This window comes from Aedes albopictus, chromosome 1, assembly GCF_035046485.1.
Source record: "Aedes albopictus strain Foshan chromosome 1, AalbF5, whole genome shotgun sequence".
NCBI lineage: Eukaryota > Metazoa > Arthropoda > Insecta > Diptera > Culicidae > Aedes > Aedes albopictus.
In genome coordinates, this window is record NC_085136.1 from 222,249,107 (window position 1) to 222,321,195 (window position 72,089).

Genomic DNA, 72,089 nt, shown 5'->3' on the forward strand with positions numbered 1-72,089 from the left:
TCACTAAAAACCACGTGGAGCGATCAACCGAGTCAGCGATTACTGGCATCACACCGAAACTCCCGAATCCGAAAGAAATAATTTGAATTGAGTTCAAAAACTTCAAAAGAAACTCTTGCCCCACTCGAACTTTTGCCCCACTTTACTCTATGTAGGTATTAAGTTTTCAACAATAGGCGAGTTTTTAGCCGTGCAATAATTGGAAAATTACCCTAAATCAATTTTCCATTCGCTTCTATTTATAGAAAACACAGACATTAAAACTGCTTCTCAAAGGAAGCACGTTTCAAGAGTCATCGGCAGCGACAACATCCATGGTTTGTTGCAGCCGAAAACCGAGCAGTATTTCGATATTATCACCAAAATGGACTACCCGCTTGACGCACACCCACAGTTGATCAGCAGGAGTAAATCAATTTTATTTTGTATGGTGAAAGGCATCTAAACTTGAATTACACTCATTGCACAATTATGGGTCACTCAAGGAACAATCATTTCATAATGTGAATCGTTTTTAATACAAAAATAACAATTTCATTATTTTTATTTTATATTCTCTTCATTGAAACTGCTTTTTATTGTTTTATAAAAAAATCTGCTTGTAAAATTCACTTTAGGCGGTGAAAATTACTGAAATGTTGGTGAATAATGAAAACCACAATTATGGGTCAAAATTGGCTGTGTAACAATTATAGGTCAATTTGTTGCCTATTATGGGTCACTCAAGAGGAATCGGCTAAACAATAATGTTTTATCTATTTTTTCAATGAATGGTCACTTATTCTAGATAGATCAACTATAGTAGAATCTAAAACTGGTCTCAAACCTCTTAACGAAGCGTGTTTTCACGTTTTGGAATCAATTTTTCAAAATTGGGACCAAATCTCCAACACAACCACTGATAAACGCCTAAAAGTATGCAATACCCATGTAAGCAGAACTATCAATATTATGCTGCACAAAAAGTGACCCATAATTGTGTGATTTTCGGTGTTCCTTGTCACAATAATGAGTCATTTAAATTTTGCCTGAAATAAGCTTTAATTAGCTGCAGTCACATGAATTATTACATTTAGAACGTAAATTATACTTTTGTTCTGGTGACGATTCCATTTCGCACTTGAAAATCACTAAAGCTCGCCTTTACAGAGCTTACGAAATCAGCGCACGCACTTTCTGGTGTTCACAATCGAAGCGTTACTTTGACAGATGGTTTTATGCCGAACAAAAAAATACTGAAAATATGTATGTTTCGACGTATAAGCCTGTGTGCGATACGTATAGTGACACAAAACAAATCAACTCATCAACGAAAAATGATAATGGCTAACAAAAGCTAGTTATTAATTAGTATTTATCTATTAAAGTGGAAAGTGACTAATAATTGTGTGTGACCCATAATTGTGCAATGAGTGTACTTGAAATAGAAAGCTTTTACTGAAAACATATTTGGTAGGCTTAATAGTAGTCACCATTGTGCACAACCACTACCAAATATTTTTTCGAATAATGTATTCCACTTCGATAAATTTGCCTTTAGATGCTATTCGCCATACAATATTTTTGCGATTTACTTTTAGCGATTTTTCGCGCATAGAAGCTAGCGCCACATTGGTCGATACGGAGAGTAGGAAAACAGCCGATGTAGTTAATTCATTGGAGAATACTTTATTTCTTGGGAGTTCAATTTGGACTAATTTATTAAATTAAAACTATTCAAGCAGGAAGCTTTCATGGCTACTACTACAAGCTTATTCAAACCTAACTCTATTAGTTTCTAGCACTACTACAGTTGTCTAGTCTACTTTGCGGTACTAGATTATGAGCGGGCTCGGCGCAAGCCTATAGAAATATATTGAGAACTAGTTGAGAACGAACACTGCCTTCTGATGACCTGGAGAATTACAGCTGGGCAACAACAACACTGTTGTTTTTGACCATGTTTATCCAAGACGCGTAACATTTAAGTCGACATGGTCGAAACTACAATGTCAAAATAGTAGCATCAAGAATGTTTTCAGTCAACGGTATCGCACGCATGGCAATATTGATAATATTGCAATATTGTGGATAATGACGGGAAACAAGCTATCTCTTTACGTGAAACCTCGGACGTAGTGCGCTGGGCAGCGGATCTGGCCCTCTATCCAGCGCACTTTGCCCGACGTACGTCCGACACATGGTCTTGGAGAAAAACTGATTTTCGCGTGTCAAAAATTCCGATTTTCAACTGCACGAACAATACACTACCTAGTGTGAGTCAAGATCAAATTTTCAGCAACGTTTGTTCTGTCTTTCGACGTGTCAGTAGCCAGGAACAGTTTGCTGTTTGGTGTGAGTGGTCGTACACGTGCTTTTTCTTCTGTGGAAATCAGTACAGTGATTCAAGCGCAGATAAAATGGGTGATCGTCACACCAAGAATTTATAAAAGTGGACCAGAGAAAACAAAAAAAAAAACAAGAGGAAAAAAATAAAAAGGTTGAAGAAGTTCTCTCAGAAACGCCGAAGATCAGCTCGTTTTTAACGGCGGGAAGCTCTGAGACGCTGAATCCGTTAATGGACTACCCGCTTGGCGCATACCCACAGTTGATCAGCAGGAGTAAACCCATTTTATTTTGTACGGTGAAAAGCATCTAAACTTGAATTACTTGAAATAGAAAGCTTTTACTGAAAAAATATTTGGTAGGCTTAATAGTAGTCACCATTGTTCACAACCAATACTAATTATTTTTTTCGAATAATGTATTCCACTTCGATAAATTTGCCTTTAGAAGCTATTCGCCATACAATATTTTTGCGATTTACTTTTAGCGATTTTTCGCGCATAGAAGCTAGCGCCACATTGGTCGATGCGGAGAGTAGGAAAACAGCCAATGTAGGTAATTCATTGCAACAAGTGCCACCAATGCCAATGATACAGTGTCAAGCTCTCTCTCGGCTGGTTCACATACACCGCCAGAGAGGGTGGAAGAGAGCAGTGACTTGAATTTCGAGAAGGATGTGGGAAAGTGGTCCAAACTAAACGAGAGAGAAGTGGATTTTTGTATTGTACGGGGGGCCACCGAGGTCAATCACTGCGATGAAACCAAATTAGAAACGTTTTCAATATTGCTTTTTTCACTGAAAATTTTCCTTGCTTCGCTGAACAACATGACGTTTTCTTCCAGCGAAGGCTTACGCGATACAGAAAATCGCTGAATTTCACACTAACACTGCAGAAAATCTGTCAACAATAACTCAATACACATGCATTTTCAGCGAAAAGATCTATTTGCGTGACAACAATCCGCTCCCATGACTACCGGGCGGCCGCCGTCAAATATCAGGATTGCCAACTGTCCGGCGACTGTTGTCAGTTTTCTTTGTCGCCGAATCTGGCGCTGGGTCTTCGGCGCGGAAACCCAAAGGTGGGAATAAAATTTTGGGGTTTGCGCGCAATAAACCAAGGGAGGAGAGATATTACTGGTTTCTGAAAGTGTACCAAATCGTTGTTTTATCGGAAGGTTCAAAATGTTTTCCGAAACTGGCTGTGTTTTTCGGCAAGCACGGGGAAGTTTTACTTCTTTGTGTGCAAATTGATGTACGCCTCGGTATAAAGTTTTTCGGGTGAAGGTTTCTGCAACTGGAAGCGTGCGCAGCAAAAAATCAGCCTTCATGAAACTTCAAAAACTCTTCTAGTGTCAACGGTTTCCGTTTCTGTTAGAGCGGGAAATCTCGGTGTGGACCAGAGTTTTAAGCAGGAGGTAAGTTTTTTTTTACATACCATTGAGATCTTGACTTAATTTTCACGTTAGAAACGTTTTCTTAGGAACTTCAGAATGCAAGCGCTACGGGTGGTCGGTTAGCCAACTATTAAAGTTTTAAAAAGGCCGTTGAATCGGTGTACGATGCAAAATATCAGAGTGTCACGTTTGTTTGTCTGTGATAATAGCTTAATTTAAATAGTGCAAAAAACGACGAATTAAATTAAACCAGAATAAAAACATTGTTCAATGTTGTCTTCAGGAACCGGTATCACAGCTGGTAATAGAGATTGCTGCTGGACGCATCGGGGTCGGTTGACTACTCTTTTGCCGGACCGCCGGGACAAGTATTCCATATGGTAATGGATTCGGCCCGCGTGTCTATGTTTTCCGCGACCGTGTGGATGAAACCACAAAGCCTGTGGAACGTCAGGAGTAATCGATGCCAATATCGGATACGAATTGACAAGAGATTGCGCCAGCAGGTTCTTGTGGAAGCTCGAAGGGTGACTGTAAAAACAAAGTAATACAGTAACAAAGGTTATAATCAAATGTGAAAAATACTTACAGTCCGTAATTTGATGTGAGAAAATCGCATAGTTGGCGATTGATTTTGTTCAGTAGCTTGTCATTTGGGCTGGTTTCTTCCTTCAGGATTTCCACGATTTGGTTTCCAGACACGGTTTGAGTGAAGATAGTGTCTATGTCGATTATCTGAAACATGTTTTTAATATATGTTAGACATGAAATGATAAATCGTTACTGTTACTGTTATCAAACCTCTTCTAAAACGATTCCATGATAAGGATTGACACCTGATGTTCCGGGAGCAACATCCGACGTTGAAAGCGGGTCCTTCTCTTCCTCCAACTCTTCAATTATATGATCGTTTAGGTACTGTTTTTGTATTTTTTGGATTGTTTTGATTAATTTCGTTTTTAATCGAAGACGGATGAAATCCTGGTCGTTCAATTCGAGAAATGTTTCGATATCGGTGATGCCCTCATTCGCTGTAACGTAAAAAATAGTATTAAAAGTGTTAAAGTCACATCTGCTTAGTGAAAATATTTATTTAAGTTCTCACGCACCAACTCACTCTCACGTACGACAGAAAACTTCAAGATGTTCAATAGTAAAAGATTTATCACTAAACTGAACGGCACTCTGAATATCCTTTAAGATCGTAACGATTGATAGAAGACAACTAACCGTCACTAGGACATCCGAACTTTCGAATCTAAAGCGAAAAATTAATTTAAAAAACAGCTAGAACTTGCGATGAACCATTGAAAACATACTCTACTCGAGGCTAGTCAAACGACAGAAGTTCGCTCACTGATGTTTACGTTTTCAATCATCATCCGGTTGATGATGGTTAATGACTGCGCGCCAGCCAAGCGTAATTTTTCAAACTGGCTTATCCAAAAATGAGATTTTTTTTTATTAAAATTCTTTTCAGTAAGTTGAAGACTCTAAACGAGTCAATCGCAACGAAAAAAATACCTGATAAATTATTGAGTTTTGTATTGCTTCTTGGGCTGCTTTTGAGCCTTTTTTGCAAAAGTTTCTCATATCTCCAATTTGTCGAGCTAGTACCTTTTCAAAAATTACACGTGATTCCAGAAAAAAACAAAAGTGCGTGGACTTCTTGTTCAGCAATCAATCAGAGCATCATCAATCAAACATAACATTTCAATCCGACGTAACTCGCGAACTTAAACAATAATGCCGGGGTTTCAGCTTCATGTATTTGATGTTGTGTAACCTAACATGTTGAAACAATGATCCTTGAGACGATGTATCTTACTTTTTTGATAAATATGTCTAATTTTGCTTCTAGATACATAGATAGTATTAGGAAAATTGTCTTCAACATTTTCCGTGGATTTTCTCAGATCAGTGAAAAAGCTAGATATGTCCATTTGAAAAATTATGCTCGAAATGATGATTGAAAATGCATCAATCAATCAATCGGTCGAAACAGTTGAATCCGCTGTGTTATTATTTACTTGACTTCTTCATTGTTTCGCATCGCGGTTGCTAAAATGTATTACAAACTTAGTGCACTGTTTTCACGGTTTTCACCAGGAAACAATTTTGTTCTCAAATTTTCATGAGAGAAACAAACTTTTTGGAGCTATTAAAGTACGTGCGTGCTGATCTAATTGGTGAGTCTATGAAAGTCGTGCAAATTTTCTCGCTCAGTTTCTAACCAAGTTAAAAGTATTATTTTAGGTCAATGTACATATATACTCAAAGTGAGAGATGACAAACTAACGAAGGGAGAATGAAGATTGGGCTGGCAGCTTGGCCCTAGCACTGGTGTGACGAATGATGAATTCAGGCGACGTTACAGTTTAAATCATAAATATTTTGAGCTTGGTTTATGATAGGGACTTAGGACGAACATTTCAATAGGTCCTATCTGCCATCTTCTGTGAATATCAGGTTTGTTATTTCGGGTTAGAATTTGCTTTTTGCGTGAGACGATAGCTAAAACATTCTTTGTTTTATCTGTGCTGCAGAAGTTTTGTAGTATTTGCAATGAAATCTTCTTTTTGGCGTAATATACCTACTTGAACAAAGCCTGCTTCTCAGCATAGTACTCTATGAGCACTTCCAAAGTTATTTACGAAGAGTTTTCTTTGCCAATGCCAATGCCAATATCGTGTGGCAAGCACGAGTATACTCTATGCTCAAGGAAAAAATGGGAAAAGTGAACCTTTCTTTTGTAGATAGAGCCTATTGATATGTTTACACTGGTAAGTTAATGAATTTCGCGTCTTTGCTGAAAAATAAATGTATGAAACGTGTACAAATAATATGTACATTGAACTAAACTAACGAAATACATTACCTTCATATTGGTTCAGTTGACAACTTTTTAGTAATCCATGTTGAAGATCCTTCTCGATATGTACTTCTTGTCTCCATTGTAGGTTTTCCAAAATGAAAACGTTGTATCAAGAAAAACAGCTTCTATTTCGACGAGTACATCACTCTCTAGTACTTCTACCTCATATGCTTGCAAAAAGTTGTTGTAGCACGTAGTGGAGCATGCTCTCAGTAAGAAGTGTGTTTGTCCTTCAACTTCTATGATGTTACGAATGATACCGTAGGAAGGATAAACTAAATCCTCGTGATTTCGCAGTGCTACTAACAGATTTTTTCGAAATTCAACTCCATTGATAGTAACGATTTCCGGGCAATAAACGGTCATTATCGAATCATCAGGAAGATTAAAATCAAGTGATTCTGTGTTGATTATACTACCAGAGTGGTAGCTTAGCCTGTCGCGGAACGGATTTTCCAGAATTTCAATGGTTGTTTTGAAACATTGACGTTGTGCTATGCTTTTGCATATGTTTCTAAAATTGCGACAATTTACGGCTTGGTTTTTAGCTATTTTGTTTTTTTTGTTCGAATGTTAAACAGTTAAATTGTTTCATAGGGCCACTGCGTCGGATACATTCTGAGTAATGCTGCATGTGATGACTTTTATTGATGCGTCTTTTAAAGTTGCTGTAGAAGAAATCGTCAAACAGTCGCAAATGTTCGTCCAACCATGCCAGCATGTTTTCCGACACGACTGGAGAGAACAGTATCCTGAATTTTAAATGAATAATTGCACATTTTGTTTTTGCCTGCTCGGGAGCTTAGTGCGTTTCCCAGTTCAACGTCGTCCTGGTATAGCGATAGTCGGATCGCGTTAGGATGTTGTTGAAAGTACTCCTTATTCTGATATGTTTGTCCATCCCTGAAAGACCTGTATTCCCTCAGACCTGGTGTATGGTCTATTTGATGCTCCCGTTGTAGTAGTTCGCGATTAGAGGGGTTCCGAAAAATCAGTTTGAGCGTCTCGACAATTGGCACATACTGAAAAGTTTCATTAACCATTGTTTGCTTTGGAACTCCAGACACGTGACGTACGGTGTCGCGAACACCTACGCACTTTTCCTGAGGTTCTGGCATATCGGTGGCCAAGCTTTTCAAAAATGCCTTCTGTTTTGAAAATGTCTTAACATATTCAAATAAATTTACGTTTTTGAACGTTTCTAGGAACAACCTAGTCGGTTCCGCTGCAGGATCAACATCATGCGTTTTCAAAAAACGACACCACCTTTCGTTCATAAAATTCTGAAAGTTGCGAAATGAGATTATCAAAGATGTTTACAGCTTCGGAAATTTTCGATTGAGGCAATCCAACATCAGATGTTAATCGGCATATGCTTAACGATGCAGTTCGTTTTAGCTCTGCGTATGCCAAAGTGTCTTCATCTTCCTGCGGGAGTTGGTCTTGTTGATCTCCCTCAATTAAAACGGTTTCGAAGTGCTCCTGGATATGGTTTTCGTTCGGAACGTTTGTGACATCTGATGGATGTTTTTCTCTTATGTGCCGTTTCAAGGACGACCAATGAGTATACCTCATGTTACACGCGGGAAAAGTACAATCATAGAAGGAAGTATCAGGCAAAAAATCCTTCTTCTGGATGTGCCACCCTATGTGGTGATTTAATCCGTCCAGGTAACCCGGTACGGGACGAAGGCAGATGAAACAAACAATTGAGTCAGCTCCCGAGTCGTCAGCCATTTTGCTGAATTTCTAAAATGTGTAGAAAAACGTTTAAATTACTTACAAAACAATTCCTCGACGTTGTTGTCCACATCCGATAGCGTCTGCAAAATTACCTCCATTTCACACTCGATTTAAAACAGAAAACCCGCACTTTTCAATAAATTTAAACTATTTATGCTGCGCGATCAGCTAACAACCAGCGACAAAGTTTCTGAAAATGGCGTCGTATTGTGAGTCACCGTCACGAAGAGCCCGCCGGTAACTGAGAGCTCGGTAACGGTTATGACGAGAGCCCGGTAAAACATATTTTTTTACTGGTTGTTCGGTACTTAATATTACAGAGTTGATTTTTAGTACCGAAAAAAGTGGCAAAAGCAGAACTACTCGGTAGTTTATGATACCGGTATCGGTATTTCATTTTATTTTACTGGACATTCAGTAACAATGATTACTGATATCCGAAAAAAACTTGAAACTTAACTGAGCTCTCGGTATTAATTCGCATTTGCTGAGCAAACTCAGTAAAAAATATTACCGAGCAGAAAGTTGGGTTTTTAGTGTGTACCTTTCGATTCCACATTGGAAGCCGCATGAATTATCCTATTTGTCTTTCAATGATTTCCAATTGGATTTATCAAATGCTCAAAAACAACATCTCTTCTCGGCGTTACGTCAAGCAGCGATTAGGGGCCGATCATAAACAACGTAGACTTTTTGGGGGGATGGGGGGGGGGGGGGGGGTGTCTGGCCAAAGTCTACGCTCTATACAAATTTTAAAATTTTTGTATGGACAAAAGTCTTTGAGGGGGGAGGGGGGTCTGAGATGGCCAAATTTCGGTCTACGTGGTTTATGAACAGCCCCTTAGGAAATTGAGTGTTTGTGGGTGCCCCCATGCGGGAGTCTTGCCATGACTTTTGGGGAATCTCGTAGCAGAAACGCAATTGAGCTAGGGTATTGCGCCACTTGGGCGGTGGCTTCTATATTCGTCTATTTTCCACTATAACTCAGTCAATTTTGAACCAATTGACTTGAAATGTTGTACACGGGTAGATACTATACCTATCTCACCACATTTCAAAAGTTGTGTCAATTGGTTTAAATTTGACTGAGTTATAGTGGAAAACAGACGAATATAGAAGCCACCGCCCAAGTGGCGCGATTCCCTAACTCAATGTGGTTTTCCTTCTTATGATTTTGTTCATCACAAGCCTGTTGAGGCTTGTTTGTATATTTGTATATCTTAGCTGAGAATCCGACTGTGGAACTTTGAATCATTCGATGTGTAACTACCCAGTTTTTTACGCAACTGCGTTTTCGAGTACTCGGTAAACACTTGATTAGGTGAAACTGGCCTAAGAAGCCTGAATCTTCAGGATGTTCTGTTGTTCTGAACCCGTTGAGGCAAGTAGCGATAGGCTTACTTTACGCTTTATGCATTTTTTACAGTGCCCTTTTCAGGGCGCTGTTTGAACCCGTTGTGGTATTGAGCTTTGCAAGGATTTCACGACGATCCTGCAAATGTTCAATCTTTGACAGCACAATGTTCACACATCCAACAACAAAGGAAACAGTGCATAAACAAACCGATTAGTCGAAAGAAAACCCCAAAATAACGCTCCGTTACTGGAAAACTGTAGCGGCGACATCAACCAATGTGTGCTGAAACCGGTGTGCATAATTTGTGGTGGGACAATTTTGTTTGCCTGTGCGCCGTATTTGGCGCAAGATCGTCAATACCTACGCTTATGCGACTATGTCGACCCTATTCCCTAACCTTCTCTTCCCTATCCCATCCCTTATTTATCCCTTCGCTCTCCCTCAGGTAAACGATGAATAGGCTCGTATTCATGGCGAAGACACAAATTTCCCAGATGGAGGAGAACGTTCCTCTCGAGCCGACCTACTGATACCTGATACCTGGTTCGATACTTAGCCTTAATTGGCTACGTTGAGGCGAACTGAATACGATGAATATGTTTTTAACAGCTTGCTCTCAGTACGAAGCTTGTTTTCAGTTTTCCATACAAGAAATTCTTGAATGTAAAGTTTAGTGAAATAGAATAAAAAGTTAAATGCAAACTTTTCCACGTCAGGTGTAACTTTCAAAAAAATTTGCTGTGCACGTAAAAATTATATCAAATTATTTGAGCTATAGTAGAAAGTGCATAAAATAGGCCCTCCTGCTCAAATAGTTCCGCACCCTAGTAACTGAACATTTCACAAACTTCAGCGCTAAAAACCGACGTAACACTTAGAACAAATTTCACTGAAAAGCATCGTTAAGAAACCACCACCGGCCAATGGTAATCGTACTGTAAATGGCAGGACCACCACTTGGTGGTGGTACATAGTGAGCAAACGTCAAGGATCAAAAACGATACCAGCGCCGATAGTGGTCAACTGACCTACTACCGAATATTTGAATTAAGAAGGTTTTCGATGGAAGGCGAGTGAAGTGACGTCTGTTTCTCTGTGGCATTACATTCATTCTTATCAATCGTTCAATCCGATCAATTATTTTATACATACACACTATTTTTATTTCGCTGAAAACCAGCAAAATTTTGCTGGTTTTTGACAAGCTGTAAATACAGCAATCCATCCAGCAAAATATTTTTGCTGAATCTTCAGCAGTGTGTACTGACAGCATATTTTGCTGGTTGACCAGCAATTTTGTCCGCGCTCGGCTCCGGCTGATTTTTTTTGTTTTTTTTTTCATTTTTTCTGGTTTTATAACTAAATGGTTTACAAGATGGTTTATTCAACCATTTCCAGCTATTCATCAATGATCAAACTAGAATTTGCTGGCTGCGTCTCAGCAATTCATTTTGCTGGATGAGAAATTCAAAATTTGGTGTGTATGTACTCCATTTTATTTTGAGTAAACCATTTCGGTTATAAGTAATTCATACTACATCGTGCGTAACTTTTTTAAACGTGTAGATAGTTCTAACCAATAATAGCCCCTTTGTAAATATACAGCACAACCTGTCATTTTCATCAAATTGTTCAATTGTTGACAAGCTGCATATTTAAAAATTTGAAATGGATCGAAGCCTTCGTATTCGTCAGATAAAACAGCTTGTGAGGAAGAAGAACGAAGTGAGAGTGAAGAAATCGGAAGTAACAGCGGTTCATCCGGCAGTAAAATTAGTTCATCTGAAAGTGAAGAAAATTGTGAAACGGATGAATATAGCGATCTGTGAGTATTACTAAATGAGATAACGTGTGCCTTTTTTAGCTTTTTTGGAGACTGAAAAGTGGAAATACGGTGGTGTTTCATAATTGTCGTCGCGGTTAAATCCCGAAGTTTCCGTACACGCGACAAACGATTTTCCTACAAATCCAAACGTGAAACCAAACTTCGGACGTAGTGCGTTGGACAGCGGATCTGGTTATCTATCCAGCGCACTAAGCCCATCATACGTCTGACGCACGATTAAGGATAAACATTGATCACTGCATGTCAATAATTCCGAATTTCGAATGCACGGTTAAATTTTGCATCATGACATATTTACTAAGACAACTAATCGGTGTTCGAGGTAGGTATTCAAAATGCATAATTTATTTCTGACTTTATTTTGTAATGTTCAAAAACATGACAAAACTAACTTATTTTCATCCAGGAAACAAAAAATCATTACTAACTTTTTACCTTTTCTTACCATTTTTTGAAAAGCCAATGCTTAACTATGATTGAGATATTTTTACCATGCAAAACTTTGTCCAAAAAGAGAAAAAAGAAATTCAATTTTACATTCACTAAAGAAATTTACGTTTTAGTTCTAAGCGCAATTATTGAACGTTTATTTGGAAACTTAGTGTCAGACAGTCGTGGTGTCTTATGGCGGTAAGCTCCACAGCGTCCTAGACGCCAATCACGTATTATCCTCGATTTTCTCAAGCACCAAACGGTATTATCCTTGATTTTAATCTGAGATTTAACTTTAGTGCGCCGATTTCGGCGCATTAAAAATAAATCTCGGATTTACAAGAACTGGCTGCGTGCGGAGCACGCCTGCTACGCAATCATGTTGGGAAAACGTCAGAGCATAATAATCAAAACAAACTGTAGAACAAACTGGAGTTTTTGTGGCGGGCGTAAAGTTAAAATTACGTTTTAATCGTAAAACGGTATTTTTCGGAGGAAATCCAACTGGACTTGTGGCAACGTTGGAATGTTACTGAATTTCACGATCATTTACCGCTTGAATTGACGGAGCAACGAAACGAAACTTGTGTATGTTCCCGCCACAGAATTGGAACATCGGCATGGAGATCTCCATCTGCGGCTTGCAGGAGAGGCTTTTGCTTCTTATTCTTGGCTTAACCTACCCACTGGAACAAAGTCTACTTCTAGTAAAAAATCAACCAGTGAATCAGTGATTTTTTTCGGGGATGTCTCCAGGATTTCTATGAATTGCCGTCGTGTTTTTTTTTGAAGATGTCTCCAGAAATACCATCGCGGATTCTCGCAGGATTTTCTAGGGGGATTCTCCCAGGAATTCCCTCAGAAACTCCAGAATTTTTTTTCATGATTTTCTTCAAGAACACATTTGGGAATTTTGTCGTGGATTAGAAAAAGATTTTTTTTGGGATTCTCCGCACTGGGAAAAAAAATCTTCATTCCTTCTATGTGTCCGGGACATGGATTTTTGCAATGGGGGTAAACAAATGTTTTCCATAAGTGCGACTCATACTTTTGATGAGGCACCATACAGCAGGTACTCATACAATTTAGAGCATATACTATTCATGTGCTAATTTGCCTGCGTAATCGGGTATTGGTTGAATATACTTTGAATGTGGTTTGGCACATGGATATTTGCCATTAAGTATGAGGCAATTTTCCTGAGTGCGGGATTCCTTCGCAAATTCCTGTAGCAATTATTCCGGGAATTGCTTCAGCGATGCCTCCAGGGATTGCTTCGCAGATGCTTCTAGGGATTTTTAAAAGATTCCTTCATGGTTTTGTTTTTGTTTGTTTTTATCTGTGAGTATCTTCAAGGATTCTTCGTAGTAATACTTTCTAGGAAACTCCAGGAAAAGTTTTAAGAATTTCTCTGATTTTTCCAAAGATGCTTCTAGGAAATCCTTTGCAAAATCCGTAAGGAATTTTATCAAACATTCTTTAAGGAATTTATCTAGGACTCCCCCCGAGGAGTCCTTCGGGAATACCTCCAAGAATACTTTCAAGAGTTCTCCAACTATAACTTCGGGGATACCTTCAGAAATTTCGTCGGAGATTCCTTCAGGATTTCTCGAGAAATTTCTTCGGAGATTCTTCCAGAAATTCCTTCAGGGGTTCCATTGAAAATTCCTGCAATGTTTTCTCTATGACTTCTTTCATATTTTTTTTTTGCAGAAAGACCTACAAAAGTTCCTACTCGGATTGCTTTCAAGAATTCCGTCTGGGATGTTTCCAAGAATTCATATAATTTTTTACTGGGATTTCTCCACGTACATTTTGGAGTTTGGGGGTTTCTCCAGGAATTTATTCGGGGATTCCTCCACGAACTCATTCGGGGATTCATCCAGTAATTCCTTTGGAGATTCCTCCAGGATTTTTTTCAGGGTATCCGCCAGCAATTGTTTCAGGGCTTCCTCAAGGATTTTTTTTTTTAGGAAATCCTCCAAGAGATCCTTCAGGGTTTTCTTTCGGGAGTTGCTTCAGGGATTCCTCCAGAAATTCCTTCTGGGATGCCTACAGGGATTCCTTCAGGGATTCCTCCAGCAATTCCTTCAGGGATTCCTCCAGGAATTCCTTCAAGTATTCCTACAGGAATTGCTTCAGGAATTCCTCCAGGAATTTCTTCAGGGATTCCTCCAGGAATTTCTTCAGGGATTCCTCCAAGAATTCCTTCAGGGATTCCTTCGGAATTCCTTCAGAGATTCTTCCAGGAATTCCTTCAGAGATTCCTCCAGGAATTCCTTCAGGGATTCCTCCAGAAATTCATCCAGCGATTCCTTCAAAATTTTCTTCAGGGATTCCTCCAAGAATTCCTTCAGAGATGCCTCCAGGAATTCCTTCAGGGATTCCTCCAGGAATTCCTTCAGGGATTCCTCCAGGAATTCCTTCAGGGATTCCTACAGGAATTCCTTCAGGGATTCCTACAGGAATTCCTTCAGGGATTCCTACAGGAATTCCTCCAGGGATTCCTCCAGGAATTCCTCCAGGGATTCCTCCAGGGATTCCTCCAGGAATTCCTCCAGGGATTCCTCCAGGAATTCCTCCAGGGATTCCTCCAGGGATTCCTCCAGGGATTCCTCCAGGAATTCCTCCAGGGATTCCTCCAGCAATTCCTCCAGGGATTCCTCCAGCAATTCCTCCAGGAATTCCTCCAGGGATTCCTCCAGGAATTCCTCCAGGGATTCCTCCAGGAATTCCTCCAGGGATTCCTCCAGGAATTCCTCCAGAGATTCCTCCAGGAATTCCTCCAGGGATTCCTCCAGGAATTCCTCCAGGGATTCCTTCAGGAATTCCACCAGGGATTCCTCCAGGGATTCCTCCAGGAATTCCTCCAGGAATTCCTCCAGGAATTCCTCCAGGGATTCCTCCAGGAATTCCTCCAGGAATTCCTCCAGGAATTCCTCCAGGGACTCCTCCCAAGAATTTCCTGGGGATTCCTCCAGTAATTTCTTCGGAGATTCTTCCAAGAATTTCCTCGGGAATTCGTCCAGAAATTCCTTCGGGGATTCCACCAGGAATTGATTCGGGGACTCCTCCAGGATTTCCTTCAAGGACTTCTCCAAGAATTTCTTCGGGAATTCCTACAAAAATGCTTTCGTAAATTCCTTCGGGAAGATTCTTCCAGGACTTCCTTCGGGAATTCCTCCAAGAAATTATTCGGGAATTTCTCCAGGATTTTTATTGGAAATTCCTCCAGTATTTTTTTGTACGGAAATTCCTCCAAGAATTTCTCCAGGAATTCCACAAAGAATTACCTCGGGAATGGCTTTGGGAATTCCTCCAGGTTTTGTTTCGGAAATTCCTTCAGGAATTGCTTCGGGAATTCCTCCAGGAATTTGAGGGTTCCTCCAAATATTCCTTTGATGATTCCTCCAGAAGCCATCACTGAGGGAATTTTTTGAGGATTCCTTGAGAATTCTCTGAGGAAATTACTTAAGAAATTCCGATTAAATTTCTTAAGTAACCGCTGCAAAATTTTTTTGAGTAGTCCCTAAAGGAAAGCCTTGAGGATGTTCTGATGTACTTGAAGAATTCGTTAAGTAATGCATGTGGAAATTTCTTATGGATTTTTGAAGACATTTTTTGAGGATCCTTGCCGAAGTTTTATGAAATTTCACTGGGGAAGCATATCTGGATTCTCTATAATCCTCGGAGGAATATCGGAAGAATTTCTGGAGAAATTTCTTAAGGACTTTCTGGACGAATTCCCGTAGGAATTTCTGGAGAAACTCTCTGAGGAATTTCAGGAGGAATTTCAAGACAAATTCCCGGAAGAATTTCTGAAAAAAAAATCTGGAACAGTTTCCAGAAGAGTTTTTGGGTGAATTCCTCGAGGACTTTCTTGAGGAATACATGGCAGAATTTTTGAAGGAATTCCCGGAGGAAATTTGAAGTGAATTTCAAGAGAAAATCCTAGAGGAATTCCCAGAGGATTTTCTGAAGGTATTATCGGAGGAATTTCTGGATGTATATCCAAAGAAATTTCTTGAGATATTTCATGAAGAATTTCCGACCAAATTTATGGAAGAACTTCCTGAGGAACGCCCGGAAAAAATATGGTGGAATTCCCGAATAAATTTCTGAAGGGTTCCTCCTAAGAATTTCTGGAGGAATTTCCGAAGGAATTCCTGGAAGAATCCGTAAAGTAATTCTTGGAGGAATCTCCGAAGAAATTCCTGGAAGAAACCCCGACGCAAATCCTGGAGAAATGTCCGAAGAAATTCCTGGAGGAATCCCCGAACAAATTCCCGTAACCCCGCAGGAATTCCTGGAGGAATATTCCTGAATATAATCCTGGAGAATCCCCTAAGCAATTTTTGGAGGGATTCCCAAGGAAATTCATGCAGTCATTTCCGAGGAAATTTCCAAAGGAATTCCCAAAGAAATTCCTGGAGATATCCTCGCAGCAATTCGTGGAGGAATTCCCGAAGAAATTCCTGGAAGAAATTCTTGGAATGATCCTTGAAGGAAGTCCTAGAGAAATCACCGGAGGATCTCCCGAAAAAAAAAATCCTGGAGGAATCCCCAAACAAATTCCTGGAGGAATCCCCAGAGGAATTTCCGAAGAAATTCAAGGAGGAATTCGTGGAGAAATCACTGCAAGAATATTCCCGAAGAAATTTCTGGAAAAAATCCCAAAGATATTTCTGGAGGAATTCCCAAAGAAATTCCTGGAGGAATTCAACCCGGAGTAATTCCCGAAGCAATTCTTGGAGGAATTTCTAAGGAAATTCCTGGAGGAATTCCCGAAAAATTTCCTGGAAAAATTTCCAAAGGATTTGCTGGAGGAATTCCCGAAGAAAATCCTGGAGGGATCTCCAAAGAAACTCCTGGAGGAATGTCCGAAGAAATTCCTGGTGGATTCCCGAAGGAATTCATGGAGGAATTCCCAAATAAATTCCTGGAGGAATTTCCGAAGAAATTCTTGGAGGAATCCTCGAAGTAATTCCTGGAGAAATTACCGGAAGTTCCTGGAAGAATCCCTGAAGGAATTCCTGGAGGAATATTCCCGAAGATATTGCTGGAGGAAATCCCGGATAAATTCTTGGAGGAATTTCTTAAGAAATTCCGAGAGGAATTCTCGAAGAAATTCCTGGAGGAATTTCCGAAGAAATTCTTGGAGGAAATCCTAAAGGAATTCCTGGAGGAATTTCCAAAGGAAATCCAGGAGAAATGCCCGAATAAATTCCCAGAGGATCTACCGAAGATTTCCCAGAGTAATGTGTTGAGATATTTCCAGGGGATTTTATGGAGTAGTTCTCCAAGCAATTTCTGGACAAATTGCCAGTGAAATTTCTCGAATAATTTCCAGATGAATTCGTGGATAAATTTCTGGAAGGATAGCCGATGGAATTTTTGAAGGAATTCCAGGCGAAGTTTTAGAAGGAACTCGCGGAGTTTTTTTTCAGGAATAACCGGAGGACCTCCTGCAGAAATTCTCGGAATAATGTCTAGTTTCCCGACAAAATTCCTCCAAAAATTCACAAAGGATTTTGTGGAGGTTCTCTCGTAGGAATTCCGTTAAGCATTTTTGAATTGATTCCCGGAAGGATTATTGGAGCAATTTCTTGAGAAATTCCTTTATGGATGCCAGGAGAATTTCGTGGAGGAATTTCCGGAGGCGTTCTTGTAGGAATGTGTGTTAGTACCTCCGTGAGGATTGTTTGAAGTAATTTCAACGGAAATTTTGACCCACCTGCGTTTCTGCTAGAGAAACCTTACAGAAATTTTGATTTGAGGAATCCTTGAACTAATTGAAGAAAATAATCATGGATGAACGTTTCGAGCTACGTACTTCCAAAGAAAATCCTGAAGCAATATGTACTTGAGGCACTTTGGTTGAAATTTCACAAAAATATTTTACGGCAAGTTTTGTAATCTCTCGGTGAATAAGGAGGAATTTAGGAATGAGTTTTGTGTAGAGATTTCTGGCATAATCCACCGAAGCAATGGAAAAAAAATCTGGGAAAGAGCTTCTCGAGGAATCCCGGGTGAAATGTGTTGCACACACAGCCGCCGGGCGGGTTATGTGGTGCTTTCTGTTTGAACTGGAAAACTGACAGCGGTGGGGCGTCTGATAGTATCCACTTATCCTCGTTGGGTAAATTACGATTGCGTTGTGCATCCAACGCTCATCGCGAAATTCCTGCCCACCGATCATGGGCCATCACGCAGGAGAAACAAACATTTTTTTGCACGAAAAAAAAAAGAGTAAATAAACACCAGCTGATTGAATGCTGAAGCTAACTGAATTGATATTTCCAGTGGGGTGACACAGCTGTCAAACTCGGTACATCGCCGCCTCACCCATCATCGTTTTTGGTACGGCGCGTTTTGGTACCCACTTTCTGGACAGTATACCCTAACTTGCTCCTGATTTTCGGGTGTGTGGCTCGTGTGTTGCTAGTGCTTATTTCGGAAATTATACATTTCAAGCGAATGTTTTTGATGATTGTTACTACTTTGCACGATATTATAAGTAGCAGCGGGTGTAGCAGCGAAGCAGTGTCTTATGTTTCCAGCGCATTTTTCCATGAATTAAGCAATCAAAACAAAAACATTGGACGCCATGTTGAATCGAATGTTGGATTCCTGATTTTGGCTCTTCGTCATCCCCCTGGATATTTCCGCGAGCTGGACAATCACGAGAGAGAAAATGGCTGCGTGCTTTCTTTGTTAAATCCTCTCTTGAAGCTCTTTGGTGCTTACCGAACGGGGTATCAAATTTAATCTCGGATTTGGTAAATCCCAGATTAAATCGCGGCTAAGACGCGTTGGTGCTTATCACCATTAGTGTCTTTTGAGTTGGTTATTGCTGAACCGCGACTCTGTTACCAAGTATCAAATTAACAAGATGCTTATGAACCAAGACACCAATAGTTTTGAACATGTTGAACTAAGAGTTGGCATCAAATCCTTCCAACCAAGCTGAGTTATATGCCCAAATGTCAGGAAATTTGACTCACGAAACCCCCCCCCCCCCCCCCATGACGAAGAGAACAAACCCGCTGATAATACCCTTGGGTCACCCTATTATGAAACACATTTTTTTTTTTAATAATCACTTTAGCTCAGGCGAGGAAATCTATTTCGCCAGAAAACCGGTTTTTCTTGAACCACCCTAAGCTTATTCAGAAAAATACCTCTAGATCGGTCAATTTTAAAGCTACATAAAAAGTGCCTTCAGCAAACTTGCTCAAAATTGATAGGTCTACAACTACTTCGAAGAATGTATATAGTTATCCTTGCAAATAAAAAAATTTGGTTCCCAATTTATTTGAAAATATGGACCACCCTAACTTTCATGTATATTTAAAAGAGGGCCTTATTTTTAGGAACAACTTTGAAGAAGACCATATTAAACTAGAAAATCATTTGAAGGAGCTGAATGCATCTTTCCTCGTAAATCTGTTTCGTGGACCACTGTGCACTGTCGGAGATTTATGCTGTACTCGGAATAATTCTAGTGTCATGCTACAATCATTTGTCACGCATGAAAAAGTACTGGTCGCGAGAACCGTCGCTTGGAAATATACTGATCAAAGGAACTATGTGTCGTGATCGTTTCAAGTTATTGTTCTCGAAACTGTATTTAAATAATCCAGACAAACCCGTCGATGCCGGAAAACTGTTTTACTTGGAAAAAGGGTTCCTATTTTCAATTACGCTTTTCAACGTGTTAGATCCAACTGCACATACCAAAGTATTGACGAAATGATGACGAAATTCAAAGGAAGACTTTCTTTCAAACAATATAATCCGATGAAGCCGATTAAAAGAGCCGTGAAGTCCTGTTACCGGTGTGATGCTCTCACCAGCTACGTATATGACATGCAAATCTATTGCGGAAAAGACGTCAAAAAACACAGGTTGCACTCTTGGAGAATCGGTTGTACTTGGTCTGATGAATGCAGTTCCTGCAAGTGACCAGCATAAAATGACTAAGTGTTTTGATCGGTTTTTTGTCGACCGTCGAATTATTCAAACAGATCAAATATTGTGCGGTGGGCGCAATACAGAAAAATCGAAAAAGCCTACCAAAATCAAACAACAAACTCGACAGGTTCGAATCAGACTTTCTGCATAAGGATGGTCTCACGGTTAACCGGTGGCAGGATACAAATGAAGTTTTGATAGTAAGCAACTGCCACACAAACTAAAGTACAACGTAAATTTAGTTAATTATCTTTGAAATGAGCCAAAAATAATTAAAATTGAACTATAGATGACGAAGATAACAACAAATCACTTTTCTATGTTTTACGATAGTGACCCCAAACTTTTGACCGATACATCATATTGAGGGGTGACCCCAAACTTTTGGTCGATGACATCAAGGATTAATTTACTAAATAACTTTTTTCTAGATTTTTTAGCTAAGTTCTGTAAAAAGCAGTTGAAAGCTAATAGAAAATGGGTCATATTACCGCTCTCATCTTAAAATTTGGTCGACCCAACTTCCAGCGACACTGCCGTAAGTTTATATTCATTTTTTAGAAAATTTGGCAACTTTGGGTTAGGTTTACATACAAATTTTTTTGAAAAAGTTTCTTTTAAATCATGTTCAAAGTTTCTTAGACTTATTATCTTTTGAATGAAACCTAGGGTTTTGAAATCGGACGCAAATTGGCCGAGATATGGGCCTAAAAAAATGACATGTTTTTGAGGGGGTGACCCCAAACTTTTGAACGGGAGTGTATAAACGTAACCCACATCCAAGTTCAGCTTTTAGAACAACTGGTATGTCAATTATTTCGTTTTTTTTTTTTTAATTTCTGTTGTTCAGGATGTTCTAGGTTGTCTGTGAAGTCTCGAATAAAAAATATATTTCCATTTTTCCTTAATAGAGGACTTAATTTACAACAACTTTGCCGAAGACAGTATTTTGTTTTGCTGAATGAGTGAATTTATACAGCCGTTTCTATGTTGGCTCCAAAGGGTTAAGGCGCTTCACAGATCTTAGCATTAGATCGTTGTTCATGGTCCAATTGGGTAATTATAATGCTGTACATGAAGCAAAGGCTTCTAGATTACTAAGGGTCTGTGTCAATTGGCGAATTAAAATTAATTTACACTTAAACTTGACAGTTCGATATTTTTTTCCTTAGGAGAACTGTCAAGTTTAAGTGTTGAATTGTTAAATTTAAGTAAAAAATAATTTTAATTCGCCAATTGACACAGACCCTGAAGGATACATTTTTTTATCGGTCATCTTAGATAGGTACGCCACGATTAAACCGCAAACAACCTTCTTTTAGGATAATGGTTCACCTAATAGCTGCCAATTCTCTCGTTACATCCAGTTTTGTTCCTTCTTTGCTTCGTCGCCGGCGCCGTTAGCGCCGTCGTAGGCGGCAACTACCGAAGCAGAAGGTAGTGGTAGTGCGTAACGGAAAGAAATGTAGGGATGGACAAGTATGTCGCTGTTTCGATCTTTTTTCTAATTTCAATTTCTTAATTTGATTTATTTCCTTATTTTTCAATTAAATTCCTGGGATAAATAATTATAATAGCTACGTAGTTTAGAGATTAATGTAATAATAATAAGAAGACACATTTAAAAAAAAAGTTTACAAATAATTTACACAATATCAATGTTACCTTTTTTTAAGGTAACAAGTGTGGAGAATTTATTAGATTCAAGGCTGATTTGCTGCTGCTGCGGGAATACGAAAATCGAGTCCGATCCGAATCCTGCGTAAAGTGTCGTCCTGCCCCACGAATATTCCGTCGCCTTCGACATCACCCGGGAGCAGCTACACCCCTTTCGTTTCGGATAGTCTCTTTTATCCGAAACGAAAGGGGTGTAGCTGCTCCCGGGTGATGTCGAAGTCTTTCCTTCTTCGCCCCTTATCTTGTAGTAGTGATGCTCCGGACGGAGACGTTGTTACTAATCTATGCCATCTTTCGCCTCGATTACGCTTTCGCTTTCCCGAATCTCCTATCAGTTTATATCACCATGACATTCCTAGCACCTGTTAGACCTCGGTTACTCGAAAATCCATCTGTTCTTGGTCAAGTTTGTCTAGTGGAGCCGTCTCTTGTAAACCGGGCAAGAATGGATTAGAAGTTATTTTCCATCCAATAAATCTGACGGGTAAACTAGTAGGAATTAGCTGATTTTGTAAGTTTTGACCACAAATAGAAACTGAATACAGTCGGGACTGCTATGGGCAATGTCAGATGGTATGTTATATGGCATGTGACCAATCTTGCTAATATGTGCTTATCTTTTGAATAGAATAATACTGTGTTTCATAAAAGGCAAATATAGATACATTTTTCATTACTTTACTATTTTATTTGTTGTTTTTTTTCTAGACTGATGTGCTTTGCGAAAAATGATTTTTGAAATTCAAGCAATAATAGATGGACACAAATTGAACAATGCGCAACAAACAACTACTATCGTATTTAAAACTGCTTCTCCATTATGGTTGTGATTAAGAATTGTAATAGGTAAACGATGAGACAAAATTTCATTTCATTTCTAACTGATGCTTAATGCCCTAGTTCGTTCTATTGCCATAGAATTCATTTAATGTCGTTTGCTTGATGAGTCGGGCACTTTGAGCACAGCACCTCGGTCATTGATGGTTTTCTTCACTGTAAATCCACGGTCAGCAAGCACAAGATCTCCTGGACAAAGTTTGTCTAAAAACCCACAGTTTTCGGTGATATATTTATCTGATGTGCGGCCAGTATAAGGCTTAGAGATGAACGATATTGTTCCAAAAGGTGTAAGGCCAATCATTCCTTTAACAGTATAGTGGTGCTTGGAGTTACTGTACATTTTGATTATTGCAACCTTCATTCCAGGTTTTTCAGTGAAAATTTCAAAGCAGTTCACGATTACTGTAATGTTATTTGGAAATATGTTCTTATATTTTTAAGGGCAATTCATTTCCAAAAGCTCTGATGATGGCCACTTCACTAATCCTTGGAATATAGCGTCGAGTAAAATTTTTTTGTGACTGTTGCTATCATTATTAAGCGGATAATCCTGTGTTTCATACTCCAGAACTTGTTCGTCTTCCAATATAATCAGTGCCGGATTTAGGCCTCGGGGGGCCCGGGGCAAATCCTATAAAGTGGGCCCCCAGAATCAAAGTTTCGAAAAAATGAACCATACAATTGCGTCTTTTTTTCTTAATCCTATGTATTATTATATTTTTGATGTTTACTGTTTTAGGCCTAATATTGAAAACTTCTAATTTCTGAACTTTTCTAAAGCTCCGACAAATAGAAAATTATTCGAACATTCAATTTGATATTTGGCTCAAATGTCAAAATGCTAGCGTAAATGACATCTTGATCAGATAGTACATTCCGAATTGAAAACATTTATTCAAGTTTAAATACTTAGCGTTCAGTTTAAAATCTACTAAAACATGGAGCAACTTTATTTGAGATTGTACGAGATCGACGAGTATTTCAAGATTCAGATTATACAAAGATTAGTCTCTTGGGAGCAACTGTAGCAATAATCTTAATATCTTCAGAAAAATCCAACATACAGATATGGAAAGCTACTGTTTCGAGGACACTCGGTTTTTAAAACTAGCCTTAACTCCCAAACATCTCCAGAATTCATTATTCTCACTTTCTCATTACAGCAACGAACTGATGCAAATGAATATTAGGCATTTGTTTTCAGAATATAATCATAATCAACATAAGACGTATGCATAATCATTGTGAAATCTATATTTATAAAAATGTAATAGATAAATTTGTGAAACTATTGAAATTTATATTGATGTACAATTACTCTTGAAGATACTCTCAAAAGCTTAATCTTTCATGCACTCTGCTTAGAGACACCTTTTGTAGCAACTTGAAGTCACGGAAAAGTGTTTCCATTTGATAAAAACTTTCAAGGGTTTTTAGAGAAAATCGCGTATTTTTAAATACTGCGCTAAAAATTATGAAACTTTTGATTTTGAACTATTCTTAAGAGAAAATCCACATAAATGGCCAGAAATTATTTTAGAGACCTTTAGGAACCCAATTATAAGTTCTTTTTTTGTGTGCCGCCTCCACTGGGACACTGCTTCTCACTTTAGTGTTTCATGAGCACTGCCACAGTAAATGTGGAACTGTTATTAACAAAGAGTTTCTTTTGTCAATGACCATTTCGTATGTGTATATCGTGTGGCAGGCACGAAGACACTCTTTTCCTGAGGAAGTCAAGGATTTTCCTTTACGAAAGGTTCCTGGACCGACCTGGAATTGAACGCGTCACCCTTAGTATGATCATGCTGAATATCCACGCCTTAACAGCTGTGGCTATAGGGGCCCTGTTTGAAATATGAACGCCCATTGACGTGAATTTAATATGTATGATTTCATTGAAAAATATAAATTGTATTTCGGATTCTTGGGGGGCCCCCTTCATCGGGGGGCCCGGGGCACTTGCCCCCTTTGCCCCCCCTTAAATCCGGGCCTGAATATAATATCATTCATAGATGAATCCATCTACAGTAAACGTATCATATCCGATTTCTAAAATGATTTCAACTGTTTGAATAATTTTTGAAATTTATTGAACACAACGGAATTGCCTGTTCCATTCAAATCATCCATATAGTTTGAATTGTAGTTCAGCCGAAGAGTTGGGATCCCATTTGCAACATTCGTGTCATCGGAAGCGGAAGGTTTGCCTACGAGTGTAGAGTTAATTGTTATTTAAAGACATTTATCTACTTCTGGGTATTTACTTGCTTTAAAATGCCGTCTACAAATATATTGCCCGAGACATCTTTTCCGCTCATTCCTGCAGCTTCAATCCGGGTGGTTTGCATCGATGGAAAGCGATGAAAACTAACTTTGTTCTTGCCTTGCCTGGCACCACAGCCGTCCACGCAACATTTTGAAGGTATATTTCAATCAATCTTTAACGAACGGTAACAAAATCGAGGATTTTTTTGTTTTTTCTTTTAAATCAACAATTTGAAGGTCCTTGCCAAAGGATGTTTTCAAATTGAAATATCTATGCTATAACGTCGGCAAGATCCGTCAACCGGGGGTGATTCAGATGTTATAGCAGCGTAGCGTAAAAAGCTGGATAGACCCAAATTTTTTCAGTCTTTCAAATCCATGCTTTGCTTGCGTGATAGAGAAGTGAGTACTTAGAAAAAAAATAATATACCTAAGTGCAAACGTTAAAATCATGCAACTCAAGTTTCACTTTTTCAAGCACTGAATCAATTCACCTATTGTATGGTCACGCCAAGTGGCTCTTATTCGCACTCTAAATACACTCCCACCAGGCTGTCGTTTTTGTTGTGCATATTTGCATAGGCTGTGCAGATGGAGGTCGGTGGAAACCTGCTCAATAAAATCAGTGAGCGAGGCTCACCTAAAAGGCAGTCATCGCGGAGTAAAACTCGACTTCCCAGGACTGCCCCCCCAATGCTCGTGTCCAAGTTTGCCAGAATGGCACTTAAGGTTCAAGCACATCATGTGCGCCAAGCCGGCTTCTGTTCGAGTGCCGTTCCTCATTCAGCTATTGATTTCGTGTCAATTTCAATTGCACGATTCACGAGTAACTTTCTCCTAGGGCGTGGAATCGACAATGGCAGCGGTGGCGTTTGCCCTCCCCAGGGTGCTTTCCGCCAGCGCTGGATACATGTTATCATTATCGTTTGAAGTGCTGTTTCGCGATACTCAATTTAGCATACTCCCACTTGAGAGGAAGTTTACCTCTGTAAATCGAGAAATCTAGTTTTCCTTTCGACGGTTTTGACTGTTCGGAAATGTCCCATTGGTGGTGGAATATCTCCCAAAAGGGCAGTTTTCGCAATCATTGGACAATTTCCAGATTGAATGTACACTAAAATATACTTTAGAAACGAGAGTTCTATAAGTTAAAGTATCGGTGAATACCTGAGCAAGACGTTGAAATCAATATTTGCTAACAAATATACATTTCCAACCAGATCTCCATTCTACCCCACCCACGTGGAATGTACCCAATTGGGTAATTGTCACTTACGGGCGGTGGCATGGCAAGTAGTGTGGACACGTGGTGTGAGTTACCATGTCCCAACAACACGTGGAACATTCCGGTAATGGGGTTGTTAATTATGCAGAATTCACCAGCATCATCGTTAGAGGAGAGCTAATATCGTGAACGACAAACAAGCTAGCAGCACAGAGCGGCGGCGATGGAGTGCACCTCGGAATATGCTCAACCTTAGTCACTTTAATACACACCATCGATGATAGTCAACGGATGTGGTTCCACTAACAACCTACAGGATCGGCAGCGGAGGGTGAATATGTGTGCTTATATGCGCCGGAGCGCCTAACTGGGAAGCCCAATCACCAGCCGGTCATTGATGAATTATTAATTTTTGGAGTGGCATTTGTGTGCCAGATAGAAGTAAGTGACAGCAAATTTTGGAAATTGATATTATTATTAGAGTAGCTAGAATGAACGATTATTGGATAGCAATGGCACAGTATTGCACTGTCACAATGCAAAAAAGCAAAACAGAAAAAGGTTTTTTTTTGCCGCATAAAATCCTATATGCATTTACTAGGTACCGTCGTTGGGGGTGAGAATGGGTCAAAAAAGGATACTCAAAGATTGTTTGTTAAATAACAAATGCAATTGAAGTCGGAATAACTTTTTATTTGGTATGTATACTCTCCTATGTGGTAATGATAGTTTAGCAAGAAAGTTTCACGTTATATGAATTGCTTACTAAACTACAAATGATTGAAAATTGACCCAATCTCACCCCTTAGAGGGGGTGAGAATGGGTCAAAGTATTCGAAATCACCTATCTAAGAATTTAAATTAATTTTATTGATCATATATAGTAAACCTACTTAAAACACAATGTTATCATGACGAATAAAAGCTTAGGTAATTTTAAACAATGATTAATCCACCTAAAAGGGCTAATACAACAGAAAAAATGGTTGAAATTTGATCAAATAACGTTTGTATACTGTATCACCATTGTTAGCCATCATAATCATCATCATTAAGAGTTTCAACCTCCATGAGAGGAGGGGAGATTACAATGAGGGAGGGGCGAAGAAAGAATGAAAGATTGATTGTAAAAAAAACATGCTAGTTTTTGTATACTGCTTAAGAAATGTTTAACCAAACCCTCCGTTATAAACTCTTATGTACAGTACATGATCATTGGCTTCTATATTGCTAAAACACATCACTCCATCTCAAGATAGAGGGTTGCTCGAATATTATGTTAAGTCTATTTTGTGAGCTTACGATATTGCAGTACACTAAAGATTAGCTAATGATTAGAGGAGCTGTCCAAACGCATGGGTGTATTGTTTTAAATGATTTTAGGCACTAAACGTATTAACACACTCGTTTGACGCTTCTAGACATATTTTTGGAAGAAAGCGTGCTTTAGTGAAAATACGGTAAACATGGCACCACTCTAACGTCAAATGGGGACTGGATAACAAGTTGAATTTTTAGTTAAGCTTATGTGCACTCGATAACTTGCTTGACCCAATCTCACCCCCATTTTTAATATTGAGACATGGGGTCGAACATATTAAGTTTTTAAATAAAAAGAGCAATGACAGCCCGCTTTTTTCATTAGATCAACCAGGTAATACCTACAGCTAACCACTTAGAGCAAGTTTACCGGGGGCTACTATCTGGGCGAGTAAAATGATTGCCCACGGAGTTGTCATTTTAGTTTAGTTACTCATTTCCATACCGCTACTATATTTAGTCACCCGATTCCGTACCGATCGTTGCCAAATACTGTTGCGGTATATACAAAATATTTTGACATATTCGTTGGGCATCGCCGGTTTAGTATATGTAGTGGTAAGGTAATCACGTTAAAATGTATGCGTGTCTCTTTTGTACATCTAGTTGTGAAACTTGGGGGGAACAAATTTCTGCAGGAATTCCTTCCGGGATTTCACCTAAAATTTTTACTGGGATTTCTTTTCGGGATTCCTCAAGGTATTCCTCCGGGGATTCCTCTAGGAATTTCTTCGGGGATTTCTCCGGGGATTCCTCCAAGAGTTCCTCCGATGGTTCCTCCAAGGGGATTCTACCAGAATTTCCTTCAGGGATTCCTCACGGAATTGCTCCGGGGACGTCTTAAGAAATTCTTCCGGGGACGTCTCAAGAAATTCCTCCGGGGATTCCTCCAGGAATTCCTTCGGGGATTCCTCCAGGATTTCCTTCGGGGATTCCTACAGGAATTCCATCGGAGATTCCTCCAGGAATCCTCAAGAAATTCCTCCGGGGAGTCCAATAGCATTTTTTCCTTGGATTCCTCAAGAAACCCCTCAGAGGCTTCCTCCAGGAACTTCTATGGGGATTCATGAACTCCTACGGAGATTTATCTAGAAATTGTTCGGGGAATTTCTCTTGGAATTCCTCCAGGAATTCATCCGAAGATTCCTGTAGCAATTCCTCCTGGGATTCCTCAAGGAACTCCTCCGAAAATTTTCACAGAAATTCCTCCTGGAATATTTCTACAATTCTTTTGCGATTTTTCCGTTAATTTCTTCTGGCATTCCTCAAGAGTTCGTACAGGAATTCCTCCGGATATTTTTCCAGCAATTCCTCCGGTTATTCCTGTGGGAATAATTGCAGGGAATCCTCCGGGATTGCTCAAGAATTCATCCGGGAATTAGTCCGGAAGTTCCCTTCCGAGGAATTTTCCGAGAAATTGCTGAAGAAACATCCGGAGAAATTCCTCGATGAACCCCCCGAAAGAATTCCTGGAGGAAGTCTCGGAGAAATTCCTGGAAGAATTCCCAGAGGAATTCTCGTAGGAATTCCCAGAGGAATTATTGTAGGAGTTCCCAGAGAAATTCTCGTAGGAATTTCCAGAGAAATTCCCGGAGGAATTCCCGCAGGAACTCCCAGAGGAATTTCCGGAGAAATTCCCAGAGGAATTCCCGGAGAAATTCCCAGAGGAATTCTAAGAGAAATTCCCGGAGAAATTCCCAGAGAAATTCCCAGAGGACTTCCCGGAGATATTCCCAGAGGAATTCCCGGAGAATTCCCAGAGGAATTCCCGGAAGAATTGCCAGAGGACTTCCTGGAGAAATTCTAAGAGGAATTCCCGGAAGAATTCCTGGAGGAATCCTCGGAGGAATTCCTGTAGGAATCTTCGGAGAAATTCCTGGAGGAATCCCCGGACAAATTCCTGGAGGAATTCCTCGAGAAATTCCCGGAGGAAACCCCGTAGGAATCCCCAGAGGAATTCCCTGAGGAATCCCTGGAAAAATTCCCGGAGCAATTTTTGGAGGAATCCTCGGACGCATTCCTGGAGGTATCCCAGAATGAATTCCTGTAGGAATTTCTGGAGGAATTCCTGTAGAAATTTCTGGAGGAATATCATGGGGAATTTCTAAAGGAATTCTCGGAAGAACTCTTGGAGGAGTACCCGGAGGAATTTCTGGAGTAATCCACGGAAGAATCTCCGAAGGAATTTCTGGAGGAATCCTTGGAGGAATTCCTGGAGGAACCCTGGATGAGTTCCTGGAGGAAACCCCTTAGGAATCCCCAGATGAACCCCTGGAGGAATTCCCGGAGGAATCTCCGGAGGAATTGTTGGAGGAAGCCCAGAAAGAATGCTTGGATAAATCTCAGAAGGAATTCCTGGAGGAATCATAGATGGATTTCCTGGGGGATTACTGGAAACAATTCTTGGAGAAATCCCAGAAGGAATTCCTTAAGAAATCTCGGAAAGAATTCCTTGAAAATTTGGGAAGATGAAATCCTCAAACATTTTTATTATGTTAAAACTTTCCCTCGGAAGTCTTTGGCAGGAATAAGTGACTAGACATAATCGCACAATCTCCTGAAACTTTCAAATTTGTATCTCAAAAATAATCTAAGAATTTTCTGCAATCCTCAAACATTCTGATTGTGCAAAACCTTTCCCCCAGAGGTCTTTGGCATGAATCAGAGACTGCTGCAGATATTGCTGAACTCGGTTTCGTCCACCGAGAGTATCGTTTGGCTCAGATCGCACCTAGCTTTCCAAAGGTAATGTCCTTGCTTTTGCTTGTGGTTGAAAAAAAAGCGATTTTCAGCAGATTTTCCCTAATTGCAAGTGTTTACAAAATTTGTTGCAGGCCACCAGTGCGTTTTGTTCGAAACAAACAAATAAAAACAGCACAGAACTTTTGACATATGTAAAATAGCAGTCGTTTCCCGCGTAACTATCGGGCGCCTAAATTTGTGCGCTCGATGTTTCTCGAAAGCCTTGTTGCTATTTTACTCGCTCGGTTAGTAGCCCCCGATACGGTATAGCGCTATTCTACTGCGCTATGTAATTTAGTTTAGTCGCGCACCGGTAAAGATGCTCTTATAAGAAAATTTATGGTTAGGTAATTGTGTTAAACATTACGAAGGAGAAATTTTTTCAGAGTGATTTACTAGTAGTTTCATCATATAAGTTTAGCCACAAATTTAACAAAAAACGATTATTGAAAAACATCTTATTCTGCATCATGACGTGTAAAAACATCTCCCCTATGAAATAATATAAAATTTTCAATATTAATAAGCGATAGTTATTGAGCTATTTCAAATTTTATGTTTCTCCGTTTTGACCCAAACTCACCCCCCAGACCCATTGTCACCCCTACCGACGGTATTTATTTTTCTCCTCCATACAGTGAGCCTTCCCGAAATAGAAAAGTAGTGAGAAGTCTGTGCCGGTAGTTTATCACGAGTGCCCGGAGAAGAGAAGACGCTAAACCACATCCAGGGTACACTGGCCAACGTTCTGTCCGGCTCGGAATCCGTGTTTCTTTCGGAGGAGAACTAGACGCCGTCTAACCCCAATTTCCTGCGGGGTGGGACACGTTTTGTGCTGTGTGGCGGCCATTATTGAAAGCCATCTAGCTCGGCGTGCGAGCCAGGAATTGCCGATGCCCCAAGAAAAGTAGTGAGAACGAGAAGACTGTGCCGGTAGGCAATCACAAGTGCCCGGAGAAGTGAAGACGCTAATCCACATCAGGAAAACACTGGACAACATTCCGCCCGGCTCGGAAATCGTGTCTCGTTCGGAAGACACGCCGTCTATCCCCAATTTCCTACGGGGGACACGTTTGGTGCTGTGTGGCGGCCATCATTGAACGCCAACTAACTCGGTGTGCAGGCCAGGAATTGCCGGTGCGCCAACTTCCATCTTCAATCCAAGTTGGAGCCAAGCAGGATGAACCTAGGGTGGACCGTGTTGGTGGTCTCCATCTGCCGGAAGTCGACGGTTTCCGATCCCCCGTCCAGGCCAACGTATGAAATGGTATGTGCAGTGCTAATTCCTTAATTTTTCAGGAGGCCCAGGATAAAGCCTGGGTGGCCACAATAGGGTGGCCCCACAAAAGTTTTTCTAACACACTGTACATAAAACAGCAAGTTTGATATGTTCAGGGATATCTAAGCTGCCAATGAAAATGTTGATCCTTTTCATTTAAGATCTAAAATTATATAAAAGTGATTATAAAACAGAAATGTACTAGAATTATAATGCAAAATGGTCGATTGCTGAAATAGTGAAAATTTTTGACAGTTGATTCAACAAGCTAATTTTTCAGCCTACTCCAATCTTACTATCAAAGTTGTCGGCAAGAAATGTCAGAATCGATTCACCCCTTGTCGTTTTATAGCCAGCGTAAAAAGCTGGATAGTTAGTCTCGTAGTTGAATTGATTAAATGGGAAATTCAATCTCAGTTTTCAATCTCAGTCTGGTCGACGACTACGATGATGATGATGAACCTGGGCGTGGTAGTGGAATACCTGTAAGCAAAAATAAAATCGGATTAAGTACTGTTCCTTTTAATTTCATTAAGAATTTGCATCATTTGACAGAATCTAAGCAAAAGGAACAGGAACTTACTTGTGAACAACTGTTAAATCGATCGTATTGTCGGCAGGTTTGTTCTCTTCGTCATCGGGGGTTTTTTTCGGCCAAATTTTCTGAAACTTGGTTGTATAGTTCAGCTTAGTTGGGAAGGATTTGAGGCCAACTCTGAGCTAAACAGCTTTCAAAAAACACCCCATGACGAAGAGAACAAAACTGCCGAAAATACACAATTTCCCCTACTTTTTTTGTGATATCATATCGTTTAGGAATTTCGTTTTCTCCCGCCATGGCTGCAGCGCTATCTGTTACAGATAACACTGTTTGCAAATTCAAGCTTGAATAAATTTTCTCCAATGGCAATGACCAGTTGAGCAATATTATATAAGATCACGCTGTTAGCGGGTGCTGTAGAATTAAACACAAAATGTGCGACGTTCTCTATCAAAATCGTTTTGAGTTCTTTGCTATTTTTTTCATGTTTCAATTTCACGGTTGAACTGGGAAACCGGTTTTTTTTTAATATGTCCTATTCTGGCTCAACATTCCAGTAGCCGACACCAATCACTCTTTGAAAAAATCACCTTCCACAAATGGACTTCATCATGAAGATTCGCTCGGAAACTGCATAACTTATCTCCACCAGTGATTCACTCTAACAATTTTGATTCTTGAACACATGATGCTTATTTGCCTTTGCAAGTCTTTCAGCTAATCGGTCCGCAGTTGGTCTCTCAGAGCTCCGTATCATAATGCCGTTTTATGTTGAACTCTTCCATCGCTTATGCAAGTGAAGATCCATTGCGTTCACGGAATTTGTTTTCGAGTTTTTGTTTATTCATCCCATTATTGCAGAAATTGGGAAAGTGTTTCAGAACATTACGTAAATCTACAAGGTTTTCTTAATTTAACGGGTTCATAAATGCTGCAATTTCGAACGTAAGATAGTTGAAATTACACCGTTTCTTAACCTGATTGACAAACTTTACATGGACATTGCGACGAATTCCTCGGAACGTTTGTTTTGTTGGTTCATTCATTTCTCCTGTCTTGATTAAAACTACGTAAACACTATGCAATGGCAGAACACTTTCTTTAAAATCGAGTGCATTGAAATTTCTATTTTTTTAGACACTCTTCACCACAAAGGTTATTCAGGAGCGCTTTCATTTCGTCATAAATTTCAACGTACTCTGAAGATTCTGACCGAAAGTTCTTGTTCAATATGTTAACTATTGGCAGAGTTACTTAAAGAATTCAAGAATAGGTTTTATCCAGGGATCGTTCATTGGAACGTTTAGGACTGTGAGAAAAATAACTGTGTATGTCGCGAAACAACTGCTACATATTTACCACCGTAGCACAGTTGTTTCGCGCAGAGCGCTAAAGAATAGCACGTACACTTTACTACGATAAGATTTGAGCAGTCGTCTTTCAAAAGTTTCATCACAGTGCTTATTTTATGACCCTATCATAACGGATGCATCGTCCGAGGCAAACCTCTTGAGCCGCTTTTTGTAATCGATTTTGTCTTTTTGGAGTTCACCAATAATGGAATTGTAAATTAACCGATGCTCACAAGCCTTCAATTCCACGATCTTATAGAACATATCACAAACCTAAAATTAATCCGTGATATCTTCCAGGAATTCTAGGCGGGAGAGGAGACTCTTTGACAATTTGCCCAGTACCGTTGAATACTTTTGCATGATTTTTTGTCGTTGTCCCCGTTCTTGTGAATCCGCATTCAATATAAGATCTTAGTATGATATCGTTATATGTAATAGACTAATACAAAATTAGAACGATTACTATAGGTCCAATTACCGGAAGATAGATTTTAAGTTGTGTATTAAAATTATCTATATTAGAAGACTTGAACGGTCACTAAAAGTGATCATTCTCCATCATAACCACTCCGTTAATATGACGCAATTAAAACAAATAATGACAGATTTTACAATCTTACTGATCTGCGTGACGCTGTTTGTACATCTACCACAAACTATTGCACTTTCACAGGTTCAATTAAGTTGCAATCGTGACGGAATGCAGCTATTTCATACGCCGTGTTTGCTGCAGCCACGCAATCATACTAATCCGCTGTTATTTGCTTTCGCAGGTGCACTCAGAAATCCGTAAACACGCCAATAACAACCCATGAATAATGTTAAATTCCTCCCACAGCCCTCCATTGCAACCCAGTCGTATGTAATGAGGTTTCTAACTTGTTGGGTTTTTACATCAGGCACGAGTGGGTTATGTACCAATTATTTTTCTTACTGAGTTTACATTTTGAAACGGCTAAGTACAAATTGTTTCCCATATTCACGACTTATCATTTAAGATAAACAGAAAATAAATGATTCAGTGACTGAAACAAGTTGAAGGACATTTTATAGATTTAAAATGACTGAAATAGAAATACGTTACATGTGTATTGTGTATATCGTTTGACAGACACAAAGAAGTTTCTTATACGAAAAGTTCACGGACCGAGTGGGAATTGAACCGTCACCCTCATTATGATCTTGTTGTAAAGAAACTGATCTGAAAATATCGTAGACTAATGCTCTTGAACTTGTTCATGTAAATCTTTTTTGCTTAGCTTACATATCCACAACAAACGAAATTTAATGTCCTGTGGTTTATTACTACCCTCCAGCCGAAATCCGCCCGAACAGATTTTGCTATTAGTCTGCTGAAGGCGGATAAATTGTGCCATCTCGTGTGAAACGACAATAGAATAATCTCCGATCCGTTTGCTGTCCAATTGGTTGTCGCACCGCTGCTGCTGGCTGCTGTGCTCCGGAACGTGCGGGCGGTAAAAATGTTGTACCAACCAGAGACTGGCATGAGGACCGTTCCAGACCACAGCGCAAACCTCCCTTTCATCACTTTTGGCTGGCTAGATTCGAGCTGGGGAGGCCGACTAACTGCAGCAGGTGTGTTCAGTTGCCACAATTTGTGCTGTCACTGCAATTGCAACACTCTTGTTACAGGGCTGGTAGGTTTCAGCTCCAGTAATTACACTAGTTTACAGCATTTTTGAACTCGGTAAGCTGACGATTGTTTTTGGTGTAGAATCATGCCCTGAGTTCGAAAACGCGAAGGAAAAAAAAATACAGTAGAGCGGAATTTTTTTCGACTTTCCATACAAGGTTGATGATTTGAAATCGATTTTTGTTCTATTTTTAAGCAAAGTCGCTCATTTCACACATCTTATTCGTAATCTACGCTCCGATTGAGCTGATTTTTTTACTGTAACTCGCCTACATATGATATGTCAAATAAACGTTGAGAAAGAATTTTTAAATATTTATTTTCTTATTGAAAAAAATACATTTCTTCATATATTTTTGGAAATTTTGCTGAAATTTATGGAGATTGTCCCAAAACTCGCCAATATCTTGAATTTCATTAATCTCACGCAAAACCTGCATTCAGATGATCGAATGGTATTATATTCAGCTTTCAATTAATGGAAAAAGATTTGAAAAATTTTAAACAAAACGCAAGATATTTGAATTTTATTAAATTCCATATTTTAAAAAGTTGTAAAACTCGATATTGAGCTAAAACTCAAAAACTGATCTACTTTAATTTTTTTGAAGCACGGCTTCGAAACCAGCGCTAAATTATGCATCAAAAACTTTGGTCGTTGACAGAAGTTCACGACTCTCGTTTTATTTTGTAAACTAGTGTTATCGGAGTTACTTTTCAATGATTTCTCAGGAAAATATAGCAACTAACAGTGTCGAAAACTTGCCATTTTCGCGCAAGCAGGCACAACTCAAAAAATGAGAATTAGGAATCGTTTAGGCAGGGATCGTATTTTGGGCCCTTCCCGTTAATTTTATGAGCATGAGCATGAGATGACCGTACAATTCGTAGTTGCTACTCCGTTACTGACCAGAACAGTCAACACTGCACAGGGAAAAAAAAGGATGGGTCCTGGGTGAAGCTTTCCATCCTCAATGTGCAATTTTGAAGGTTCAAAACTTTATATTGTCAATACCGGCGCCGGCCACGTCCTTACGGTCATCGAGGAAGGGAAGGAATGTTAGTGTGACATCCGTTGCTACTAGAGACCGTGTGTACCTCCGCATCCCCACGGTTGCCACAGGAAGGAAGTTTGTTAGTGGGAAGGAATAGAAAGTGATTTAGATGATGCCGTATTACAAAGACCTTCGTCATGGAAGCTTTTCTACGGTCTGTGAAGATCACAAGAGGAACCCCTTGGTGGAACTCTGATCTGGCGAAACTCAGGAAACAATGTAGAAAAAGTTGGAACAGACGACGTTCGGCTGGTTCGGAGGCTTTCAGGTCGGCTCGCAAGGCCTACAGGAAAGCGCTTCGATCTGCTGAACGATCCGGCTGGAAAAACATTTGTACAAATGTTTCCAGCTTGAGTGAAGTCAGTCGGTTAAACAAAATCCTTGCGAAATCTAAGGATTTCCGGGTGAACGAACTTCGTTTGCCAAATGGTGATTTCACTTCCTCTGATGAGGAAATTCTGGAATGCTTATTCAGCACACACTTCCCTGGATGTGTGGATATTACATCTTCGGATGAACCTGATGTCTTTTCTTGTAGTTATGATTCTTTAGCTTTATCTCGGAGTATTGCAACTATAGAATCGATTGAGTGGGCTCTTAATAGCTTTGCTCCTTTCAAATCTCCTGGGACAGATGGGATTTATCCTATTTTGCTTCAGAAGGGATTTGATTATTTCAAACATGTTTTGAAAAAACTACTTGTTTGCAGTTTTGCTACAGGGTATATTCCCAAATACTGGCAGGATATTACTGTAAAGTTTATTTCGAAAGTGGGTCGTGCGTCGTATGACGAAGCAAAGAGTTTCAGACCTATCAGTTTAACCTTTTTTCTTCTGAAATGCTTAGAACGCATTGTGGATCATCACATCCGTGATGTTCATCTGGCCAACGTGCCTCTTCATGTGAACCAACATGCCTACCAATCTGGTAAGTCCACTGTGACTCTTTTACACAAGGTTGTTTACTATATCGAGAAAGCATTCGCTCAAAAGCAGTCTTGTCTGGGTGTTTTCTTAGATATCGAGGGTGCCTTTGACAACGTGCCTTTCGATGCCATATTGGAAGCCGCACGGAGTCATTGTATGTCTCCAATGATTTCCAATTGGATTCACCAAATGCTCAAAAACCGATATCTTTTCTCGACATTGCGTCTAGCAGGGATTAGGAAATTGAGTGTTTGTGGATGCCCGCAAGGGGGAGTCTTGTCACCACTTTTGTGGAATCTCGTAGTAGATACGCTATTGAGGCAACTCAATAATAGCGGTTTTCCTACTTATGGTTTTGTCGACGACTACCTAACATTGTTAGTTGGTATGTGCATCAGCACCCTTTTCGACCTGATGCAAAACGCCCTTCAGGTAGTTGAGGGTTGGTGTCGCCAATATGGCCTTTCGGTTAATCCGAGTAAAACATCTATTGTTCTTTTCACGGAAAGGCGAAACCGTAATGGCGTTCGACCTTTGCGTCTCTTTGATTCTGAAATCGATGTGACTGAACAGGTTAAGTAGGTTGGAGTCATTCTTGATTCCAAGCTTTCCTGGACACCTCACATTGAGTTCAGAATCAAGAAAGCTTGTATGGCCTTCGGGCAATGCCGGCGTACTTTTGGTACAACTTGGGGTCTAAAAGCCAAGTATATCAAATGGATTTACACAACTGTGGTTCGGCCAATATTGGCTTATGGATGTCTTGTGTGGTGACAAATGGACTAAGTGAGAACGGTGTAGATTTCAGAGAAAGCCATAATTCGCAGTCCGTATTGCTTTTGAAGCCTGTCATACTACTCACTCATTCGTGGTGACAAATCCCATTTGATTTGACTCTTGTTTGTCTTGATCATTGTAAGCAACTCGCTTTGACTTCTAATACGTCTGGTGTGATTGTATATTTTGTAGTTCTCTCTTTCAGTGCTCAACGCTTCCTCCAAATCTTGAAATCTCACCTTTTTGAAGGATGCTCCGCTTTATCTAAATTTATTTTAGGATGTCTGAATCGAGCAACTGCAACCGCTCGACAGGGGTCTCCAGTTAGCCTAGTGGTTAAGGCTCCGGATCGCCAATCCGGAGACGGCGGGTTCGATTCCCGTTCCGGTCGAGAAAATTTTCTCGACTCCCTGGGCATAGTGTATCATTGTCCTTGCCTCACAATATACAAATTCATGCAAATGGCAGGCAAAGAAAGCCCTTCAATTTATAACTGTGGAAGTGCTCAAAAGAACACCAAGTTGAAGTGAGGCAGGCCAAGTCCCAGTGGGGACGTAGAGCCATAAAGAAGAAGAAGAAGAACCGCTCGACAAGTCTCGATTACTTTTCCAAAATGAAGTAAGTAGTAAAATGTGAACAAACTAGGTTTATGCGGTGTATAATTACAATTGTTCTATAATTGCACCAATTTGACAACTTTTCACCATAATTATTAAAACAAAATGTTTATGTATTTTTCAAAACGACAGAACATCCCTATTTTTTGATGCTATAAAAATTGATACCGTAATCCGGGGTCAAATTGATCACTTTAAAACAACTTTTGCGGATAACATTAGTGGAATTCCAAATATTGCCAAAAGAATTTCTGTAAAATCAGTACCCAGTGGATCTCCATGGAACCACGTGACAGAATTTTGTTCAACAAATTTTTAACTTTAAGTTAAATAACTCCAAATATCATTAAATTGGAAATGCCACTTTGGGGCGAAATTGATCAGTATACAATTAAGCATCGGTTGGAAAGGAAAACTTCCTTGGGGGCCGTCCATATACCACGTGGACAGCTTGGAGGGGGGAGGGGGTTAGCGAAAAGTCCATGTTTGTCCACGGAGAGGGGGGTGGGGGTTCTTCAAATGTCCACGTGGACAACATTGACATAGGTATAAATTAGGAAACAAGAATCTAAAAACGAAACAAATTATGTCGCGACAATGTATAATCAAATAAAATGTATGAAAGAACTGTTGAAGATTCTCAAAATACATGTAGGGATTTGCAGGCTTATTTTAAAAACTTCATTTTGTAGGTTCCTTTAAATTTTAAGATGTTTCTTATGATCATTAAAGTCTAAACCTCAGCAATACAATTAAGTTGCTGTAAATCTTGTTTTTTAAAAGAATCTAAGAAATATAATCTTATCCCAACAATCTAAGATACAAAATCACTTTATCTCAACAAAACAATCAGACAATCATAGATTGGACAAACATTCTAAAAAACACCGTCTTCAACCAGAGGCTGTACAGACTAAACATTGAACAATCACTAACATTAGGCAATGGACATTACACGAAAAACACCTAATGAAGAATTTTCTGTTTGACGAAAATTTTTCACCAACTGGAGCAAGAATCGAACCCACACTTTCACAAACATTAAGCTGAATTAAAGAACAATGTTGAAAACTTGTAGGTACCTATTTTGTACTACTTGTTTGTATTATATGTAAAGCTATTGAATATTTGTATTTTATAAAGTTTTCAATTATATTTAAGACATTGTTTACGAAGAAAAAAAACTTTTTTCAAAATCACTTTTTCCATTTATTATAGAAATATGAAAAAAAAACTTTTTTTGGGATGTCCACGTGGACATTTGGGGAGGGGGGTAGGGGTTAATGAAAAGTCCACGCTTGTCCACGGGGAGGGGGGAGGGGGTCAAAAACCATGAATTTTCTGTCCACGTGGTATATGGACGGCCCCTTGTCCGCTTAATTTTGCCCTTCATAAGCTGCACCGCCGGGCGAAGCAGAACCAAAGCATGTAAAACGTTGAGCACCTTCTCTGTGAATTTCCAGCCTGTTCGATAAAACCTCCCCACGAACCTTATGACGTTATCTGACATTACTTGTAAGTATTGCCATCTAGATTAAGTGAAATGCAATTGAGTTCTTATTCTATTTTATTAATGCTTAGATGGGGTCAGTGTGGTAAATGAACAGAAAAGTAGATACTTTTTTTCTATTTTAACTCAAATACTTTTAAAGTATAACACAGCCAAACAATCGTCGTCATTTTCGCTACGAACACCTTCGCCTTTTGTCTTGACTTGCAAATGACATACATTTCTAGGTTTGCCTTGACTTCTTGACGGCAAATCTTTCCCGTGTTCCCAATATTTCAAGCACTATTCACGAGCACAGTGGTATATTTTCGAAATCGTTCAACAAATCCACCTGTAGAGCGACAACGTCAACACCCTAGTAACATATTGATGACCAATTAGTCTTGTACAGGTTTAGAGAACCGTCATAAAACCGAAAACCTTTTATTTTGGTTTTATAATGGTTCTAAGAACGTCTTCTAGTCTCTTTGACTAAAAACTGTTACATGGGCACCGATTTCAATGCGGCCTAAGCATACAAAAAAACAACCAATGCAACTATTTACAGATGAGACACCTGTGGATTTATCCCTTCCTAGGGCTGATGTTAACATGAATACCAACAACTCAATTCATCGACCTATGAATTTGCGCATTGCCAAACTTCCAGATCACACAATCGATGGCGATATAAGTAATCATTACGAAAAGTTGTGAATCCGAAGAATATGATTCTCGATCCAACATTCCGGAATGAATTTTCAGTTTTTGAATGCTTCGAAGAATACCGAAATATGCAAACCGATGATGAAGTATTTCCAGACTCGGATCTTAATGATTTGAGATTTGCGACCAGCCTTCCAACAGAAGTGCCAGGTCTAAAGCCCAGTTTCGTGTTCGAAAGTTATCCGGTTATCCGGAAGATTGCCGGCAGAAACTTTCTACGGTGACTTCCATTTGAACCGTAATTTCTTCGCAACTAAGTACTGCTATCGAAGAAAAAGCAGATTCTTGAGCGATTTAGGCAAGGAATTTCTCATGCATCAAGATATGCAGCCCTTAAAAGAGAAAAACGATGCAGGAGATGGCAAGGCACTAGACTGGCACAAACACAAACATGTTGGAAAGTTCCACGGGGCATCCCCTAAGTTTGTGCTTTTGAATTCGTAGAACAATCTGTGAAAGGTTCAACTCAATCGGATAAAATCTAAGAATGGCCCACGAGTACAGGCTTGATAATTCTCCTCAAAATTAAAAAAGTTTTGCAACATGCTCTAGATCGGTATTTTGCTGAGTTTTATTTTTTTTCTCCTCATAAAGTCGTCGAAATCGCTTCCTCTTCTGAGCATATGCTACGCGTATCGCACCGGAATCTTGGATATCGGCTAACGGCAACTTATAATGGACACCCAATCGGACTCCTCTACGATGTCTCACTTCGCCTTAGTGGGACCAAGATGAATGCTACGATGCCCGTGAAACACATGTCTGGAAAGTTACTGACCAACCCGGCTGACCAGTTGAAACGCTGGTTTGACTGCTGCTGCGGTCAGGCTAAGGCCGGGGTGGCCTCTGCTGTACATAGTAGCCGTCTCCGTTCCACTCGGTCCATGGCTGTTTGTCTCCAGTTCCGCGCTCTGCGTAGGGTCCGCCGATCGTCCTCCACTTGGTCGACCCACCTAGCTCGCTGCGCTCCACGTCTTCTTGTACCGGTCGGATGGCTCTCGAGAACCATTTTAGTCGGGTTGCCATCCGACATCCTGATGACGTGACCCGTCCACCGTAGCCTCCAGATTTTCGCGGTTTGGACGATGGTTGGTGAGAGAGTAGTGTAACTGCCGATGACGCCCACGCGTCTGTGGCATGGACGTCCGCACGCCCTAGGCCAGCTCACCTCTCTCGATCTCAGGGTCGACAATTCACACTAGAGAATACTCACCTTTAGACCACTCGGACAACTCAAATCTGTTCCACCTTAAACCGCCACCTTTAGTGCATGCAAAAGGAACTACGCGACACAAGCAAAATTGAATTTTAATGACCTAATATTTTATTTAAAACTCTAATTTTGGTGACCTAGCTTTTATTTCCACTTATAAGCACTCAACTCACGGTTCTCGACGATTCTCGGTGACTCGCAGGGCTGGTATAGGGGACCACGTGTCCCGTGGATGCGTCACGTGGCCGGGCGGTTGCTCGGTAGGCCAGGGGAGGTGGGAATCCGGCGACTTGGCTTGAGGGTGGCGGGAATAACTTGCCACAGTTCTCAGGAGCGCTTGAGTTGGCCGTATTTCGACGGACGGCCGATGGACCACCTGGGAGGTCCCAGTGCCGATAGTTCGGAGATCGTCTACCACTAGCACTCTTCAACACGTGTCGTTTAGGTCCTTGGACCTTCACGGAAACTCACTACACGGTTGGAATTCTGTGAATCACGATACTCAGTCGCGAGGTAACACTCTTTGACGATTAGCGAGCTGATATTGTAACGTGTCACTAACTATCACTTAGAACAGGCTTAGCCTGAATATAACTTTTGCAATAGCACTCTGTACACTTTTCGATGCTTCCCAGGATTAAGAGACCTCCTGGTGGGTGCAGAGGGTTTTTATCCCCTTTGGGTAGATTTCCCTCCTATCGGATGAGGCATAGGTTCCACGCACACATAATTTCCCAATAAGAATTGTATTCCTCACACATTGCTGGCTTCGAACAGTTGAGTGCTGCATGGGCAATAGGGTTCTAAAATATGCATTTTAATCGATATTATTTTAACAATTCAAAATTTCCTTTTGCATGAGATTTACATTTACTAACATTAGTGTTATGATCATAAGGCAAAGCACACCAAAGGGCAGATTTTATGGTGGAAACTTCTTCGAAGGTTACAATGTCCTCCTCCTCGGGGAAAAATCACTCAGTTTGGGTAATTTTTCTTTAATTATAGTTTATAGTCAATTCCAACAATCTTTACACCTGTGGGTAGTAGTGTTGAAATATTTGGGCCAGCCTAATATATGTTGCGATGTTTATCATCATTGCCCTGCGCCGACCCTGCCTAATGTATGTATGCTTGTTTTTGTTTTGTACATGATTGTTGTTAGTATTAAATAAACCGGCCGCCGCGACGTGCACACGCATCTCTGTGTTTGCTCCGTGTTTCTCCGCCGTTACGCGTACCGAAAGTTCCCCCGGTGATTTGTCGGTGCCCCTGGGTAGCTCAGTGGTCCTTTGAGGACAGTGTTGGCCTCAGTGACATTTCCAACAGGCTATGGGCCCAGTTCTGGCGGTGTAACCGAAAATAGTGCTTGGACAGTCGCGAAGTGTAAAATCATCCCGCGGTTGATTGTCTGTGTGGTGCCGGTCGGTGGGAGAAAATTAATTAAACGCTCGATTCGGCTTGTGTCCATCAGCTGCTGTGTGGAAGAACAGCTGACAGTGACCGGGACAGACTTTGTGCGAAAAAGTGGTCGGCGGAATTATCGCCCGTTTGATTGCAGCAAGTGGCGTCCAGAACGGAGCAGACAGTGCCGGTTAGACTTTGTGCACCATTTTGTCCCGCTGCCGAGAAGAAAGAAGATTGTGCCATTTTTACCCGCGAATCTAACGAACTGTTGCCGTAGCCGTGGTGTTCGATTGTGTGACGGAGTCTGTGTGTACCGCCGTCGGGTACGTTCGCGTGTGTTGTTGGCTGTACCTTCGTGATTACAGTGTGCGCCAACAGAAAACGAAGAAACTCTAAATGGCTGAAAAAGTTTTTATTTCCCGTCTGGATAATAAAAATTACCAGACGTGGAAGATCAAAATGGAGATGCTGTTAATCAGTGTCGATCTGTGGCATGCGGTTTCGGAAGCAAAACCGCTGCCGGTGACTGCGGCGTGGTCAAAAGAAGATCAAAAGGCAAAGGCCTTGATAGTGCTGAATATCGAGGACAATCAGTTAGCCTTAGTGAAGGACGCCAAATCGGCGATCGAAGTGTGGGAAAAGCTGAAGAAGTACCACGAAAAGGCTACGGTGACGTCGCGAGTGTCCCTTTTGAAGAAGCTGTGTAGTTTCAACTACGAAGATGGAACAGATATGGAGAAACATCTGTTCCAGATCGAAGAGTTATTCGATCGGCTGTCGTGTGCGGGACAGAAACTCGAGAGTTCGCTGCAGGTAGCTATGGTGTACCGGAGTCTGCCGGAATCCTACAACGGACTGGTGACGGCCTTGGAGAGCCGTCCGGACGCCGACCAGTCGCTAGAATTCGTGAAGCAGCGGCTGATGGACGAGTACCACCGGCGGGTGGAGAAGCGAGGAGGAACATCCGGTGAGCGCCACGACCGGGCGCTGAATGTGCGAAGCAGGAGCAACGGAAGCAGAAAACCTAGACAGCGAGTCTGCTACAACTGCCGGAAACCGGGCCACTTCCGGAGAGAGTGCCCAATGCTTCGTGAAGAAGAAAGAAGAGATCCGGAAGTGAAGAAGACGGTGGCGAAGAAGAACCCGACAATTTGTTTCGGTGTAGGAGGTCAGCGGAAGCGGAACAGCTGGTACGTGGATAGTGGCTGCTCGAGCCACATGACCAGTGACCGGAAGTTTTTCAAGAAAATCGACAACAGCGTGAAACAGGAAGTGAAGTTGGCGGACGGCTCAGTGATTAAGTCCGCCGGTGTTGGAGAAGGCCTTCTTGAGTGCGTCGATGAAAGCGGAAAAGTGAATGAAGTCGCAGTGAAGAACGTGTTGTATATCCCGGAGCTGGACTGTGGACTGCTGTCGGTCCGGAAGCTGGCACAGCAGGGACTAAAAGTGAACTTTGTGAAATCCAGGTGCCAGATCATCAGTCGCAGCGGAAGAGTGGAAGCCGTCGCGGAGCTTAGTGGAGAGCTGTATGCCCTGAGAGTGGAGAGCGGCAACCGCCGGAAGAATACAGCTGGGCATCCCGTTGAAGAGGAGTTCGACCAAGAAGATTTTTATGACTGTAATGACGAGGGACTCCGATACTAAGTAGCTTTGTGATTCTTTGTGTTAAACTTGACGAGGCAGAAGTGTTCGGTGCAGAAGGAGGAACTTTGTGTAGGCTGTGTTGTCCAATGTGAACTTTGTGAAGACTTTGTGAAATAGTAACCTTTGTGAACGGACTTTGTGATTGTGATGACCAACATCGAGGAGGAGTGTTGAAATATTTGGGCCAGCCTAATATATGTTGCGATGTTTATCATCATTGCCCTGCGCCGACCCTGCCTAATGTATGTATGCTTGTTTTTGTTTTGTACATGATTGTTGTTAGTATTGAATAAACCGGCCGCCGCGACGTGCACACGCATCTCTGTGTTTGCTCCGTGTTTCTCCGCCGTTACGCGTACCGAAAGTTCCCCCGGTGATTTGTCGGTGCCCCTGGGTAGCTCAGTGGTCCTTTGAGGACAGTGTTGGCCTCAGTGATTATATCCAACAAGTAGGTCCGGATCAAGAAATTTATTAATAACCATTGTTTTAAGGTTTTTTTGGATACACATTTGTTTTTAGATCTTCAGTGGTTACGATACGATTAATTCATTCTATTTATCCTTTTCTGAGAAAACCTGTCTCTCTATCAAAGTGCGTTCAATTATACTCCCTCACTCCTTGAGGAACGGTAATACTCGGTACGTTTCCTGATTACTAGTGCATTCTATATAGTTTCATTCATTCTTTCATTCATCTGTCTTTCAAACGGGTACCCTTTACACTATCATCCATTCTCGTTCATTCACACATTCGCGCGACTTTAACCTAACTTACTACTACCTGTACATTGACTAATTCTAAAAGATCTCTAATTACTCCTGGACCATAGACGCAATCGTCTTATGGTGAAACTTAATCAATCGCTAATTAAGTTAAAAGAATGGCTGGTTCATTTCGGACGCAGACAAAAACTTAATATGATTTTGTGAAGAAATTCAAATTCTGTGCTCGATTCGAACTCATGACCATAATATGCGAGAGATGTGAGCCGATATTCAAATTCGAACAATCGAAACGATCTATCAAACTAATGACAATCGTTCAATTTTGTTTGGTTTATCAAAACATCTTCTACTTTTCATCTTACTAGGAAAAATGTGAAAATTTTATTGCTTTCGAAGGAAATCGTGACACGGTTTTCGATCATTCTAATGTTTCTAACGCTTGTTCTCGTTTGTTTATTTTTAGTTTGTTGCTGAAGCATTGGATCCTGACGAGTTTGAAGATTGATATGGTTCGCACAGAAAACGAATGGTCAAGTTTATCCGAGGATTATTGTTGAATCTCTTCGCCTTTGTACTAGCCAAGATTCATCCATATGCAGATTAAGCAGGTTTAAGATGAGATGCATGCCAAATTCCTAGGGATTTTCCATTCGGGTCTATGATCTCATAGGTTGAAGATCCTAACTTAGACTTTATTCGGGCAGGTAGATACATAGAACCATACTTTGCGCTGTAGTTCTGTGCCGCACTAGATTGTTTCATATTTCTGTAATAAACATTCTGTCCAAGTTCAAAACTTTTGGCCGGTTGACGGTGTCTGAGATTGTATCTTTGCTTTCCAGACTCGTGAGCATCTTTAAGATTCTTTTCTACAATAACGTAGATTTTCTCGAACAACTTCCTTTGGGTGTCGGAACGTTGCTCAAGGGTTTGATCCGGATCAGCTGGTGGGTTCTTATGATCGGATCCTTTTACAAACAGTTCGTGACCGTGAGTGATGAAAAAGGGAGTCATCTTAGTCACAGAATGAACTGAGGAATTTAAAATAGTTTCTATTTCTGATAGTTTAGAATCCCACAATCGTTGGTCTTCTTTTACATATGTTCTAATAGCCGCGTTTACGGTGCGATTGACCCGCTCAACGGGGTTCGCTTGACAGTGGTACTTGGCGTTGAGCCAGTGCCGAATATTGAAGCGTTCTAGAAGAAGCTTGAATTCTTGCGATAGAAAGCACGAGGCGTTGTCCGTTATGATTACTTCAGGTGTAGAATTCCTGAAGAACCACTGATCGCGAACGGTTGTGCATAATGAGGCACTGTCGATCTTGCGCACAGGAGTTAGCATGATCCACTTACTGAAAAGATCTAATATGACCAGAATATGTTGGTGCCCTTTCTTGCTACGTGGTAAGGGACCAATGAAATCTATCGCTATTATCTGCCACGGGTGCTTCGCGATTCTTTGGTCACCCATAAGAGGGACAACAGGCACGGAAGCACCTTTGACTTCCTTACAAGTCGTACAATGTTGTATGTACTCGCGAACTTCTTTGGCAAGTACACTTTTCGATGCTTCCCAGGATTAAGAGACCTCCTGGTGGGTGCAGAGGGTTTTTATCCCCTTTGGGTAGATTTCCCTCCTATCGGATGAGGCATAGGTTCCACGCACATATAATTTCCCAATAAGAATTGTATTCCTCACACATTGCTGGCTTCGAACAGTTGAGTGCTGGTCTTGGTAACAAGATGAAAATAGCCGAGGATGCGAGTCGAGCTAACGCTACCTATCTTCGAATGCCCTATCTGATTTTTTCATTTTATTCCATGGGCAATAGGGTTCTAAAATATGCATTTTAATCGATATTATTTTAACAATTCAAAATTTCCTTTTGCATGAGATTTACATTTACTAACATTAGTGTTATGATCATAAGGCAAAGCACACCAAAGGGCAGATTTTATGGTGGAAACTTCTTCGAAGGTTACAGTAGCTGATGCAGCTTGTAGTTCATTCGCCTTCTCCAAGTCCCGTCTTCCATCTGCACTCCGCCGTAGATGGTACGCAACAACTTGCGTTCGAAAACTCCAAGGGCGCTTTGATCCACTGAACGTAGGGTCCATGTTTCGTGCCCATAGAGGACTACCGGTCTAATCAGCGTTTTGTAGATAAATAGTTAACTTCGTGTTACGGCGAACTTTATTTGATCGTAAAGTTCTGCGGAGTCCAAAGTAAGCACGATCTCCTGCCACAATGCGCCTCTGAATCTCTCTGCTGATGTCGTTTTCGTCGGTCACCAGTGAGCCTAAGTACACGAATTCTTCAACCGCCTCGATTTCATAACGCTGGTTTGAGCCCTTTGGAAATCTTTTTCAAATGGCCGCCACGCCATAAACACCACAGCATGATCCGCCAAGAGTTCGACGCATTACCCGTGTCAACACCAAAGCTTCATCAATGTAGGAGATAGAAACAGCCATCCGTAGCATGAAATCGAACAGGGCGCCAGGGGTCGATCGCATATCAGCTTAGATGCTCAAAGCCGACCCCGTAGTATCCGCACAACTACTGCATCAATTATGCTGCAACATATGGGAAACCTCGACAATTCCGGCCGACTGGATGCAAGTCGTCTTAGTAAAGGTACCCAAAAAGGGTGACCTGACTGTATGCAATAATTGGCGAGGCATCATGTTGCTGTGTATCGTTCTCAAAGTCCTTTGCAAAGTGATCCTTAACCGGATGCAGGAGAAGATTGACACAACTCTCCGACGGGTTCCGTGCCGGACGATCCTGTGTGAATCATATTGTCACGCTCCGTATCATACTGGAGCAAATCAAGGAATTCCAAGAGTCTCTCTACCTGGTGTTCATTTATTACGAAAAATCTTTCGACCTTTGCGCCTGAGGGCTTCCCACATGTTTCCGTGATTGAGACCACAGAAACATGTGGGAAGCCCTCAGGCGCAAAGGTCTCCCTGAGAAAATCACCGGCCTCATTGAAGCACAGTACAGGGTATTTTCGGGCAGAGTACTGCACCACGGTGTTTTGCCCGATCCTATCCGGCTCGCTGCTGGAGTGAGGCAAGGATGTATACTATCACCGCTACTGTTCCTCATCGTAATCGACGAGATCCTGGTAGGTGCGATTGACCGTGAACCAAATCGTGGACTGCTGTGACAGCCCATTACCATGGAGCACCTAAATGACTTCGGACTGGCTGATGACGTTGGTCTCCTAGCTCAACGGCGCTCTGATATGCAGAGCAAGCTCGATCATCTTGCCAATCGTCCCTCAGCGGCAGGTCTTACTACCAACGTCAACAAGACCAGATCATTGGATGTAAGCACGGTGAACCCTTCCAGCTTTACGGTAGCTGAGCAATCAGTGGAGAATGTTGAAAGCTTCCAATATCTTGGTATACAAAATGGCGTCCGATGGCGGCACCAAGAACGACACAGGTGCAGGGATCAAAAAGGCGATGGCTGTTTTTGCGAGTTTAGAAAATGTATGGAAAAACAACCAGATTAGTCGACGCACCAAAATCCGAATTTTCAACTTGAACGTGTAATCTGTGCTGCTGTACGCTAGTGAAAGCTGGTGTGTATCAGTGGAGAACACTCAACGACTGCTAGTCTTCATCAATACATGCCTGCGGTATATAATTCGTGCATGGTGGCCTCACAATTGAATCTCCAATGTGAAGCTCCACCGTGGATGTCTTAAAAAGCCGATAGCGACAAAAATTCGGAAGCGAAAGTGGAGGTGGGTCGGACACACTCTACTCAGGGGTGGAAACGAAATCTGCAAGCAAGCGTTAGATTGGAACCCAGCAGGACATCGCAGCAGAGGCAGACCCAGAGGCTCATGGCGGCGCAGCCTCAAAAACGAAATCAAGCAAGTCGACAGAAATTTGACCAGTCAACAGCTCAAGGCGATGGCTGGTAATCGCCCAGCCACAAAAGTTCAGCATATTGGACGCAGTGGCTTAATTTCCCCAACAGGGGAGGAAAAAAAAATCGCCCAGAATGGAGATCTTTTAATTCGGCCTTCTGTACCATCCGGGACTGAAAGTAGAAAGTAAGAATTCCTGCCATAAGTGGCAAAATTGACCACGACCAGCCCTGGTTGTTGGAAAATGGGTCAAAAGGAGGAAAAGTTCGAGCACGCTGCTGCTGGTGCTGCTGTTACTGCTTACCCACATGATGAGGTAAAATCGATATTCTACAATAGTGCACCAATATACCTACAGGGTTGTAAGAGGTAAGAAGCGTGGATGGAGGATGGAGGATTTGCTATTTTTATCAGACAACAATTCTCGTGGTGATGCTGGAAATGGATGGGCGCTTCAAGCCAAGTAATGCAACCAGTCCCGCCGCCGAATGGCGAAAAGTGCACAACTTTTCAATTGCCCTGCTGGAACTCTTCGGTGGGATGTATTATTCAGGTAAGGTAAAACAAAACTTAGTCACATCAATATTCCATTAGAATAAGGAGCTGGGCAAATTTCGGACCTGATACGTTTGGATGTCCCATCACACTGTCGACCGTCGACAGACTAATTTGCTTCGCTAGAGGAGGGGTTAACGATCCTCCGAGGACTCCACTCCGCAGTGGGACTGGCGGCGGCACCCACGGGAGGCTACGGTTTATGTCTGTTCGAATGACTTTTTCTTTCCTCGGAGCGCAGTCGTCGTCTTTTCGGGTATAAATCTGCCAAAACTATGGACTGAAAGTTCATTGGACAGAGAGACACCAGCACAAAATTTGACTTTATGGCGACAGTTAAGGAAGAAGTCACCCGGAGACAATACGGTTGGGACAGTCTTTTTCCGTTTATAGTGGCTGACTTCTGCTGCCGGCAATGGTAGTACTGACTGTTTGTGTACTGCTTGGCCGTAATTTGATTAGAGATCTAATGTAGTTCCGGGTGCGGAGTGTCGAAAAAGTTTAGGTAATTTCATAAACCAGTGAACGAACGGGTTGATGGGGACATTATTTTGTTGATTTTATTAACGTTTGTTGCAGTTGCTGTCAACGGAGGCAAGCTTTTAAATAAAGAATGCCAAACAAGAGAATGATTGGTCGTTTCGCCACTATAATTACCCATTTCCAGAAGTTTATTCATCAATCATATAACAACTAAACTAAACTTATTTTTTCTGCTAAATTCGCAAACGTACTTTATTAAATTATTCCTTTATTAATTAAATAAATTTAATTGTAAAACTTTTTTCAAATGCTGAATGATTTGTTTGGTATATAAAGTAGCTTATTTATTTTTAGCACAGTGGATCCAGTGATATGCGAAGTTCGAGTATCAGGGACACTCTCGAGTCCCTTCGAATCTCGTAGAGAGTTACGGCAAGGTGATGGTCTTTCGTGCTTGCTGTTCAACATTGCTTTGGAGGGTGTAATAAGAAGAGTGGGGATAAACACGAGTGGGACGATTTTCACGAAGTCCGTTCAGCTGCTTGGTTTCGCTGATGATATTGATATTATTGCTCGTAAATTTGAGACGATGGCGGAAACGTACATCCGACTAAAGAGTGAAGCCAGGCGAATCGGATTAGTCATTAATGAGTCGAAGACAAAGTACATGATGGCAAAGGGCTCCAGGGAGGAATCACCGCGCCCGCCACCCCGAATTTATATCGACGATTGAAGAATTTGGACTCCGCAGAACTCTATGATCGAACAAAGTTCGCCGTCACACGAAGCTAACTATCTACAAAACTGTAACTATTCTAAAACCGGGCAATCTCTCAGTAACAAGAGGCCCCTCGAGCTGGGTCTCAGGGTCGGCTTGCTACCGGGTAAGCTGAGGGGCTACACGAACAAGGTGTGCTGCGTACGGTCACCTGACTAGCACTATTACAAATGTGGATTGAAAGATTGAGTTTGGAGGAATATCTTGGAATTTATTTCAAAACTGGACTATTGAGTCAAACTAATCTATGGCGAGTATTAAGGGTTGTATTTTGGTGTATTGCAAGCTATTTGTTCTGGGTGGGTGTGGGTTATTATAGAAAATACTGTTCACGTACCGGTACGACTTCTCCTTCTTACTGCATCCGATGATTCTCTGGAGTTCAGCGAGCGCTCGCCGATGTTGGACTGGAGAACTGGCTATCTGGTGACTACGTTGACGACAGTATACAATGTCGTGAGGGGGTTGGTCAATACGGCGTCTTCCCTCTTTGACTGCAATCGGCGCGGTCCAGGACGGTACCAGAGTGACCGAGCCGAGAGGGGACAAGCTCCTTTTCGTTTAGGGGATTTGCCCGAGCTTTCGACCTCACGGCCGACGTGGCCAGAGGTCCTCGATGATCCTTGACGGGTTAGGCGTAGTAAACTGAAGTCAACTAGGCCGAATCGTGTGTATCTGGCTGGTCGCCAGACCAGACAAGATGGCGAATTTATATAAAAGGTAAAAAGGTCATGTGAGGGTAATGGGGCATTAACTGACCGTACTTTCCAACTATCTAGTCATTAGTTTTAAGTCATAGATTAAGTATAAACTATACCTGACGAATTCAAGTTTCTCTCCCACTCTGACGAAAACCACTCACGTTATTTTACTACGGACACTTCTATAACTTCCTTATGTACACGAGCGCCGTTTACCAAGTGAGGCAATGGCGCTTCTTGGAATCGACTCAACCCCCTCTATTGTACATTCTTCCCTTCCTTGTTTCCTTGTTAATTAGTTGGGGGGTTGTTGCCACCTGTTTAGTGCGATACGCCTGCCGACCCACTCCTCGTTGTATGTTGTACCCACAGCTTGTATGCAATTTCACCCTTCAGTTTCAATTACATTCAATGATATAGATCGATTCAAACAAATTTACTAACATTCATACTCACATTATCTTAGCACTTGACTTATCTTACTAACCCTTTTATTTATTACTCTACAAGTATCCTACACCACTTAGTACTAAAAACGTGACTGTACACAAAACAAAAGCACGAATTAAAAAAAAACTAACAACTTGTAACAAACGGTTACACTATTCCACACCTCGGGAAAATAAATGGTAATTAGGAATTAACATTTATTTTACCTGAAATGATCTAAAACCATTTAGCAAACAAAAGGACATTTACCCGTAAAAATCAATCAAAATCGACAAAATCGTTGAAAACGCGTAGCAGTTAAAATACAATTCTTATTCTTTCATCACAATAACACATTAAAATCTTAAGCAACTAAAAGCTAAATTTAATTTAAAATTTGCCATAATCTGTCATCAGTGATTCTGTATAGTGTAGCTTGTGAGTATGTTTCCCCTTATCGTATTCTACTACTTCATTATCCTGCTTCGCTCTGTCGTATGATTGGGTTGTCGGGTCTACTATAGCAGAAGACGATTCAGTATACCTACGTCTTCCATCGCGCACGGACCGATTGTGGTCCGGTTGACAAGTTTAACTGTTGGTGATTTTCGTGATGTTTCAGATGAGTGATTTTTTTTGTTCCTTCCTTTATGTTAAGCTGACGAAACAGTTTCTTTCCAGGTTTGTTCAACTAGAGATCATCTGGTTGCGATCCCAGAAAGAAGCTTAGTTTGATGATTATTGCTATAGTTTCTACACAACGGTAAGCGCTGGTACTGTAGGCGAATGTTTCCCTATTTCGACCCTATACCAATGCCATCACTTCAACAGAAGCAATGGACGATCCAATATATGACCATTGTTCGTGTATCAACAATGACCTACGGCTACCTCACGGGCCATCCAGATTTACTTGGTCTGAATTGGTTTCCTATAATCAGAATCTTTTGTTCCTATTTGAGGCTCTTCATCAACCTATCTCTATACCAGCAACGATCCCTGCGGACTGCTGAAAACACGATGACGATCTCCTGCTATAAAATTCATTCTCTCCTACAACGACGGACAGATCTCTCATGAGTATGATACATTACCATTCTGAGAACCACGACATCACGGACAAGAACCAAAGCAACTCGGACGATAAAGGATGCTCGACGTTGGGACAATACAGCTATGACGTGTTGACTGCTGTTAATGAATGACTCCTAACAACATAGGTGAAAACTAGAGACAGCCACACAACGACGATAGACTCATTCTACCTGTGGTAACGATGACTTACGGCGAACATTCACGGCTGAGTTTGGAACACTCAATAGTAAGGTGAGCAAAGTCTCTAATTACTGCGATCTCCGGTGACCTTGATCCTCACTCTCGGTTAAACAATTTTTTTAGCTCAACCGGACGTACGTTGTGACTCATTATTACCCGCGCGAAGGTCACTCGCTGAGAAAAACCCCAATGCCTTTCCATGTTCATCTACCAGTTCATAGGAACTGCTACCACGCTTGGCGATGATGGTACAAGGAGTAAACAATGGGCCGTATTTCGCGTTGTAATGGTCACTTGCAGAAGATTGGCGGAAGTTGCGTTTGTAGACCTTCTGACCGACCTCAAACGTTGGAGCAAACTTTTTGAATCGTAAGTTGTACACTTTCCTATGTTTCTCGTCACTTTTTTCTAGATTCTTTCGTATGATCTTCCTGATATTTTCACCAACTTCCTCTCTATATTTTTCACGGGCTTCAATAGAAAGTTCTCCATCATCTCGTTCTAATCGGTGCTCTTCACCCTTTATCACCTTCTCATGACCGTACAAAATGCGATATGGCGAGAATCCCGTTGAAGAATGCACCGTAGTGTTAATCATTTCTTCAACCTCAGGGATTCGGGTGTCCCACACTCTTTGGTCCGGCTGCATATAGGTTCTTAAGCAAGAGTTGATGGTCCGGTTAGTGCGCTCTACCGGATTGGCTTGGCTGTGATGCCTTGAATTCGGCCAGTGACGAATCCCGCGTTTTTGCAGTAAGGCTTGGAATTCTTTTCCGGTGAATGTTGTCGCGTTATCGCTGATAATTACCTCAGGTGTTCCAAAACGCCTGAACCATTGGTCTTCCACCACTCGACATACTGCCTTAGCTTCTATCTTCCGTATTGGAACGAGCATGGTCCACTTAGAAAAGATGTCCATTAGCACAAATAAGTGGGTGTTTCCGTTTTTGCTCCGCGGAAGACTCTGAATAAAATCCAAGGCCAATATCTGAAATGGACGGTCGGTCAACCTCTGTTTACCCATCGGTGGATTAGATGAAACAGAAGATGGCTTGCATTGCTTGCAAATATCGCAAGCCTGCACATATCGTTTAGTGTCTACTGCCATCTTCGGCCAGTAGTAATGAGTTTTAAGTTTTTGTATGGTCTTTTCATAACCGGGATGGAGAGAATCATCGTGTTCTTCCTTGAGAACAGACTTTCTCAATCCTTCCGGCAGACACAACTTCCACTCATAGCGGTAGTCCAGCACATCGGAGGCTGCTGCAACAAACTTAAATAGTTTGTTGCCCTCGATTTTGAAGTCCGCAAATAACTCAGGCTCTTGATCCACCTTCCGAAACTGTTGTGAATACCAGTCATTCTGTACTGTGACTTCCATGGCTTCCACAGCCCGCGATAGTGCATCAGCCACTACGTTTTCTGACCCCTTACGATGTTGGACCTTCATTATCATACTGCTGAAGCAGCATACTCCAGCGGCTGAGCTTACTTGACGGCTTCCATTTAGCGTTCATAATAAACGACAGGGCTGAAGAATCTGTAATTAAAGTAAACTGGGTTCCTTCAACGTACGGGCGGAATTTCTCGATTGCTTCGAGTGCCGCGACTCCTTCTTTCTCTGCAGCTTTCCAGGATCTTTGGGGTGTCGTTAGTTTTCGGGAATAATACGCCACCACATGTTCTTTTCCGTCAATTTCTTGGGTTAAAATGCCTGCAATCGCCATGTCACTGGCATCCGTCTGGATTTTGAACGGGTGATTGAAATCCGGGTTGGCTAGGATGGGAGGGCAGATTAGTTTTTCTTTTAGGGAGTTGAACGCTGCCTCGGCTCCATCGGTCCAGGTGATTATTTTTGGCTTCCCTTTAAGAAGATCTGTGAGTGGGGCTTTAACTTCGCTGAATCCTTCAATGAAGCGACGATAATAGTTAACCATCCCTAAAAACCTACGCAAGGATCGCACTGAAGATGGACGTTCAAAGTTTACAATGGCTACTACTTTATCCGGATTCGGCCTCACTCCTTCTCTTGATAGAACGAAGCCCAAATACGGAAGTTCTGGAACACAAAATCGTGATTTAACGATGTTGATAGTTAAATTAGCTTGATTTAGCCGACTTGCTACTTCTTCAAGGCATCGAATATGTTCCTCGAACGAATTACTCGCAACGACTATGTCGTCGAGATATACAAAAATATTCGGTTCCAGCTCTCCATATCCTAAACCTGATCCATAACCGTGACAGCGTTGCCGGGCTGTTTACCAGACCGAATGGAAGCCGGGTAAACTGAAATAAACCGCGCCCGAAGATTCGAAAGGCCGTATATTTCCGAGATTCAGGGCTCAAGGGTACCTGCCAAAAAGCCTTGGAAAGGTCAATTGTAGACAAGTACTTCGAGGCTCCCAACCTTCCCAGGATCCTGTCTTGATGAGGCAGCGGATATGCGTCCCGTTTTGTTCGTTCGTTCAGCTTTCTAGCATCCAAACACATTCTTACCTTGATGGCCTCCTCTCCATCCTGTCCTAACGATTTTTTTACGACCGGGACGATTAACATTGCCCAATCGCTGTTTGATCTCTCAACCACACCAGAGTCAATCCACTTATCGAGTTCTTCATTTACGTGTTTTTGAACTTCCGATGACCAAGGATACGGGTTCAATCGCACCGGTTTCGCTTCTTTGAACTCTTCAGCGAACTCAATGGTGTGAGAGATTAATGGAGTAACTCCCAGTTTATCCCCTTCCTTGAAAACTTTGAATTTCGCTTTTACTTCCTCTAGCATAGCTTGCTGTTCTTTAGTTAGAGTCTCCTCTTCTCCGTGTCCAGCTAAGTCTGATTCCATGACTTCAGCAACTCCTCCCAACTGTCCTTGAATTACCGGCTCAATATTAAACATTCGCCAAAAGTTTATGCCTAAAATGAGTCTACGTTTCATTGCTGGTGCAACCAATGTGGTGACTATTTTTGTTTGCCCGTGAAACGTGACCGGAAGATTCACATAGCCCACTACGTCTAATCTAGAGCTTTTTCGGCTTTTTCGGCAACGTTCGGCGACCTTCTACGCCGAAGTTCGTCCGTTTTTTGCACAGAATGGGCATTTTTCTTTGGTGTAGTTGTGGAATCCACAAACCATACAAAACACTTCTTTTTCCATCAGACACGCTTGATGGTGATGGTATTTCCCACGGCAATTGAAACAAGTGAGTTTATCTGGAACTCTGTAGTTCGCCACCCTCGATTCTAAATCAGCTTTACTCGATCCCGGACGTTGGTCATCCTTCTGGACCTCTTGCCGTTTCGGGATCTGTCGTCTGTCTACGTTTTCCTTTTGATCCGATCTTGAGCCTTTTTCAGTCCGTGGGTCTGACTTCCACTTCTTCTCACTGGGCCTAATATTATCCCGGGGAAAATCTTGGCGAACTTCATGAACCTGAGCACTTTTAGGAGCGGTTTCTGTTTCTCTATTGCGGTACATCCATACATTTACTGAGTCGAGCTTTCGTCCCCACTGCTTCAGGCCCTTCAAGGTCCGGATTCCTTTGACCACTAACACATTTTTGTAATCTAATCTTAGATTACGAAAGATGATGTCAAACATTCGTTGTTCACTTGGAGCAACGGTCATATATTGAAAAATTTCCATGACTGCATTGAAGTAGTCCTGGAGTCTCTCCGACCGTTTCTGCCTCCGTTGTGCCGCCTGTTGCTCGTAATGGAAATCCATGTCCGGTGGTTGGAACTCAAGCATTAGTTCTGTTACCAACTCTCGCCAATTCCGAAAATCTCGATTTTTCTTGCCTTCGATGTACCACGTCCGAGCCTCGCTACTGAAAAGATGAATCGCCTCATTATATGAGTCTTGCTTATTCAGGTTTTCCGCTTCCGCCATGAATTCCACTTCGGTAATAAACTTGTTTAATTTCCTGCCTTCATCCTTTCCATCGTACTTCATCTTCCAATCTGCTACAGATCGTGGCTGCCTTCGTACTCGCTTCTGTTTCCCACTCGTATCTCCAGAGCTGGCTTCCTCGCTTTCTGAGTTTTGGTTCTTCGACCTTCGCTTAGGTGGACTGACTTCCCTTCTATCCTTTCTCCTAACGATTTTTTTCAGCCGTTGATGGCTTCTGCTTTCAGCTTCCTCTAAGTCCTCGTCGGACAGACTCTCCCTTCTTGTCCTTCGATGTGTTTTCTTCTGCTCATGTCTGTGATCTTCTTCTTTACCTAAGTCTTCACCAGACGAACTATCTTCCTTCCTCTTTCCACCACTAAAACTACTAAGCTTGGACTCAAGGTAGCTGTCCACATGCTCCAACAATTTTTTAAACATCTCCTCTGACTCTTTGTCTTTCCTGTTTTTACGTTTTTCCTTCGGGGTACTGGTATTACGACTCCTTTCCTTGTTCTTTGCCATATCCTGTATATCCCTACGATCCCCGTCAGAACTTTCTGTTTCTTCCGATTCGGTTTGCGTACCCTCTGAAGATCTTTCTTGGATGCTCAAGTCTACCAACTGTCTACTCAAATTTTCTTCTGTCCTCTTCCTAACATTTGGATCTGTAGACAAGAAAGTAAAATGTTCTTGGTACAATTTCAAAAGAATTCCCTCTAGTCCATCTGTATCTACTTTCTCCTTCAACCTCATCAACCTAGTGTACAAATGGACGAGCCTGGTTTGCAATTCCGGTAGTTCGGATTTCTTTGTTCTCCTATTATCTAGCTGATCCCGGATCTTGGCCAACTTCTCATCTACTACATTCAAATCTGTCAAACACTCATCTGATGAAAATGTAAAAGCTACATCAAAATGGTTTCTTTCTCTTTGCTCCTTTAGCTTCTGACGCAGTCTACGTCGCTTTGCATCACGAGAATCACCAATGTTAAACGGAACCTGGCGTATTGCGAGCTCATACTCCACCTCATCTACCAGCAGATGACCCGCGTTCAACAGCTGATATTTTAGCTTAAACTCGGCATCCATGTTGTGCGAATACAACTCAGTTCAATGCAAATTCAGAATAAAATTCAAAAAATAAAAAGGAAAAATTCAAAAATAGTAATACTAACTTAAGGCTATAGTAGACGAATTCAAAATATCAAAATAAATACGATTTTTCTTAAATACTAACGAATAGGGGAAAAATGTAATAAATTAATGTAAAAACTTGTGTAGTGTGATGGCTAATTCAATTTCGTTCAGGACCTTTTTCATATACTGTTAGTTGCTTTCTATTCAATGTTTCAATTTGTGATTGATCAGCTTTGTAATTCAAACTGCTATTTATTGAGCACTAACTACTTCTTTTGTCACTCAGTCGAGTCTTAAACGCGCTAGGCAAATATCGTTGTTTCCAAAACAAGTAGAACAATTTTTTGGCGGTGCAAAACAGAGCAAAGATCCTACACAACTACGTAAGTTGTGTACTCACCTGCCGCGTATTAAAAATCGTTAGATTTTTCTAATTTTAATCGATCCTCAGCTTACCTTTCGCGTGTTGTAGTTGGGCGCCAATTGTAACTATTCTAAAACCGGGCAATCTCTCAGTAACAAGAGGCCCCTCGAGCTGGGTCTCAGGGTCGGCTTGCTACCGGGTAAGCTGAGGGGCTACACGAACAAGGTGTGCTGCGTACGGTCACCTGACTAGCACTATTACAAATGTGGATTGAAAGATTGAGTTTGGAGGAATATCTTGGAATTTATTTCAAAACTGGACTATTGAGTCAAACTAATCTATGGCGAGTATTAAGGGTTGTATTTTGGTGTATTGCAAACTATTTGTTCTGGGTGGGTGTGGGTTATTATAGAAAATACTGTTCACGTACCGGTACGACTTCTCCTTCTTACTGCATCCGATGATTCTCTGGAGTTCAGCGAGCGCTCGCCGATGTTGGACTGGAGAACTGGCTATCTGGTGACTACGTTGACGACAGTATACAATGTCGTGAGGGGGTTGGTCAATACGGCGTCTTCCCTCTTTGACTGCAATCGGCGCGGTCCAGGACGGTACCAGAGTGACCGAGCCGAGAGGGGACAAGCTCCTTTTCGTTTAGGGGATTTGCCCGAGCTTTCGACCTCACGGCCGACGTGGCCAGAGGTCCTCGATGATCCTTGACGGGTTAGGCGTAGTAAACTGAAGTCAACTAGGCCGAATCGTGTGTATCTGGCTGGTCGCCAGACCAGACAAGATGGCGAATTTATATAAAAGGTAAAAAGGTCCTGTGAGGGTAATGGGGCATTAACTGACCGTACTTTCCAACTATCTAGTCATTAGTTTTAAGTCATAGATTAAGTATAAACTATACCTGACGAATTCAAGTTTCTCTCCCACTCTGACGAAAACCACTCACGTTATTTTACTACGGACACTTCTATAACTTCCTTATGTACACGAACGCCGTTTACCAAGTGAGGCAATGGCGCTTCTTGGAATCGACTCAACCCCCTCTATTGTACATTCTTCCCTTCCTTGTTTCCTTGTTAATTAGTTGGGGGGTTGTTGCCACCTGTTTAGTGCGATACGCCTGCCGACCCACTCCTCGTTGTATGTTGTACCCACAGCTTGTATGCAATTTCACCCTTCAGTTTCAATTACATTCAATGATATAGATCGATTCAAACAAATTTACTAACATTCATACTCACATTATCTTAGCACTTGACTTATCTTACTAACCCTTTTATTTATTACTCTACAAGTATCCTACACCACTTAGTACTAAAAACGTGACTGTACACAAAACAAAAGCACGAATTTAAAAAAAAAACTAACAACTTGTAACAAACGGTTACAAAACGCTGATTGGACCGGTAGTCGTCTATGGGCACAAAGCATGGACCCTACGTGCAGAGGACCAACGCGTCCTTGGAGTTTTCGAACGGAAGGTGTTGCGTACCTTCTACGGCGGAGTGCAGATGGAAGACGGGACTTGGTGAAGGCGAATGAACCACGAGCTGCATCAGCTGCTGAGAGAACCAACCATCGTCCACACCGCGAAAATCGGGAGGCTACGCAGGGCGGGTCACGTCATCAGGATGTCGGAGAGCAACCCGACTAAAATGGTTCTCAAGAGCAATCCGACCGGCTCAAGAAGACGTGGAGTGCGGAAATGGAGACACACAGCCATGGATCGAGTGGAATGTAACGGCTACTATGTACAGCAGAGGCCACCCAGCCCTTAGTCTGATCGGTAACGTAAGTAATGTTTTTGTCCTATAAAACTTACTAAATTACATGCATTATGCTTCAAGTGATTTTTCATGCTGCATATGCTTAATGAGATCTAGAAGGGTTCAAATACCCTATAAACAAAACAATCGTAACTTTAACCATTCCTATTAAGCGATATTGAGTAGGAAGTATATATAAGCACCCTGCCGCATAATAAGAACAGTTTCCCACTTACATACTACAAATTGCAGCACCAAATCAAAGCTCAAAACTGACCAGCTCAGCCATTCCCGGGGCACATACCGAGAAAAACGATTCCATTCAATGGCCACCCATCCGCCTGAGGGTGCATTTTCGTTCTCTTAACGCCACAAAACGGCACGCTAACCGCAATGCAGGTGAGTGAGTAGGTAACCGTGTTGTTCGGAATGAAAAAGTTTTAATGGAATTGGATGGCCCTGGCTGGCTGGATGAATCGCTGCAAAAAGCGGGATCCCGCGCGTGCTGAGTACCATCGCGGCGGCCGTGGTGACCGATGGTTTCGTGTGCGCGTCGGAGAAAAGTTTTCCCAATGCACATTTTCTCTCCCAACTGTCGTCGTCGCCCAGATGTGAAACCGTTTTCCAGTTGTTCGTTGTTACAGTTCAGCAGAGGTGACAATTGCTAACCCAGCCGAATGTGTTAACTTTTTTGAAGGGCTGTCGGTGGTTAATTTTGCTCTAGTGTCACTTAGTGGCGTGGGACCAAGTTCACTTACCAGAGCGTCGCCCGCTAATCCCATGCTAAATTATTTGGCAGCTACGTGTAAATGGTTATCTAATAGTCCAAAAAGAGACACGCAGGGGAGTAATTTTCGGGATTTGCGTTCAAATTTACGATCGACAAAACAGCGGCGATTATCAATTTTCCCGTGGTGGTGTGTTTCGCTGGCGAGATGAGTTTTGCTATAACACCGCGTACAGTTTTAGGAGAATATTTCGGCTGTTTTGGAAATAGCTGGAGATGAACAAAAAAATGTTTAGAGCACACGGGAATGTAATTCATGTTCATGTAGGCAAATGATGTTAGCGATTGCCAGGGTTGATAAACGAATCGGTTCATTGAAAACCAATATTTTTGATATTTGTTTAAACAAGGGTGAATATAATATCGATTATCACTTCTTCAAGTAGGTAACAAAATGCAAGTGTCATTGCAGCTTTTCTCACTAGCATACAAGATTCCACCGCAGGCAAGCATTTGGGCCGTGGCTGCTAAAATGCGACTGGATAAATTCTCTCGACGAAATTCTTTAGGAGTTGTGGAAGAAATACATGCAGAACATGGCTGCTTTGGAGTACTTATCGGTTCCCCATTAGCTTGGCTTTAGCAACGGATGCATAGAAGTACAACTACACTCCTGTAATGAATCTTCGTAGCAAACCGCGTATCGGAGATCCAGCATCGCACCAAAAATAAAGTTTGAAGTCATGTCCCGGGCAATGAGAACCCGGCAGATCTTATTTCCAGTGTAATGTCGCCAGCTGAGAGGTTAGGTCGCCAGCACACCTTCAGTACCAAACACTTAAGTTCGAAGGCCCGCAGTGGCTGGCTCAAGACCAACAGTTTTGGGCACACGCAGACGATACTCCCAACGCCGAATTGGGCTCGGTCCAGGAATTCATCATAATTGTGAATATTGCGTAACACACTGGTTCAACTCGTTCCCCGCCATCTTAGCAAACTACAGTAGAATCACTTTGAAACGGATCTCTTTGAGCCAGGTTTTTCTGTTCGCTAGGTCCCAGACGGGGACCAGCCAAAGACCCAATCTGCTGGTCTTGAGCCGACGGCTGCTTCCGGGGTGGGCACTCAAGGCCTCTTTTGGTGACCTGGATCTCAGGGTCGTTAAGGTGGTCTTGGAGAATTCCTAGGGGATTGGTGTGGTGAAAAGGCGGACAATACAAAGCGGAACGGACAATACAAAGCGGAACGGACAATACAAAGCCATACACATTTTATTAATACTAAATTTTACTGATTTGAGTGTTTATTGAATGATGTAGAAAGGGGGGGGGGTAGTTATTTTTCAATAATGGAATGAGCTCACCGGTACGTTGCGGCCGTTGCTGCTACGATAAACTGCTGCTGTTGATGCTGGGTTCTTCCGGATTCTTCTTCATGCTTCTTCCTCATGCTTCTCTTCTTCTACTACTTCAGTTTCTTCCTTTCAGCTTGTTGCGTCTTCTGAACAGCTGCAGCTTTTCAATCACATTTCACCAAGGCGGGGGGGGGGGGGGGGGCAACGGTTAGGCCTTGAAAACGTACGGCCATAGTTCCGGAGTCCGGGAAGTGGTACACTGCGCGCTTATTGTTGGTGGTCTTCGAGCGAGTGTGCACCATTGTTCGACCGGCACCAACAATCTTGACGAAATACCACACAAAAGCTAGTCGGTCACCACACAATTCTTCCCTTCCTGACATCACACTTCATACATTATGCACCACGCACTCGCTCGGAACTAAATGTACGTTAAGGTCAGCCATGCCTAACTCGATCAGCACTGACTTTTCGATGACTCAGCATCTTCACGGTGCACTTCACTGATCGTCCGTGGTGCGCAAAATACTGACCCGTACAAACAAACTGCTTTTGAAATAGTGGGGTATTTAAGCTGTTGGGTTTAAGTTTGTTATAGGCGTTGGGATAAGTTTTAATTTTTAGTATAACGAACTTATCACTCGCGGAACTAAACCGGTTTGAAAAGGATCGGACAAAACCGGACCGTCACTTCCATCACTTCTCTGGACCAAAAATATAAGAGACCTTCTCGAAATTCCGCCATGTCATTTATAGTCTTCAATCCGGGGACCGAGGTGTGGAGGTAGTTGAGGGGGGGGACGTCTTCCACAACCCTTGGAGGTGGAGCGGACCTGGTGTGATGGTTAGAACACTTGACTATCATGCCGAGGACCTGGGATCGAATCCCACTCCCGACAAACTCGCAAAATGAGTTCTTCCTTCGGAAGGGAAGTAAAGCGTGGGTCCCGAGATGAACTAGCCTAGGGCTAAAAATCTCGTTAATACAGGTAAAAAAAAACCCTTGGACCTACTCCTTATTGGATTCAGTTATTCTTCATCTTGGTGACAGATCTGAAGATGAAGATGATGACAGCCACCTACACTCTAAACAAATTATATTAATCAAGGTGTCTTGTGAATTTGTGGCCACATTCAATGCCTTTACAAAACCTGACGGACACTTGTTTTCCATTTTTTTGTAAATAATAAATAATTTCAAAAATAAATAAAAATCTGAATAAATAAATTTGTAAATTAAGCATCTAATATTGAATAGTAAATAAATAAATAATGTAAATAGATAAATAAAGCAGAACAAAATAAACAAATAAATAAATAAATAAATGAAAAGAAACCTTAAGCTACTAAGTGTGTAACTCAAACACAAAACTGTGGAGACCAGCATTTCTTATACATTTAAATAAATAATACAAAGATTATTCAATAAAAAAAACAATAACATGCTCTGCACCAACAGCTAGCCTTTCCACCACTCAATATATTGTTACCCAAACGGTTGGTAACAACTTGGCATAATACATACGGAACCACACGATGAAGGCGACTTGCTCCACTAAAGCTTTTCTCCTCAATGAGGCAGCTTCACACTGACAGCCTCGTCATTGTGCTGGCTGTCACTGATGCTTGCTAGAGGAAGGACACGCAAGGGGAATAACACTAAACTATATTCACACCCTACATTTTCCCTCTCCTCCGAAAAAAAAAATTCTGGCTAGCAGGCTTATTATCTTCCCCCACTCAAATCCACGATTTCGCAATCCTCCCCCTTGTTTGGTCTCACGATTTTCGCTCGGCCGTTATTCACTTGTGCCATAAAAGTTTGAATTTTTACTGTCAGTATCGATGAACGGTAAATAGAAAAAAATGTCTCATTGCCATCCCTCCTCTAGCTTCAAATGTGGGAGCGAAATTAAAATTTATTTTGTCTGCTTGTTTTGCTTTGGAAGTGTGGCATGTGGTATCGATGCTGGAAGTAAATACTAAGAATCTTGTAAAGGTACCCGGGTATCCCTAGACGCAAGAATGCATCGGCAATAGCCGGCCAACTGGCGCTATTGAACGCGTTCCTTACACCCAGAGTCACTACTGCACAGTAGTGAATCCCCCTTCTCTTACGCTCGTGTGCTTTCCCGGCAGTTTTTGTAACCGACATGATAGCGTCTACGGTCGACCATCCCTTCCGGAAGCCGTACTGGCTACTCGAGAGACCATTTACACCCTCGGTGAACCTCAATATTCTTTTGAGGATGATCTTTTCGAGTACCTTCCCCGCCGTGCCGATCAAGCATATTGGTATATATGGCGACGGGTCTCCGAGTGGTTTCCCCGCCTTTGGCAATAAAAGCAGGCTCTGCCTCTTCCAAACTTCTGAGATAACTCCCTCGTATAGGCATTTATGCATAGCAGACCTGAACATCTCGGGAGCCTCTACAATAGCTACTTTTAAGGCCAGGTTCGGAACTCCATCCGGACCTGGGGCCTTGTTTACGCTAAGGGACATTACTATCCCCGCAAGTTCCACATCGGTGACTATCTCCTCATCGCCAGCCTCAGTCCCCGGCTGTCCTACGAAAGGAGGTCAATGCCTAGGGTCATGACGTGGAAAAAGCCCCTCGATGGTCCCCTTCCAACATCTCTGTAGATTGCTCTGTAGGAGCCATTACTCCTCTCGTCTTGGCCATCATGATCCTGTGAGCATCACCCCACGGATTCACATTGGCACTCTGACAGAGACCCTCAAAGCAGGCCTGTTTGCTTGCCCTTATCTCGGTCCTTCAGCGGGGCTTCTGCAGCGGCAAACACCACCCGCCGGTCGATTCGCTCTTCCTCAGATCGCGCTCGCTGTATCCACCGCCTAGCCCGTAGGCAGGCGCGGCACAGGTCCGTAATCGCTTGAGTCCACCAGTGGGGTGATACACAAATTATGTCACGCAAAAATCGAACTTTTTCAAACCCCCTCCCCCCTATGCCACACTTTTTGTATGAGACCTCAAAAATTTTTGTATGGGTCGTCACGTTATGCAAAACCCCCCTCCCACCTAAAGCGTGGCGTAATTTGTGCATGTTCCCTAAGCTTGTGGCCTCCCATTTCTAGGGTGGCCACGCCTAGGCATGGTCGCATCACACGCACGTGAGAGCACCGCTACTAGCTCGTCACCGTCTAAACCAAATATGTTTCGCTCACGATGGAGCGCCTCCCTAAATACCCCTTTTTCGGAGCACAGGCAAACAGACGTCTCACTCTACTCACTTCTCATAGTTATTCTTTTTAACGGTTAGTTCAAAAAACATAAAATTGATTTGATGCACCTCCTAATTTCAATGGGTTTGGCTGAAATTTTGACCAGTTACTTATTTTAGGATGCCAATCAAAATATGGGGGTGGACTTGAAAAACTGGAGAGGCCTAGACAAGGATTCCTCCAGTAATTCCTCTAGAGATTTCTCAAGGAATTTCTCTAGAGATTCCTCCAAGAATTCCTACAGGTATGTCTCTAAGAATTTCTCCAGGGGTTCCTCAAGGCACTCCTTTAGGAATTCCTCTTGGGGCCTCCAGGAAGTCCTTAAGGAATGCCTCCACAGTACCTACGACAATTTCTCCAGAAATTTCTCCAAAAAAATCCTCATGGATTCCTTTAGAAATTTCCCCAGGAATTCCTCCCGGAGTTTATCCACGAATTATTCCAAAAATTTTCTCAGCGATTCCTGCATGAATTCTTTCTGAGATTCTTCTAGGAATTCCTTCAAGGATTTCTTGACGATTAATCCAGGGGTTCCTTCAGAAATTCCCCCCGGAATTCCTCCCGTAATTTATCCAGGAATTATTCCAGGTATTCTTCCAGGATTTTATTCAGGCATTTCTCCAGGGGCTTTTCCGGGCATTCCATCAAGAATTTCTCCAGGGATTACCCCAGCTATTTCTTCAGGAATTCCTCCAAGAATTCCTCCACGAATTGATCCAGGAATTCCTTCAGAAATTCCTACAGCAATTCCTCCAGGAATATCCTCAGGAAATTCTAGACGGATTCCTTCAGAAATTCTTTCTGGAATTTATTCAGGAACTCCTCTAGGACTGTTTCCAAAAATTCCACCGGGATCTCTTCCAGGGTTTCCTTCAGGAATTCCCTTGGGAACTCGTCCAGGAATTTCTTCAGAAATTTCTCCAGGGATTTCTCTTAAGATGCTTCCAGACATTCCTTCAGATTTTTTTTTCGGCGATTCCTCCAGAAATAGTTCTCGGAAAATTCCTCTAGGAATTCCTTCAGAGATTCCTCCAGGGATTCATTCAGGAATATCTTCAAGACATTCTTCCCCTAGGGATTTCTCCAGGGGAGTTCCACTTGGGGTTCCGCCAGGAATTTGTCTAGAAGACCCTCCATGCATTCCTCCTGAGGTACCTCCAAAAATTTCTTCAGGGATTCCTCCAGCGATTTTTCCAAAAAAATCCTCCAGAAATTCCTCCAAGAATTTCTCCAAAAACTTCACTAAGGATTCCACCAGTAATTCCTCAAGATGTTTCTTCTCCAGATTTCCTCTAGAGATTTCTTCCAGAATATGTTCTAGGCATTCATCAAAGAATTTCTCCAGGGAGTCCTCCAGGAAATTCAGGAATTCCGTCAGGTACTTCTGTAGAAATTTCCTTAGGTTTTCCTCCAAGCATTCATCTAAGAATTCCTACAGAGACGGTACGATGAACAATCTCAATTTTTTATATTAAATTTATTTAGACAAATACTCTAACTTGTACTCCATGCTGCAAACAGATCATTTTATGGTTTTGCAAAATTTTATAATATCGAATCGATGTGAAAACATCGATTCAAAGCATTCCATTAAATCGGTAAATCGATTCTGCTGTTCCAATACGAATCGATTCACAAAAATCGATGTCTCAGCCAAACTTGCCCAATGATATAGTAGACACCAACTCATGGACGGGGTTGGGGTGGGTAGCCGTCTAGAGTTAGATGGAAGGTGACTACTGCGTCCTTTTTTTTGTGATTAAGAAGTGGTCACCAATGGGTATCAGTAGGTCGGCTCAAGAGGCACGTTCTCCTCCATTTGGGAAATTTGTGCCTCGTTATGTCCTGCGTGGCCGTGGTGGAGTAGTTCTAACAGAATTAAATTTAGTAAATGTATAACTATGCTTTTGGTAGATTCTCTAGATGGACGCTTAATTATTGTTACTGATTTTCTCAACAGAAACGTTTCGAAAGGTTCGAAGCAGATGGCACAAGGGATTGTAACCGGTTTAGTTTACGAACCGAATTAACCGGTAAAACCCAATTCTTACCAAACACCGGCTGATAAACCCTGCATCCCGTTTGTTGTTACCTACGTGTTAGTAATTTTCGTACCTAGGAAACATCCAGAGGAACCGTCACGCAAAAATTGATAATTGTCAACCACCCGTCCCCCTATGTCAAATTTTTGTGAGTCCTCCGATTGGGTCGTCACACCACGCTGAACTATATAAGTTTGACTTAATTTATGTATGTTCCCCTACCTGTAGCCTGATGCAACCCTTCCCACTAACCAACTTTCCGAGCACACCGATCCAATCATTTACAGGTGGCTGAGTAATGCTTTTTACGCTGTGCTGCGGAAATGGAAAATTTGCCCAAAATAGGTCGTCTATTTTTATGGTTCGCTTACAGCTACACGATTCGATGAGTGCTTTCATGTTGTCGGAAAGCCATTTTCATCCTTTTGCGGGAAATCGGATGGTTTCCATGCATATATGTATGATATACCAGGTAGACGAGATTCAAAGAATCGCGGGTACCACGCTGGATTTCTCGAAAATAGAAAATCAATAAACAATCGCCAATAGGTTACATGGGAGGAACCAACCACCAAAGTAAACTCAACTGAACCGCAATCGTTTTCGCACAACATCTACATTGCATTGGCATGAAAGTAGGTAATTCTAGCCACTGACACGAAGGATACAGTTGCTAGAAGTTTTACTTCAATAAAATTAACAGTCAGTCGAAGCTGTTCAAGATTGCGTCATCCTAGCAACATCCCACACACTATTTGCCAGTGTTAAACCTGGAGGTGAGGTTTTTTTTTCAGTGTAACCGAATGAAAGCTCTAATAACATGTGCGTGCAGTGTTGTCAATTGCGAAGTGTTAATGTATATAATAAGGTGTATGAGCTAATTTATCCATTCAGAAGAATCATCTTCAGAAAAGACTGTGATTATTTGATACCTTTTTCCTAATGAGGTAAATTCTAAGAATAACGCATGTCTTGATCCGGTATCAACTCAGAAATACAGGTATACATCTATTGCAACTTGCAAGTTCATAAAAGTTAGTAATACGCTAAATTATCGTTAACGTTTTCGAAACTGTGGTTTTTGGAGGCATGTCTCATAAGACACATGTATAAAAGGAAGCTTCAACAATTCTTAAAGTACGCCGAAAAGTATCTCTTGTAAACTGCAGAAGGGGTTCATAATGACACAGCTAGTCATACCACTGCAGAAAACATCTCCTAATTCAATAGATCATAATTTGAAAAAGTCCCAAGCTCGCAAACCCGACGGACAGTCCGTTTCTCAGTCAACTACGCGAGTCATCAGAAGTAGGCATCTTGAAGCAAACCTGAACTGGCACGAAATCATCGTCCGTTGTTGTTGCGTGATTCCTCTGTGTCACTTTTATGTGGCCTAGGCTCAGGGATAAGCAAACGAGCTAGCAGACGACCGACGACAACGGCCATACTTTAGTTCGTTTACTAGCTAGTCTGTCCGTTCCTTCACCATAAAATAACGTGCAGAAAACAAGCCGGTTGTGTGAAGAATTAGCAATAAGTTAAAATTCACAAATAAAAAAAAAAAAAAAAAAAAAAAAAAAACAAGCCGGTGAACTAGAGTGGAAAAATGTTGCGATGCGGATGCACTGCAGCAGATTTTTTTTTGCGCCGCAGTCCTCGGTCTCTAGGACTTCATCCAGTTTGTCTAGTATTTTTTTATTTTTTCGGGGCGATAGCGAAAACCATAAGCACACTCTGTGTTCTAGATGCTCTGGCTGACTGGAGGTTACTCTGTAGTGCTGTGACCCAAGATTTATCATTCTCATCTCTCGACGGACGAGCTTGGTTTGGTTTGGCAAACTTGTTGTTTCTACTTGGAGGCATTGGTATCGAACGCGCCTTTGAGAAAACCAAAAATTCCAGATGACAATGAAAAAAAAAAGTGAACAACACAAGAGACTAAACGGTAATGTTCTACCTGATATCTGTCTTAAAAGACGGGAGCAACGCGATTCACGCCACATGTCGTAACTTCGTTGACCATCGCTGTCCTGTTAAGGGTCATCAAACGGACGATACCGTCTACCGGATGAAAAAGCGCCAGCAGGAAGAACGAGATCGCGAAGCGATGGATGTGGGCTTCGTGGCCGAATGGTTAGCGGCGTCAGTCGTTTAGGTGTCTGGAGTGTGGGTTCGATTCCGACTCCAGTCGGAGAAAACTTTTCGTCAAACGAAAAATTCTCCACTGGGCCACTGGGTGTTATATGTGTTGTCCGTTGTCTAATGTTAGTGCAATGTTCAGTCTGTGCGGCCTCTGGCCGAAGACGGTGTAAGTGTCTTTTTTTTAAGAGCTGTACCGCGCTAAGGACACACGAAAGTTCTACCAGAAGCTGAACCGCTCGCGCAGATGCTTTGTGCCACAAGCCGACATGTGCCGAGATAATCACGGGAATATTCGCATGAGTGAGCGTGAGGTGGTCGAGAGGTGGCGGCAGCATTACGATGCAAGCACCGAAGGTGACGTGGTAACAGATCTAGGAGTACGTGCGCAGGACGAAAGATTTCCAGCCCCCTAACCTCCAAGAGATTGAAGAGGTGGTTAGCCGGTTGAAAACAACAAAGCCGCTTGAGCAGATCAACTACCAAGGGAGTTACTAAAATACGGCGGAGAAGCACTGGTAAGAGTACTACACTGAGCCATTACCAAGATTTGGGTGGAGGAAGTCGGAGGAGTGGATGGAAGGTATCGTGTGTCCCATCTACAAAGAGGGCGACAAGTTGGATTACGGCAACAAGTTGGATCGCACTACTAAGCGCTGCCTACAAGGTACTCTCTCAAATTTTATGCCGCCGTCTATCACCGATTGCAAGAGAGTTCGTGGGGCAACATCAAGCTGGATTCATGGGTGAACGCGCTACAACGGACCAGGTGTTGCTGAAATGCCGCGAATATAACATGCTCACACATCACTTGTTCATCGATTTTAAATCGGCGTATGATACAATCGATCGAGAACAACTATGGCAGATTATGCACGAATACGGATTCCCGGATAAACTGATACGATTGATCAAGGCGATTGAACCACGAGCTGCATCAGCTGCTGAGAGAACCAACCATCGTCCACACCGTGAAAATTGGGAGTCTACGGTGGACGGGTCACGTCATCAGGATGTCGGATAGCAACCCGATAAAAATGGTTCACGAGAGTCATCCGACCGGTACAAGAAGACGTGGTGCGTAGCGAGCTAGGTGGGTCGATCAAGTGAAGGACGATCTGCGGACCCTTCGCAAAGTGTGGAACTGGAGACAAACAGCCATGGACCGAGTGGAATGGAGACGGCTAATATGTACAGCAGAGGCCACTCCGGCCTTAGCCTGATCGGTAAGGTAAGGTAAGTAAAGAATGGTGGTGAACGTAGCGCCCACAATGACGCCGGACAGGATCGACAATGGTGATCACTAGCGATATGGACCAGCTCGCTAATCAAAAAGTTCGGATGCCGTGATGAAGGTTCCTATTTTCCGCAAGTGGTAACTGTCGTAAATCAGCATAATATCCGGTTCTTGGCTAGACATCCCTCCTCGTTGAAGGAGTGTGCTTTGGGACCCAAATGCTTCAAGACTATATTGAATAGTCCGACAAAGCCCGGTTTTTTTTTTGTTTTTATTAATGTGTATTTTAACTTATAGCTAATTCTACACTAAACTCAAAGCCCGGTGCTTTCATGTTACGGGAGAGCTTTATGGCGATCTGCAGCTCTTCCGTTGTAACTTTTTTGTCCTCTGGGAGGACGTTAGGGGTGTTGGGTATCACAGACACATCGGACTATTTATACCCTGTCCTATACTATGAGAGCCGTGAAGTGGCGGGTTAGCGAGTTTGCTTTCTCACTTGGCGTAATTTGTTTGAGCCCACCCTCAACCAGTGGAGGAATGGGCTTTGGTTTAGATTTTAGCACTTTGGTTAAGGACAAACGACTTAAAATCCCGCTTTAACAGTGCATCAAAACTTCAGACGCACAAATC

At 41.8% G+C, this 72,089-nt stretch overlaps 1 protein-coding gene across 1 annotated transcript; it reads right to left on the reverse strand.

Moving 5' to 3' along the window:
* Window positions 1–3,827: 3,827 nt before the first annotated feature.
* Window positions 3,828–31,175, reverse strand: LOC115253595 (uncharacterized). Its single transcript, XM_062858491.1, has 4 exons — window positions 31,135–31,175; window positions 4,525–4,795; window positions 4,313–4,458; window positions 3,828–4,254 (listed from the first exon to the last, which is right to left on the reverse strand). Exons 1-4 carry the CDS (start codon window positions 31,173–31,175, stop codon window positions 3,963–3,965), a joined length of 750 nt encoding a protein of 249 aa, XP_062714475.1. The 3' UTR covers window positions 3,828–3,962.
* Between the last annotated feature and the right edge of the window lie 40,914 nt (window positions 31,176–72,089).

Excerpts from the sequence above, each read along its gene's own strand:
- LOC115253595 (XM_062858491.1), bottom strand. The coding sequence starts at position 31,175 with ATGGAAGTTGGCGCACCGGCAATTCCTGGCCTGCACACCGA. Across the intron at positions 4,459-4,524 it reads ATGGAATCGTTTTAGAAGAG|ATAATCGACATAGACACTAT; the intron begins GTTTGATAACAG and ends AACATGTTTCAG. Across the intron at positions 4,255-4,312 it reads CTCACATCAAATTACGGACT|TCACCCTTCGAGCTTCCACA; the intron begins GTAAGTATTTTT and ends TTGTTTTTACAG.